A 72,089-nucleotide genomic window follows, 5' to 3' on the forward strand; every position below is an offset into this window, starting at 1 on the left:
ACCTCATTATCATTAATTATCTTGACTAGAGAGAATTTCTATCAATGGTAATTTCCATCAGTGAGCTCAGTACTGTCTTTAGCTGGTTGTTCTCCCTGTTCAGAGATACAGAATAAATCAATACACAGCCATCTCAGAGTGCCTCTTCTGCAAACGTTTCTACATGTTCTGATCCAGGGATGACTGCCCCACAGAAGCAGGAAAAAAACTCATGGTAGCCGCCACCCCAAAGGCTAAAAAGGACAGCTTGATGACCTTGTCAACTCAGTATTTTTAGTCTGATAAAATGGACATTTACAAGGAATTTGTTTATTAATGACTTTCAGACCATTATAAAGAAAATCAGATGTACTGACACACAAAATACATCATTCATAGGAACAGATTGTGTGTCGTTTTACCAGTGCAGAACATACAACAGAGATGTAGAGAATTCATACTTTGTCCTGGAGTATTGGTGACTTGTACTTTTTTTCTATGACTTTTTGCTGTTGCTCATCTGCCTTCATAGCTCCTGGTGCACATCACGTGGAAGTCTACAGAGACAAAAAAAAGAGAGTCAAATAATTTGTAGCACTGTTGCTGTTACTGCATTTAAATAATGTAAACTGGGACAGTAATTCAGGTTCTTCTGTGTCTGAGATCTGCAGTCCTCTTGCAGGGAACAACCCCTTCTGAAGGATGCATCAATAGGCCCAAACAATGTAAAAATCAGGGACAACTATCCCTCTCTGTAGCAATGAACTGACACAGAATGCCCAGAAGGCTGCGTGAGAGTTCACTCCAGCCTGGTACCTGTGGAAAGCAGATCAAGCAACATCTGTTAGATTCATGTGAGGAGCCGCTCGCAGGGCACACAGCAGCAGCGGCAGTGGTCAGCAAGCCAGGGGTCACAGTGCCTGTTGCTGCAGAATCTTTCTCTGGCAGCCTTAGCTTGCCCCTGACACTGGGGGAAAATCATCCTGGATTCTGAACTTGCTGGGGCAGCTTCTCAGGTTGGGCAATTTGCAGTATTTTTTCAGATGTCAGCTAGTGAGTGTTTACTCTCAGGACTTTCCCAAGGCTGGGTGTGGGGGAACACTCCCTTCTGGCACCTCATCTTTTTTACCCCAACAAAAAACAGAGTAAACAAATATATACACTGGCAGAAGAGAAAGACAAAAAGACAGACAGACATAAAGAAAAAGGGGGGAGGTGGAGAGGGATGGCAACTAAACTGTGATCTTACAGCTTTGGAGCTTCATCATTTCCAGCATGAGATCACGCAGCCTACCACTCTTTGGACTTTCCTACAGCAGACATGTGAAGGACTCACTAAACAGGCTTTATCTCCCACCCTCTTCCCACTGTCTAATCTTCTCTCTTCTGCTGGGCACACTGGAGAATGGGAAGAAGGATGAGAACAACTATTTGATGAATCTATTTTGTACCAGCAGAGGGTTTCCTGAGGAGGGAAAGCAATAGAAGGAAAACCAGCGTATTGTCTACTCTGAGATGTCAGGAGATATGTGACACCCTACGTCCATTCTGCCTAGGACATAAGCACAGCAGCTGGCAGATAAATAGATATCCCACACTCCTGTCTCACCATAGGCTGGAGCTCTGTCCCATCTTCGCCGTTCTGGAAAGGTCTCGTGCTTCTGTGTTTTTGCCCTTCTGTTAACTTGTTACTCTGACTCACAAAGGCCTACAAGCAAAAACCAGGGTGAGGTAATCTGGGAATGCAAACCATTGTGCAAATAAAAATATCTGGTAAAGGAAGATAATTAGCCTTGGGCTAAGAAACTGTAGCTTGTTCCCAGCTGGATGACACTCACTGAGTGATACTGGGAGGGACTCTGCAGATGCAGCAAGGGTGATGAATGCAATGGCTGAATAAGAATCTTTTACACCTCCTCCTCCTACAGGAATGAGGACTGTGGCTGCCTGTAAGGCCTCAGCCTACTCTCCACCCCCTGCTGCTTATTGTCCTGAGGGCCACAGAACTTCCCTCCCACCACCAGATGTTTGTAACCTGACTGTAACAGACATCCCAAGTCAAGCCCCTGGATGTGTTGGGAAATCCCAAGTTCTTGTCTACATAAACAAACTTATTCTTGATCATGCACTGAGAAGGAGTTTGGATGTGCTATCCCCAGTTCTTCCATACAGGGTTACACAGCCTGCCCTGCTTGGAAGACTCCTTACCCTTGTGGGAACTCTTCATCTGAGGCCCTAGGGCATGGCTAATTACATGGAATTACAACCAGAGTTAAAGAGAAACTGCCACAAAGTTTGGAAGTGGAGAAAGGAAAGCCTCTGTTTCATGAAGCAGAATTGTCTGAAGAAGTATTTTAGCATTTGTCAAAACAGAAGGAGAAGAACAGAGGTCAAGGGTTCAGAGTTTTCCATTCCATAACATATTCCTATTTGGAACACGTGCTTAAGTACTGTTCTGAATCAAAGCCAAAGAATATCTATCTGCTTTCTTCTGTACAAAGGGTTAAGCCTATCTTTAGGCTGCCTTTTTTGTTGTTTTTGATTTCACAAAAATTCTGTGAACAGTACTGGGAATCATAACAGCAGCATTAAAAACCCCAAACTGCTCATCCGACACCGTCCTGAAGAAATCCATCCACAGCATCGGTATCATATGAGCTCTTCTGGCTGCTGAGTTTGTTTTTCATGAATCACTAAGATTTTCTTTGTCACGTGGCTTATGAAGGAAAAGACAGAACTGGCAACATGAAAGGAAAAAAAACATCTGTATCTTCTGTTATTCTCTTAGTATGGGAGGGATGGCATTCAAGTGCTTCAGGCAGAGCTGTTAACTAAAACTCTCCATCACTACTAGCAACCTAATGCCTCTCCTTGGAAATGCCAGTAATATGATAGAATAATCATGAGGGTAAAGACGGAACAATCAGTCCAGAGGCAGAAGTATTTAATCAAGATACAGAAGACGATATTTTGGTGGAAGAATCTGTACAGGTATGAAGGACAGCAACTCGAGTTTGCATGAAGTTTGTTCAAAACTACAGCATCCATGGGCTGTGAATGGGTACCTGACCTGCTGCTGGCAACAAGAAGCTCATTGTTTACTGTGGCTCATTGCTGTACAGTAAGTCACAATAAATATAAACATCTAACCTTGAGGCACCTCACAGATCAGTCTCTGCAGCCAGCACATCTATTTGTTTACATTTTTAATTTACCAACAATAAATTGAACATGTATCAATTAAGGCCTAAAAAGCCAGCCATTATTTACAGGGTATGACCTAAAAGAAGGCAACAGATCATAGCTACCACACAGTCAGAGGGAATAATTCACATATGGTTTGTATCCCTGAGCCCATCCTGTTCTAAAGTATTGAAACCAGCATGGGATTGTCAGTTCAAATTGCTAGGTCTTGGGGAAAGGAAAAGTCCCCAAAAGCTTAGTCTGGCTCAGATAGCTTTGCTGTTATCTCCAGGGTTTACCAGCAGCTCCTGGTCCATGAAGTATGGCTTCTCTGTAGATCCATCATTTGTTTCCATGTCGATAGTAAAGCAAAGGAACATGGTATCTGCTGTCACTTCAAGCACAGACAGAAAATTGTGGGACATCATATAGGCAAAAAATCCAACCAGCAACAGAGGAACTACCCAAGCTTGCAATTCACGATGGTAGTTAAATGCCATCAATCCTCCGAAAACAGTAAAGCACACAACAAACACCTGTAAAGGGCAGTGAGAGGGAAATGCAGCCTCATCCATCATATAGAAAAGATTCTTAAAACACCCAAGCCCTCCAAACCCTAAGCAAATACAGTGCAGCCAACATTTTAACAGCACATCTCATCTAAGAGACAGCTATGCAGTTTCTGGCATCACAGTGTCACGCTGTGTGTTCAATCTAACATGTAAATCCTGTAGGGAAGAGGCAATCTTTTACTGTGTATTTACCAAAGACTCATTGCAATGGGAACCCTGAGTGGTGCCAAGAACACGATCCTAACACTAATACATAAAACTCTGTAAAGACTACAAAAAGGGTTAAATTCCTCAAACATATCTTCTCTCCCAAACTCACTGTACAGCACTAACGACCCTGAACTTAACAAAGATAAATCTCATTTACTTTAGATACAAGAAAAGAGAATCAAACCCTGATTTTTCCCTTAATTTTCACGGAACAGTACTTTTCTCACTCTTACCTTTCCTAGAAAGAGGACAAAATCCCCAAAACAGCTAATGGAAGCAAGTTTAGCAGAATCCTTTGCCAAAATAAAGGCAGCATCCTTTGCTGATGTACAAAAATCTGTCCCATTTATGGCTGTAGTTGTGTATGCATGCTGAAATGAGGGAAGATAATAACACAGTGAGAGAGGAAAGACTCTTATAACCTAGATTTTACTTTAGCAAAATGCAAACCCTTAACCTCTATATGGAAATACTGACTTTATTAATAGAAAGAGTTATTATGCACAAGATAGCAATTTTCTTTTAAGTGACTATAATAACTATGCTTCTGAATATTTTTTCTATGTAATTTCCACCATTAGCAAATGCTGGAATAGGGATCAAATCCATTTCTGGACCCAGCTTTACCCAATTTATTTTAAAACACCACAGTTCCCTACCCTAATTTTTGTTAACAAATAAGACACAGTTACCACAAAACATTTGCCTGGAGTCACACTATCTAAATTTACTTGGGTTTCTTTTTCTCCTTACAAATCTATCCCAAGGCCGCTGGCAAACGATGTAAGCAAAACAATCAAGTTATGTGGCTACCAGGTAATTTAAAAGTTGTTGATTAAAAAGCTTGCATACGTGGCCCTTTTGAACAATTTATATGCTACTGAAGTTCAAGCTTATTCTGTAACCATAACATATACCTTTTAATGAAAGATGAGACCAATTGTGAAATGACTGGAGAAGAACAGCTAGCTCCTGGACCAGACCAGCGAGTTACACACCTGCCCTCCCTGAATTTCAACAGGCAGTAGGGGCACTCACAGTGCTTTGATGGATTTAGAATTTTACATGATTTCTTTGTGGAAACTTGCTAAGACAGGTGAGGTGGACAGAATATGTATTTTCATGCACTGGATTATTTTAGCACTTGTTGTGCATAACTTGGCATATATGTCCCATTTATGGGATTCCTCAAGGTTCTGAAAATGTATCCAAAACATCAGCCAAGAAAAACAGCACTCAGGATACCTAAAAAGTATGCTGAACTTTACTAACAAGTCTTACGAGTAGCTTCCCTTTACTCCAAATATGAGAAGGTGGATTATGTCACAAAACATTAGTCACGTCTGGTATGGTCAGTAAGAACCACAGTACGCAGAGGATTACTGCTCTGAAGGAATTTATATGCCCCAACCTGTACTTGGTGCTTAGATTACTTTCTGCTTCACCTGGAAGTGAAAAAAAAAATCCCACAAGTAGTTTGCTGAGAGTGAACTACACTGGCTGACTGCAAAACACTCCTGTTGAAAAATCTGGGGTTTACTTACGAAGTATAAAATGGCTTTGGATATTTAAGGGCAGAGAAAATGTATTTCTGCTGAGTTCAGTTTTACCATGCAGCATTTTCTGTTACTGTAGTGTAGCAAAGCTACATTGATATTGTCTTACAGCTGGAAGGAAGGAAGGAAGGAAGGAAGGAAGGAAGGAGGGAGGGAAGGAAGGAGGGAGGGAGGGAAGGAGGGAAGGAGGGAAGGAAGGAAGGAAGATAAAGAAAGACACATTAAATGCAGTCAAATATCCTTTGTCTCTTTTTTGTGGATACTATTTATGCCAATTTTTATTCTCTCATAATAAGCAAAAAAGAAGTGGAAGTAAACAGTGACATCCTGTAAATATTGTACTTACATAGAAGCAAATACCTCCATAAATGGGAAAAGTATAAATAAAGACCATGGATTTATTGCCTACTGCAAGAAAAATCAAAGACTTCACTGAACTCTACACAAACACGTAGAGTATCTGCATAAACGTCTGTTTAAACAAATGAGTTCTCTTCATTCCTCACCAGGAAGAGACACTTGATGTGCTCACTGGAAGGATGGGTTGTGATCTTGGCCAGGCTGTGCTGCAGCACCTCTGACAGACCATCCCCATCCCACCAAACCCCGTGTCCCTGACCTGCTGCAGCCGTCCCAGCACAGGGACCCGCTAGCCCCATGCCAACCCCCACCAGCCCCACGGCCCCAGTGCTGGGGACATGGCAGCAGGAGAGCAGGCAGGTTGATAGGGCCAGGGCCAGTCTGACTGGGCTACTGTTGCCCCAGGACACAGGCAGAGGGTACATAGTCCCAAGGTGAGCTCTCTCTCTGTCTTCTATCTGTAGCTGTCACTGCACGTTTCAGAAATGGACAGAGTTATCTTTATAACATGCTGTCAGCTAAGTCTGTCTCATCATTCCCATTAATAGACAGCCAATTGCAATACAAAGGGGACGAGGGGTTTCCAAGTTTGTTTCTGTCCCTTAAGAACTAAATTCAGAACTAATTCTGGTGGGATCAGTAAATATTTTGCCAATAAATTAAACAGATTCTGTATTTGGTAAATATAGCAAAAAATGTCCTGTTTTAAGAAGTTAATGTTGAAAATGCATGTGCACTTGTACAAACACTGTTTCCAAACTTAAAATAAATAATAAGTTGTTTGCACTGTTGAATTAGCTGTTTTGGTATCCAAGGAATGTGCAACAAAAAGGATTTCTGATAGTTATTAATGAGAAGAGTTATCTTGGAAAGACTCAAAATAATGCCAGAGCCGGAACACTACCTGCACAGGGATTTGTCATGTTGCAAACCAGCTGATTAAAAAAATGGCATTTAAAACAATTACAACCTCAACAAAGCATGTAAGTATCAACTAGTCATAATATCCAAGCAAGAAAGGTAGCCAAGTAATAATTCAGCTATACAGAGGGAATAAGAGACAAGGCAATGACCGAACAGCTGAAGGCTACAAAACTAGTCATTGGCATAGGTGAAGCAAGAAGGCTACTAGCACTGCTAGTCTGTGCTTCTGTGACAAGCTGAAGGCTTAGCCAAGTGACCTCACCTTTCAGCAAAAAATACATTTCTGAGAAAAAGAATATATTTGGGGGGTTTCCTGTTCACCTTAGACTGGGGTTGCACATGCTTTCTTTCCATATAGACCCCATACCCCAGTCCCACAGAGCCACAGATAAACCTACATGCTCTCATTAACAAAACATGTCTAACATTTAAAAAATGTACATTTCCACGAAACTCAGAGTTGCACAGAAACTCTCATCCTTACCACCAAAGAGCATCTAACACGTGTAAGCTATTACCAATAGCTGCAAAACATTTCAGACTTTGGACTAAAAGCTTACATAACCCATTAATTTTCCAGTTGCAGGATATGTGCAATTACTCAATCCCTGTCAAAGCAAAGATAGTTGCAAAGGCTAAGGTGGCAGATCACTGTCAGTTAAGAACCTGCTATCATTTAGAAACATGTATTTTAGGCGTTTTCTTCTACAGAATGTATTCTATTCCCATGCATAAAAGCCTCAGTGGACTTGGAAATATTTGAGAGAAGGGCAGCAGGAATGATCCAAAAGGTATGGAATGTCTTCTGTCTGGAGAACAACTGAGTATACCAGGCCCTTGTCTGGAAAAGAGATGACGGAAGGAGGACGCGGTGAGAGGGCGATAAAACCATGAGAAATGTGGAGAGGGCAGGGAGGGTTAGATGGCTTGCTGCTGCTTCCAGAACAAAAACAGCGCATGGGGAGGACCATGAAGTAGTAGGAGCCAAATTTGAAAACAGATGGTATTTCTTCTCATTGTAAGCTTTGAACTGCTGGACAAAGGATGCTCTAATTGCTAAAAGTTTGCATGAGCTCAACAGAGACTCGGGAAGTCCAGGGGAAAGGAATCTACTGAGATCCACAGACAAAATATACTCGGCTCAGGAAGAGTCCAGACTGAAAAGAGATTCAGAAACAGCATGGGGACAGGGTAATATATACTCATTCTACTTTGCATTCACCCATAGCCACTTTAGGAGATGAGATACTGAGCTAGACAGGCTCAGTCTGGCCCAATATAGCAATTATGGTTTTTATCTTTGCTTAATAAATTGATGTTTGACAATGGCAGTTTCTGCTATGGAGACAAGCAAGTAATAATGGTATAGCATACAACTGATCAGAAAGCATGGTCAGGAACAGTACTGTATCACCACCTTTGTGAAGAACACAAGCCTCCTCTAGCTTGGAGCCTGGGAACTAGACACTAGTTTCTCAGTGTTGGGATAAATAAATAAGGAATGTGAATGTTTACATATTTCCAAATACCACAGTATGCAAAAAACCCATTTAAAGAATACATCCTCCTGTGCCTCATCACACAGAATGTCAAGGGTCTTGGAAAAATTGACCTGCCAGTTTCATGAGAAAGGCTCTGTGGCTCAGATCCAGGCCATAAGATTCCTAATTGTTGAGAATAATTGCTACTTTGTCTAACAGCTGAATTCAGTCCTCCATTCTAGGACTTGTTTTAATAAAATGATCTTGGGGAAGAGAAGATTGCCATAGCAACACAATCTCCTTTAAAAAGCAGTAGGAGACACGCTCCTCTCACATCCCACTTCAGCTCTTCCTGCTCTGCTGGTATTTCCAGCCTGATCCCTGCCACCTCTGGGGGGCTGCCCTGGTTTGCTACACCTAGTACAACACTGTGCAGCTCAGGTCGACTTCAAGTGCAACATGGGCCTGTGAGGCCCCAATGGAGAGATGAGGACTTTGAGACTGGACGGGATTTTCAGCCACTCTAGTCCCTGGTTATTTCAGATTAGCACTTCATACTATTTCTTCTACTAAATGGAAAACTCCCTCTTTAAACTACTTAGGGCTTTTCCCTCTCCCAGTCCTTACATTTGGAGCTATTCCAGACTGCTGTCCCTCTGGCCCTTACAAAGCGTCTTCCAACTTCCAGACAATGTTTAGTTATGAACAGTTTACATCTACTTGTTCTCCTGCTGATCTTGTCTTGGCTCTTGTCCCTCCCTGCTGTTTGTCGTCCTGATACACTCAGATGGCAAGCCTTGCCTGATCTTACCTTTCGTTTGTCAAGGCAGACACACCAAGATATTTCAGTCCTCTCTTGGGAGACAAGCCTGATCACCTAACTAGCAACTTCTACAGTAGTATTTATCTCCCTCTTTCTGATGTATTTAATCTCATATATTCCAGAACTGCAGCCTTGTTAATTAAAAGTTATTGACCTGTGGTTTACAAACACATGGAGAACATTCTCCTCCACAACTTCCAACCAATAAACAGAAACAATTGGTTTTGATTCTCTGGCTAATTACCATCTGTAAGAAACCCTTCAATAGCCTCTGAATTTTCCCAAGCAGACCAAGAAGCACAACTTTCCTTTATTTCCACTTCATCTTATATTTTCAGTCTGGACTTACTGGAGAAAATCTTGTCTCTCAGCTTCCCTTGCTTCCCACACTGTGTGTCTACTCTCTCCATGGCTGTCCTCTAGTGGGTAGGACCAACACAAATTCCTCCTGGGAGGGCTGTTGGGTATCCTTTCCAGCAGCACCTCACCGCTACACTTGGGCTCCATTTCAGCCACAGGGGTTGGACCACAAGGATCATGATTTCATTGTTACTGGACTTGCTTACAGTGGATTCTGCAGTTCAGACAATATTCTTACCTGGGATTTCTGAAATAAAACCAATCTGAATGTTTCCAGAGAGCTGTACACAAACTGCTCTGCTTAAAACCACTGAATTACTGGTCACTTTCTTCAGTGCCTTTTCTTTTTTCCTTTTTTTTCCATGGGATACATAAAAGAGAGGACAAAGATATCACACAAGAATTAGTCAGTCTTGTTCACCTCTATCCTCTACATGGCTCATCCTACAGAGCAAGTAAAGATCTAAGGAATTTTACTTCCTCTAGGTGCATACATAGAGCTTCTAAAGGGAAAACATATTTAAAACACAATTTCAGCCAAGATTAACGTTTTGGACAATTGTATTTTCATGATGACTGAAAATTTAGCCTGACATCAAGAAGCAATTTTGCCAGTAACATGAAAGTGCAGTATTGTTTTAGGGAGGGAAAAGAAGTACTTGATGGGGTGAGGCACGGTGTATGCAGCAGTGCAGAGGAGAACTGTGGTCTCATCAGCATGCATGAAGTTTGGTTTTATCTAGGTCACTTCACAAGGCACTAAACCGCAGCCTCCCGATAGGCTTCCATCCAAAGCTTAGACAACCAACTGCCATGGATAGGTGGCCACCAGACAAACCTGCTTCTGTTTTTCCACACTAGACAGTTGCTGGCTCTCAGCACCAGTGAAGGGTCTGAGACCCAGCACCTGCAGGCTGACACACTGCCGACCTCAGCGCTGGCTGCCCCAGCGCCAGGGAGGCTGCAGCACTGCACCACATCACACAGAGCAACCACAGACTGCTCAGCAGCTCCTTCAGAAAGCCACGTGCTGCGCTTTGGAGCAGTTGCTTGCCAGCTGGCTGCAGATGAACCTAAAGCAGAAAAGCAAAGCTATCCTGAAATAGATACATTGTCTTCTTTTAAAAAAAAAGGTCACTGCAAGAAGGCTGTAAAGGAAAAAAAAAGCAAGCACTGGGACGTATCCAAAGGGAAGACTGCCACTACAATTTAAGAAAGCAGGAGACAGACAGACCTTGTAGCTCCCAAACCACATTAAGAAAAACAGTATATTCTCTTTACAGAAGAGAAATTTCAGTCTCATAGATTTCACTTAAAACAATTGGATGTGTTTTTCTGGAACATATCAGAGCCTGAAGCCATCAGAGCCGTCAGATGAAAAATCTGTGGTAATTCTGACAAGTGTTGGCAAACAGAACTGTCAAGTAAGGATAATGACTTTATATTCACAAAGCACTTTTCATCCAGATACAACCCAGAGTGCTCTACAATTGTTACTAATGGATTATACACACACATGAATCACTTTGTCCATGACTGAAATGGAACAGCTTAAGGAGTGAACTGTTTAACAGCACATAGCAACACTACACCACAGTTTAGCACAGGATCCAGTTGCAAGTCTAAGAGAAATTTAGGAAGGCAGGATGTAATTACCCAAATTACAATCTGCACAGGCTGCTGGGTTTACATTACTCCTCCTCCAAAACCCATTACAGGACACATGCCAATGTGTCAGAGTCTCACACAGCACTCAGTCATGATGGGAAGATGACAAGGTACCTTTCTGGCTCTATTTCAGTTAAGTTCCAGAAGAGTTAAGCAAAACTTAGCCGAGCCTGCAGAGAATGGACACCTCAGGGACACAAGGAACCATCAAAGTCAGTGTTAAATCCCACATGAAAGATGGCACCTCAGCCCAAAAAGTACTGTTTGATAACGTAACAGTGCACTGGGTTGATACTGCTTGGGAGTAAAGCAGCTCATGCTCCATCACCAATGTTACTTCCTCCAGCACCTGGTTTTCATCTGCAAGTTTCCCAGAGAGAAAACAAGGGGCTCTGTTTAATCCTAATTAAACTTCTGAATGAAGAGGCAGAAAGAACTTAAATCATATAAGCACAGTAACAACAGGCTGAAGAAAATAGTGCAGAAGTGACAGGAAAGCTTTTTTACGTTTTAGAGTTTCAGGTAATTATATGCTTATTACTATAGTGAAAGTAACACTAGAATAAAAGGCAAAACTATAGTAAGCAATGTTAGTGCACACAATGAGCTTTGGAACAAGCTTTGTAACAGCTGTTTCCCATTTCTGTAATTTCAACTCACACAAGAAAAATTTGAACAAAAAAATAGTTTCAAAATGTTAGAAACATAGGCACAAGCATTTTTTTAACCCCTCTCAAGATCTCCTCTGAAGACCATACTCCATACCTATGTGATATTTCAAGGCTGTACCCAGCAGCTTTCAATGATCTCAGTAAGAGCTCTTAGGAGTTCCATACCGTTACCTGAGCCATATGTTAAGCTGCTTAAAGCTGCAGACCTGCCTTTCCCCCACACACCTTTTTTTTTTACATTTGGCCACAGATTTTACAAAATTGAAGGTGATGATTTTCAATCTTCATTATTACAAAATGAAGAATGGGCTGAAATGTATTATTTCAGAATTCTTTTTTTAAAGAAATACGGTTGAGTACACTCTTTATAGAAACAAAGAAAACAGATACACTAATTACTCTGTGAAAAGCAACAATCTGAGATCAATGCTAATCCTTCACACTGATACCATTGCTATTAAAAATCTCATGCTCTTGTTTTCCTTCTCCTCTAACCCTCATCCAAATTGCCCTGGATTTGGAGCTCGTGGAACATCATCATCTTTGCCAAAAATACATTCAAACAAGCCATGATCCAACAGCAAAAAGGTTAAAACCAGAAGTCATATGAAAACACATATTTGCCTACAATAGATTAGGAAACAGGAAATCTTTTAAGGGAACAGGAGCTACAATACAGTCTTCCGAAACAAAAAAAAGGACATTACAGCAATTCATTCTTCTTTTAAGAGACACCTAGCATATAACAGCTGGAGAACATAAACATTAGGATGCTGGGTATCTCTTTGAAAGGCAGGAAGCAAAAGGGAAAGGGCGACTACAAATGGAAAGCCTGGAGTCAAAATGAACTCTGAGATTCCTCACCAAGTCCGTGACCATAAGATCTACTTAAAAAATGTAAGTCTGGAAAACTTAATCATCTCGAATCGGCCATTTCACTGCAGAAGTATTTAATCTAGGCTGAATTAAGGGAAAAAAAATTCTCTTCATAGTTGTGCAAGATTAAGCCATATTTGTGCACCTACTTTAAAGGAGACACAAGATCCTTTATCAGAATTGTCTTGTTTACTTCACTACTTCTCTCAGCAATGAGAACAAAGAGCACAACAGTCAGAGAGTTAGAAATCAGCATGAACATCTGATTTCCTTTCACATTAGGAATACCAGAGATAACAAAAGGCAACTGACAAAGAGAAAAATGAACTACTTACAATGATGTGTATAGAGCTGGAAAATATTTGGAGAAAAAGATCAGGAAGGAAAAAGTAGCAGTGAAGCATCTGAAAAACTGCTGCATGTCAGAAATCGCCCATTTTCAGTAAAACTACTTTTGAAACAAATCTGCTAATAAAACAAAGATATCTTAAAAAAAAAAAAAAGAGGATATTCTATCATCTGTTTTTTTCATCATGGATCATACTCCCAAATACACTGATAATGGAAATCAGACAGGAGTTCTAATTTCTGTATTCAGGACTTTCAGGTGGAAAACTCTGTACCTAGTTTAAAGACACATCTCCAGGTGGGTTTCTTACTTCTTCATTGTGTCCTTCCACCTGGAGCCTCTGTATTTCAGCAGTCTATCTGGCTCAGCTCAACAAAATGTTGTCTTATTACCTGCAGAAATAGCAAATGGCCCTCTGAAAAGGCTCTCTCAAGCTGTATTGACAAGTTTTCTAAAATCTTGCACATTCTATGTTTGTCAATTCACTGTTTCTTTGTAATTCTTACAAAAACAAGTTCCACCTACACTTGAAAAACTTTTGTTTGTTTAAATTAAGTGGTCAGCAGGAAACTTTGGCTTGCATGCACTGGATGTTGCTTTGGTAGTGCTGAAGGGAGCTGGCATATGGCACACACACGGTTTCTCGACTAGATGTGCAGAGGGCGCAGTGACTGGCGACAGAGTGTACCTGGTTAAAGTATCTTAAGCAACTCTCCTGACACCAAAACCAGCAGAAATAGCACTTGGACGGGCACTTTGCACTCTCCTGCAATAAAATAAAATGTTTGGTTACTGGACACAGAATTAGGTTCAAACAAAACTGTCATTTTAGAAAAACTTGCTTTACAGGTGACTGACTCTTCTAACACAGCATTCATTTAGGCAGCAGATATTTCCTTTAGGATGATAGGAATTGTTTTTAATCCAGACCCTTCAGTACTTATGACCAATGAGCTGAGTGGTTTTTTTTTTCTTCCTGTGGATGGAAGATTCTGGGAAAAGAAAATAAGTGCTGCAAACAGCTTTGTGAGCTAACAGCTGCTTGGAGAACAAAACAGGCTGGCGAGTCAGTAACCCTTACAGTACACTTTGCAGTGACCAGGGAGTATACTGACAGATTCTTAACCTTCCTGTTTATCAAAAAACCTTCACAGTTCTGAAATGACTGGTACCCTACTGAACAAAGATAAAAGAACAGGCAGAAGGACTTGTATGCACATATGTGTGTATTGACTTAGACCATACACTCATTTTTCAGGAAAAGAGGGGAAAAGCCTGTATTATAGCAGACCATTCATAGACCATTGACCTCTATTAATTTCATACTAAAACCAGAGCAGGAAAGATCAGTGTTTGTTCCACCCTACCCACCTCCATCATACCACAAGCTCAGAACTGTTTATCATATAAAAACTTTACCAAGCAAGACAAGAAAAAGACATCTTGGTAGCCATGTCAGCCTTCTGAGTTTAAATGGCTGAGTTTTTTTTCTCAGCAAAATGAAATTCAATTCAGTGATACTTGAGCCTTTTTAACCTTCTTTTTCCAGAGGTCAGAATGTTATTGTTTTGTCTTGGAAAGCAGAGATTATAGTCACTATATGAAAATCTCAGGTCCCCCAACTACCACAGCTTGTACAGAAATTCCAAACCTCCCAACTGTTTTTCAAAGGAGTTCTTGAAAATGTTCCAGGAATAAGTCAATTAAAATGGCAACTGTACATGCAAACTCCTGACAGCAAAGAAATAGTTTAATCTTATTGTGTATGGCTGGGAGATGATTTTGCTAAAATTGCATTGATCTGGGTAAGAACAGTTTATTCAAGACCTAGAGCAAGAGACTTCAACTGCAATCTCTCTCCTGATTCTGCTTGAAGACTGCTGTGTAGAAAACATTTGTGAATTTACCTGTAGACAGCAGACTCCTGCCTTTTCCTTCTGTTCACAGAGAACAGCAGCATTTTTTGCAAGGGTGGCAAAGTCTGAGTGAGGTCTATAAGAATGGAGCATCACTTCTCCATCCTTCAGTACCATTACTTCATCCCTCTATGGAAAGAGCCTCAATAGAAAGGGGTCATAGCCTATCCTATCTCCGGTGGAGAGGAGCAAGGTTACTTTGTGTGGGGATCCTTCTGTGGACTAAGGACAAGAGCTAATCAAGTGCATTATAGCCTCTTTTGCAGCAGTTACAGCTGTGGGTCAAGTCATATCCTCAGCCAAATACTTGGCAACTGGACCAAAAGGAGTTTGTAGCACACTGCTATAGACACAAAGACTCCTTCTTTGCTATTTAAATCTTTTACGGCTATTCAGATTACAAACCCACACACTCACTTATTTTGCTTCCTCTAGAGGCAGAAAATACCCTTACCTTCCATCTAGCACAACTCATCTCACCTATCATCTTTAAAACAAGTCCTTGCTTGATCCAACTCACCAAGTTTTATAACCAAGACTTTCATATGAAAGTGACACAAACCCAGACACTGACATGTCTTTCACGTATCTCATTATTATCTACAAGCTATAACCTACATATGTGCCTCAAGTACCAGGCATAGCCAATGAAAACACCCTGTCACAACTATACATAACATGCTTCAAGGCCAAGCTAAACTCTAGAAGACCCACATTTAGAAACTTTGCCTAAATCTTCCTCTGAAATCAGAGTTGTGGAACATGACAGTCCTCTCTCCTTGCCAAAGTATCAGAACTAAGTGCAATGGCATGTTTTCAACAAAAGACAAGAGATGCAGAAAAGCATGAAAGAAATAATCAAATCAGTCCAGATGTATTTTTCATGTACCTTAAAAGACGCAGATAATCTCTGGAATAGCTCTTATTTCATACATTCTTTCTCTAATGTCATTGAAAGGCTGATGACACCTTTCCTATGAAGATATTTTATATGTAACAATAATGTTTTTTCCCATCTTTACTTTTATTAAATTTATGATGCATTTTAAATGGGGCATTTTGCTAATTTTCCCCTTGAACCTCATAAAAAGCTGTACACATAAAAAAATAATAAAAGTGTTTTTAAGGTTGCTGTTTTCTGTCTTTAAAAATATCTGAGTTGACAGGGAAAAAAAGGAAGTACTGATAACTGAAATAGAAGGAACAACCCCATGCACCAGGACAGGCTGGGCGTTGAACTGCTGAAGAGCAGCTCTGCAGAGAGAGACCTGGGAGTCCTGATTGATAATAAGCTAAATATGAGCCAGCAATGTGCCCTCGTGGCCAAGAAGGCCAATGGCATCCTGGGGTGCATCAAGAAGAGTGTGGGCAGCAGGTCAAGGGAGGTTCTTCTCCCCCTCTACTCTGCCCTGGTGAGGCCTCATCTGGAGTCCTGTGTCCAGTTCTGGGCTCCTCAGCTCAAGAGGGACAGGGAAGTGCTGGAGAGAGCCCAGTGCAGGGCCACCAAGATGATCAGGGGACTGGAGCATCTTTCATAGGAGGAAAGGCTGTGGGAACTGGGGCTGTTTAGGCTGGAGGAGACTGAGGGGAGATCTTATTAACATTGACAAATATCTAAAGGGTGGGTGTCAGGAGGTTGGGGCATCCCTTTTTTCTATAGTAGCCAGCAACAGGACAAGGGGTGATGGGATGAAGCTGGAACACAAAAAGTTCCACTTAAACATAAGACAAAACTCTTTCCCTGTTCAGGTGAGGGAGCCCTGGCACAGGCTGCCCAGAGGGGTTGTGGAGGCTCCTTCCTTGGAGGGCTTCAAGACCTGCCTGGACATGTTCCTGTGTGACCTGATCTAGGTGACCCTGCTTCTGCTGGGGAGTTGGACTAGATGATCTCTAAAGGTCCCTTCCAACCCCTACCATTCTATGATTCTATGACGCTGAAGCAAATGGAACACAATGTAAGAAATCCTCACCTTATTCCCTTTTAAGCAAGTACTATACTCTTCACTTTTTTTTTTAAATGAATCGTACTTTTTAACTGTGATTTTTTTTTTTGTGTTAGAGGAATATAAACCTACCTTTTGGTTCAGGATATTATAAAGGTACAAGAGAATAATCCTTGGTATTCTCAGTATTGTGATTAAAAATGAACCTTTTACAGCAGTTCCCAGATGATAGCAAAAAAGAACTGATATGGATGACAGGATTGGATGGGGTGGTGGGTTATTTTTGTTTCTAGAAAGAAAAACAAACAATTTAAGAATATTTTAGAAACTTCTTCAGGAAGAGAAATATTGTATCTTTTCAGTGGAAATTCAAAGAATAAAGCCAATATCTCCTTTCCAACTTGAAAAACTCCCATTTTTCCTACTGACTCCATCTGAATGTTTTACCTTTATCCAAAGCAAAGCTGCCAAGTTTATAACTTTTATTGGATTAGTTTAATTCTTAAGCAATGACTGTTTTGATGTATTCAGTAACGGAAAAATATCTAGAAAAAAACTACAATGGAGAATACCAGCAGTGAACAACATCTGAGAACACTTTCCTGAACACCTCTCTCCAGCTTCTGTCATTTCTCCTAAGTCTCTGCAATCTTTCCTTTGACTGTTGTTTTGCAAGGTTTTTGTCTGTAGGATGAATACATTATTTCTGCTTTAGTGGTAAAATTCAAACTATATAAAAAACATATCACAAGTTCTCACACATAAAATTAAGATCTACCATCTACTTTTTTTTGCAGTTTGGTCAAATTTTGTTTGGATAATTAATAATTAAGCAAAGATACAAAAATTGGTCTAACTAATAGTTCTATTTTCTTGGTTCCTTTACAAAGGTCAGTTAATGTCAATCATTTACAGGGAGTAGTATGACACAGCTCTCAAGAATTTATATAAAAATCAGGAAATGAAATTAAAGCCATGCCCCCACCTATCTTCAAATTCTTTTAAAAAAACCCCAAACTCTATCAGATTAACCCTATAAATACCTAAAATATTTAAGAGGACTAAATAGCCCTAAGTAGCCCTTTTATAAAGCTACTCTTAAGCCTAACCCTTAAAATTTTACTCAGGCAACAGAACCAGCAGCAGTTTGACTATGTACTTATGTAAAGATCAGGTATTATATCACAAATAAGGTAAGTCCTGTTTTCATAACTGACTCCTTCAAACCCCCTGTTATCTTGAAGAATTAATAGTTTGCACAAGAAACTGAAAAATAAAAAGGCAGTAGTAAGACAGTGACTGGTTGGGGCTAAAAAGGTCCACAAATGTACTTTCGTGAACCATTTAAATAATATAATCTTATATCAGGACAGGTATCACAGCTCCACAAGGATCCTCAGGGTATCACTGCAGTTCATTCAAAACACTGAGTACTTTGCAGCTGAGAAGTTGTATTTAAATATGTGACTATACCACAGTATTTTAAATAGGAAATTCCAGCAAAGCAGTGGCTGCAATTAGCATTTCTGGTCTTACAACCAGAGGAACAGCTTGGGGGATAGTGGAATTTTATACTGAATAAGGCAATTGAGGGGTTTTTACAGTCATCAGGTTTCTGTGTTAGAAACACACACGTCACAATATGGATGAGTTATTCTATCCATACAGTACCACTGTTTCCTTTTCCCTCTGCACTGCCTTATGCCCAACAGTCTCAGCCAGTTCTCAGAATACAAAAGATTAAGTTTCTGCAAGTTAAATGTTAACCAAGGTTAAGAAATACAGAAAGGATGAAGTTGACTCTTGTGTTAATAATTTACTTGCTACTGAAGAGGAAAATGAAGAAGGGTTTTTTGTATTTTTAATAGGACTGAATAATGAGCAGGAATGTAAAAATCTGAAGTTCAGATAAATTTCTCATTTGGATGCTTTTCCTCACCTTCTCTTCCTAGCAAAGGAATTCTCACAAGAACAGGGTTTGACAAGATTTCTTGATTTGGATCCAAACAGACCAGAAAAACAACAAAGTTATTCCTTGTAATTCTGGCTCAGGGTAGGAAACAGGAAAAGGGCTGCTGAACACAACAGGTGATACTTGTGACTCTAAACAAGCTCAAGATTGGCCCTACCATCCACCTCCCCAGTAACCCAGGGTGAAGTTTCAGCCAGCTTTGTACATTATATAGCTGTAATCTGAAATGACTTTATCACAAGTACATACACAGTCAGCCATATGCATACATGTTGTAAGCAGTTCACGTTGTGTGGTGAATTCTGTGCATGGAGACTCCACTGCATGCACACAGGGTGGCAGGGTAAAACAGGCATCTGCCTGACAGACCAAGCAGGGCCACAGCTTGCTTCTCCTCTTTGGTGTTGCTATTGGATGTTAACGTGGGACCGCTTGATTTACACAGAGAACTCCTGTTCCAAAATCCTGCAAACATGTACTCAGTACCACATCAGCTTTTGATATTTTTCTTGCCGTCCATTCTCTTTATTTTCTTGTGAGCTCTGTGATACTCAATATCTTAACACTGAGTTCCTTAAGTCAAATGACCACACATGCATCTCAGCCTTCATTTTAAAACATTTTTATGTGTGAAGAACAGATGTCATTTTGACCCATTCAAAAGACACAGACATCTGAAAGGGTGAAAAAAGTGCATTTCTTTAAAAGCCTGTCTTTTCAGATCTGTGCTTATAGTCTTCGTCAATCCTGCCTGATCCCTTTCAAATACTTCCTAAAAAGAGATTTGACATAAAATACTTTGGAAGTGTTTAGGAATGAACTGTATATGCCTCAGTAAATATGAATCTCAGTTTTTAAAGAAATGAAATAAAGTACAAGGTTTGTAATAAAAGAGACATTATCATCAGTCTAATAGAGAACACACAGACTGTACTTCCAACTGCCCTTTTACCTGCTCTCAAAGCCCCAAGGGACAGGTCTGACTACATACATGCTGATGACTCTTTCACATCAGTCAGCTGAAGGACATAAGTTGGGCAAAGGATGTTCATAAATATTGCAGCTGTATAGGAAAAAGGAAGAGGGATCCTTTACAAATTTCATTCTGGTTTGTTTCTCAGTGACTTTGGTGCAAATCCATAAACCTGGACTTCTGACTTACTGCAAAATGTGTGCATTTCACCTCTCACTGAATCTATCAGAAGTCATGGTGCTGAACACCTTAGAATCATATGGAAAACCCCAGTCCTCCAAATGCTTATACACTTCCTTAATTTCAGCCCTGTGCAGTGACATACACTCACTGGAGTTACTGAATAAGCTCAAACTTGGACAGGACAGTGATGCCTGTGACATGGGTCAAGTTATCATACCACCTTCCTTTAATCCCTCTTCTCATTGAAAAGGTACATATGAATACATGCATGAAAATAAACCCTCACGTAAAACAGCTATAGTAACAAAGAAGCTTTTTTTAAAAGACAGAACTCTATTCAGGAGTAATAAAAAATAATCTTTAAGAAAAAAATCCTATTTATGTGATAAAGTTAATAAGCCATATTTCATCTGAAATAAAAGAAGGCAAAATCCACTTTCAGTGCTGGTATTAGGGGTCAAACATATGTCACCTAACGTAAACCTAATATGTAAACCTAATTCAGTTAAAATGCCCCCCTGCCCTCCTCATGTGCAACTCCAGGGTGGCTGCTGGCTGTGCACCACAGTGCTGTGTGTACTGAGAAGCAAATTTCCGTAGGGAAAGGCCGTGCCATTTCCTCAGAGCACTTACAAGCAAAGCAGAAAGCCTCTCTGTGAGCTATCATAAACAAACTCCTGTGGCATGCCTTTATGATGCCGCCCCAGGGAATACATTAAAAACACAGAGCAGACAAGCTCAGAATTGCTGGAACGGCTTGAGATAACCCTTGCCCTTGATGATGCAACTGCTCTTGCAGCTAACCACTCCCTTCCCCATCCCAGCACTGCTCTGTCTCTGCAGGTCTGTGCTGACAGTGTAAAGGCCAGGAAGAGGGATCACCACCACAGAAAAATTGCATTTCCTCTTCCAAGCACAACTCTCTCAACACAGAACATGTCACCTGGCAAGCAAGAGGAGGGCTCAGCAGTAGATGTACAAAATGATCTCAATACAATTGGGTGCAGGAACCTTCTGTACTCTGTGTCCAGTTCCTGCAGCAGTAAAAAACAGCGGGAAAACGGAAGACCTTAACAGAGCAGTAAATGTCATCACAGCGTTCTACAGGTGCTTCCCTGCTCTGTGTGATGAAAATATGGACAGTGTCTTTGCCTTGGGGATTTAGATGGTGTATTGTACCAAAATGCACTGCAGTGCACAGCCCAGTAGATGAGCAAAATTGCTTTTCTTTCCTGTGCTTTCTCAAGCAAGCCAGTTTAAATGAACCCTTAATGCCTCAGCATGCAGCCACTAAGGATGAATCCATTACCAAAGCTTGAGGTACACAAATTTGAAGATGAGAGCAGCCCCATTACCCACAGAACCACAGTCACACTAGTTACTTGTGTTTGGAGCTTCAATAAGAAAAAAGGGAGAAGAAATGCAAGTTCTTCCCTTTTCAGTTCCTGTCATGGCATGCATGTAGTAGTGTGTATTACTCTAAAGATCTCAACCTTTTAAAAGCAGTATTTTAAGGTTTTTTCTGATCTTTTACTAGCATCAGCACTCAAGTGCTAATTTTCCAACAGAGGTTATCACCATATTCCCCTAGTACAAAATGAAGAAATACCTTAAAACGATGGAGTTTTTCACAGATCTGAAAATCTCATCACTAAGTGTAGAAGAAAAAAGCAATGAGGGTGAGTGAGCCCACAAGATACTTATAAGGGAAATGTTTTCAGAATGCTACTCTCTTCACTGTCAAAAAACTCAACAACGTTTCGTGAGATTAAAATCTCCCCCTACGCCGCTCCAGCACCTGTAAACAATTCAATTTCATTTTACAATATTGCAAGTCTAAAAACCAGTATAAGCCATGAAAAGTTGTCTTTTTCCCCCCCTCACTTCCTCTACATTTACATTTCAGGGCAGTATAAAATTCAAATAAGTTTGTTTACACGTCTCTCAATTCTTAAAGTGGTGTTAAAGCCTTTACAGTTAACTGAAAATATCTGTACAGAATGACAGATTAGGTGTTTATGCGGTAAGAACAAATGGAAACCCAGAGCAGGGATGAACACTTAGGAAGTGGTCAAACTGCCTATGAATACATGAAATTACTAAAGAGTTATATATTGCATCTCCATTTGGAGCTAATGCAGTCTTGTGAAGAGGGTCAAATTCAGTCTGTGCCTTCCTCATGGTAATTTCACTATAGTCAGTTGAGCTCTATTGGCTTGTACCAGGGCTCAATTTGGCCTAGTAACTCCAGCAGTAGAGGTGAGTCACATTAATATCATACACATTGTAAAATCTTACTCAAGATCTGGCAACAAGCAACATTATTTTATATTAAATTGGATTCCAAGATATTGACATCAATTGCAGTCTACGTGAGACTATTTTGCACAGAAAAACATCAAAAGTAAATGCTGGAAAATACCCAAAACTGTATGAGGGCAATTCTGCACTCACCTGTTGAAGTAACAAGTAACCACTGCCCCAGCAATTGTCATTTGCTGACAGGCAAGAATGAACTCACTAGTCCAGATAAGGCCAATGAAATGGTACCATGCCATGTAGCAAATTCCAGACAGAGCTCTGTATTCTACTTGCCCTCCTGAAGTAGTCTGTGCAGCACCTGGAGTTGGGATTACACCACTGTATTATTATAACACACCAGACAGAGAAAAATAAAGTACAGATAAGTGCTTCTGAGCCCTTTTTCTTATCTTTCCTTCAATAAAATCAGAAAATAATAAATTCAAGTGCTATTAAATTCTATCCGTTCTAACAAAGTCAGGGAGTCAAAATTTTGTAACTCAAATAGAACAGCTAAAAGTAGGAACAGTAAAGGTTTGTCTCCAGCAATACCACCAGGTTTAGACAAGCTTTATAGGTCTTCAGAATCAAAAGTCATTTGTCTGTAAATATATATCTACCATATAGTAACAATGCAAAATTACTTTAAAGTGCTCTGAAAGGATAAAAAAGTGCTACCTGGGTGCACAAACACAAACTGACACTCTAGATACTGTATTTTCTGAAAGAGTATCAATTTTAGATAAACAGACAAGCTCTTTGCAGTGCTGTACTGTTGGTACTCACAGAAATATTGTAGATTCCATTATGTTCAAATATATTTTAAGCCTGTGAAATGCAACATGGTGTGAAAAACCTACTGCTAAGATATATTCTCACAAACTCTCAGCCATATGAAAATAGATAATTCCATTTGGTAGCAGAATTAAGCTCATTTTGCACCATACAATTCACCTGAACACTTATTTTGCAAAGAAGGCATATGTCAGGCTTGGCTTCTGTAGTTTTGCGATGAAGACTGTGACAAGTGTTTGCATGGTAAACAATTTCTGTTTGTTTTTTACCAGCCTACTGAAATAACTACCTGTAGTACAACAGTAATGGCTTTGTCTTCCCTGGCCAGTCTTATACATGTGCATGTGCACAGCATTGTGCTCTGCTGCAGAGACACCAGGCACATCCACCTGTGAGCTCACCATCGATCACTCTGCTCTCTAGGTCCAGCAAACTGTTTTTGTTACTTCACTGAAATCTCTTTACCAATGTAAACATCTGTTTCTGAGAGATTCTCTGTCTTCTGGGCCTACTGTGCATGCATCACTTTGTCCACAGAAGTACATGCAATGCTATTTTTCCTATGTCAGTCTTAGTAGCACAGATAAACTTTAAAGCTATCCTAGAAAGACTGTTGAGAAAGGGATATGCCATTTTCCTCATCACTCCACTGGGATCTATCTGTTCACACAAGCTAAACTTTCTCAACAAAGCTTTGAAAATACCATTTAATTTGTCAACAGAATGTTTTTCTCCAGCTACATAATCTCGACTCTTTCTGATGTGCTACACACTCTCAGTGATAATGTCAACAAGTCAGTAAAGGATTGAAGCCTCTACAGCTGAATCGCCAAATCTGAAAACCTCTGACCAGTACAGATGTTGATCTGCTGCAAATGCTTCAAAATAAGTGTTGTTAACACTGCAAACAGGCACAAGTGCTTGCAGCAGAACTCAGGAGAGTTTATCCATTTGCCTGCAGCCTTGTGCTGTGCCATTAGCCAGGCAGCACCACACTGCACTGGTACAACGGTCAATGTGCACATGCAGTATCTTTAACTACATTTTGGTACTTCTGGACTTATGTCAGATGCTCTTACTTGGCAACTGCTTCTGCAAGGTTTTGCTGACGCCTGGAGCAGTAGGCTGTAAGGGATGAGAATCCCTGGGAAGTCTAGTCCAGCAGTTTCCTCATCAGAAACAAAGAACTACTGATCAGAAAATACTGACAGCCTGTTCACATGAAAATATGATGAGCCCTCCCCACTGTTAAATGAGGAAAGGTTCCGGCATCATGCACTGAACCTTTATTCTCCCTGCAACAGAATTCATTATGTTCTTTTATTTAGCTTTTTTCCATGTAATGGTATTAACAGTTAAGCTACCTGACTAAAACTGGAATGCCAAGGACCCTGCAGGAAATACATTTTATTGCTGGTTTTGCTACTGCACAGCTTTATGTGGCAGTTTTATTGCTCACTTGCATGTAGGATGCACTTTCATTACACAAAAGTCTCACATAGTAACCCACTCCACAATACATATAGAGTATTTATGTCATGTGGATTTCACAGCTGCTGCATGCTGAAAGGTTGAAAGACCTGCTTTGCTGTGCCACATGGCCACTTCAGTTCTGCTGTGAAATGCCACAGAAATTAGCAAACATTAAAGCTCAATAACCCTAAGACACACCAGCTTTTTCAAAGCACCACTGAACATGATTCCTGGCCAGATAGCGTTTCTAACTCTGGTTCTACTGTTTGTGCTGTCTCTAGTCTTGGCATTTCTCCTAGTTTTCTGGGACTTGAATTGACTCAGTCTCTGCCAGTCTTACCGATTCTCAATTAAAATGGTACTTAAGCAGGTGCCTACCTTAAAATGCATAAGTAGTCCCACCAATTTGAATTGGATTATCCATGATTTTCAAGTTAGTCATGCGCATAAGTACCTTTCCAAGTGCAGGTTATAGTTTTCTATAGCTCCCAAGAAGTTAGTCTTAGAGTAACAGTAACTTTTGGAGGGGATGTAAATGAGGTACCTGGGTGGTTGTATAACCATCAGCTGCACCATAGCTGAAGCAGGGATCAAGTGCTCTAGAGCTGTAAGATGCACAGATACCATAAGTATTATATAACTAGTGAAGACTCAAGGAAAGTGTTAAGAACAGGTGCAGCACAGCAGCAAGTCAATTCCATTTGCTCATCTCTGTGTATTAGACAAAAGATTACTGTCTTTGAAAACATTTTTTTTTTTTCAGCTTTCTTGGTATATGTGCATTTAAAATATAGTCTGCATAGCCCCAGAAAATGTATTTGTGAGAATAAGAAGTTAAATGTCAGAAATGAGAAAACCACCACTTGGATTTCACAAACTGAAGCCTGGACAGGCTAAATATTAGTCAACAGAGAAAACAAACTGCTCAAAGAGAGCATATATTGAGATATCGTCAGAGAAATACTCTCAGCTGTTACAAAAGGTCTCTAAAAGTAAAAATCAGAAGAGATGTATTCCATTTACAGAGCAATTGTAGAAAACTAGTAGAAAAGGCAAAGCTGTTCTGTTAATGCATGATTAACCACACAGTAGTACATGTACTTACTTTTACAGGATGAGTAAGTACTAGTCCTCCCAGAGCACCAAAATGGCCCCCACCAAGCCACCTTACTGTGAGCTGCTTTAACAGGCAGCATTTCAAAGGACTCATACTTGGTTTGAAAATTTGAAATACAATCTCAAAGAATATTCTCAATAACAAATCTAGTCCACTGCTCATTTGCTCAAGTTTTGAACTACAAACCAAATCTGAGGTAGAGTGGGACTGGAAATCCAAACAACTATCACAGTTCATCCTGACACCGACCTGTGTCTCCTCAACCTAAGAGCTGGATAAAACAATCCTTCACTACCTGCCCAGATCATTACAAGGCTACAATCGCCTTTATTACCTCTGAACTCCCCCCAGGAGGAGTTACTCTGTCATCAGAGCAGCTGCAACAACTGAGCAGCTGCAGAAGAACCATTCTCACGCTGCTTCATCGGCACCCAGCGGGCACTCGAGCTGCTGCGGGTCATTTACGTGGTGGTGGCAAACACTCCAGCCCTGGACTTTCCCAAGGACTCTGTTTACCCCCATTTGGGCAACAGCAGCCACCACTAAACACAGACAGCTTAACAAAAAGAATAATTGCAAATACACATGACAAAATTAATAGGATAAAATTTTAACCAGAAAAGTAATTGAATATGAGTGGCATTTTCCTACCCACATTCGTGCTTAGGCTGTAACTCAGAATTGGTTTGGATTATTTATCAACTGCACGTTTTCTTCTCAATATTAACATACCAACTGTTAAGAGTAAAATCGTGTGAGGACTGACATCTACACTAAAAATATCCTGGGAAAGATCTCAGTCAAAACACGTTTTGTTAGATTCCTTGTGAGAGCAACATATTGACAGTAACATGCCTGGAAATGACCTTCCCTTCTATGCTAAATCTGAAAACAGTCAATTCTTTCAAAACTGAGAGCATCCTTGAAACATCACTCTACTGTGCAACAAGATTATGCTGTTTCCTGTTTCCATCACTTGCTGAAAACACCAGCGTTCCCGCAATGCTAGGGAGAAGACAACTGATAAAATATCTTAGAGTCAGGAGATGTTTTGCCAAATGGGCTCAGCTACAGAAAGGTTGAAGGCTTTTCTGGCTTAGTGAGGATCCCGAAGCCTGTACAAGAGGAGTTACTGCAGTGACTGTCTCAAGGGCTGGAGGAAACACAAGCTCAAATGGTAACACATAAGCATTTGAAGAGTTTCAAAAAAGGGAAAATCCATAAATAAATACAGGAATGACAAACAACTGCCTCTGTCTGCATCAGTCATGCATCAGCTCAAACACAAAGGACAACAACTGAATCCTAGTAGTGGCCCTAGAAACTTAACAAGAAAAAAAACCCAACTCCCAAATCACAATGCTCCCTATGTACAAAGGCTGATTTCTGCATCAGGAGTTATCCCCAGAGCTACAGAGTTCAGCTTCCCTTATTAGGGCGAGTTGTGCAGAGGAACAATCTCCCCTTCTCTTTGATGGTGTGATGTTTGGCTAAGGGACAGCATTCTGCTTACCTCAGTTCAATCAGTGACAAATCTCATAGTGGTACAACCCTCAATAACACTACTTCCATATTCAAAATTTGTTTCTTGCAGATCTTTCATAGTGATAACTATTTCTACGGAGCACCTCCCCTACACCTGCAAGAACCTCTGGATTAATCCAAATTTTGTTGCACCAGTATAATCACTGATAACAGTTGTCACTGCTCAGAAACAACACTCCGCCTCCATGACAATGGCACACTGTTTATAGTCAGAGTCATTTTTGTTTCATATCAACTGTACTGAAAGCTGCCTCCTTCCTCCTGTCACTTGTCTTCATTTAAGTACGTCAAACATATGTAGTATCTACCACAACCTAATAGTAACTTAAATACCTGAGAAAGAACAAAACTCAAGTCCATATATGGGAGCAAAAATCACTCTTCTGTAGTGCTATGACTCACAGAACCATGGCAATATTGAAGATTCCAGCAAGAGGAGGAAAGAAGATGAACAAAAAAAGGAGAGTAATGCAGCTGTGTAACAATGCCAGTCGACATTTTGTACACTAACACCAGGAGGTCCCATACTTAAGAAGAGAACTTAGGAAACAGATAGCATTCACCTGGAAACACGGAAAGCAACATACTTACCTGCAGTTCCCAAGCTAAGTAGTACAGCAACCCAAAATACCCAGAACACAATCAGAATCAGGAAGGTCCAGAGTGGTTGGAACAGGAGGAAAGGAATCCTGTCAATGATTTTACCAACAACTTGAAAGAGATGTACAGTGAATCGAAACCTCTGTCTTTGTACAAGTGTAAGGCAAAGCAGAACAACCTGTTACAGGAAACGAAAAAACAAATTGTTGGGGTTTTCCCTTAACAAAAGTATCAAAGTTGTCAACCATGGGTACAGATCTCACAAAGACATGACAGCAAGGCATTTTACAAAAATCTTACTCCTCACGCTGACACTGAGCCTGTGGAATAAAATCTGTTTTTATGAAATCACTGCTACTGTTTTGTTTTTTTTAAACAAAACAGGATTTGTAAAACTGAAAGTTATCTAATGGAAACAGTGTGGTTTGCTTTACAGCAAACACAAAGGTACATTAGGTGTTATACATTGCTTTCATGTTTAGATGTCATGAACATCTAAACTTCCCTCCTACTCAGGTCATCTTGCCACTGTTCACAACAGTAGGAGAGACTAGACCTTTTCTGCAGAAAGGACAGTAGCACAATCAAACTAATTTGAGAGCTGTGTATGGAAGTGAAGCAGACATAAAATGAAACCTCATTAAAATAAATTATTTTTTTAACAAAGGAAAGAAACCCCACAAACCACCAATAACAAATCCCCCAATCAAAAACTCCACAATGTCCCCAGTTCTTTGTACATGAAAAGGAACTATGAACAGCAATGAAAAGAGAGGTTGAAATCTGTAAAATAATAAATGCAGCCAGTGGCAGCTGCTTCACTGGTTTTCTTGCCTACATCACCAGTGCTGACACAGATTTGAAGAGTAGTAGAGGCCCGTGCTGACAAAAAAAATCTCACAATGAAGATATAAGACTATCTAAATGAGTTTAAGCAAATCTTACAACTGATTCTCATTTTGACATTTGAACAGAATGAGGAATTATTTTTACTGCTTCAGAACCACTGTAGCTCAAGTTTTCAAGTTACAGCCTCTGCCATTGCTTAGGGTAAAACGCTACTTACGGTAAATACTGTGGAGAAGACAGCATATCCAAGCAGGAATTTTACGTTTTCCTTTTCTGTTTCCAGCTCAGTGCTGGGATCATTCCTGTAGTCATAGTAGAGCCACCAGAGAACACCTGAGACAACTGCGCAGACGAGAGCAGTGTGAGGGTGGGCAGCACAGCCGGGCTGCAGCACACTGCCGCTGGCAGCCCACTCCTGCCCTTCCTCCTCACTTGAGCTTGGCTCAGCAACACTGTGGCACAGCAGAACCATGGTTATCTGGCCACAGGGAAAACTCACATCATGGTCTGCTTGTCTGGAGTAAAACCACAGCAGAACATTTGGTTTTCTTGCAGTTATTCTAAAGTTTGGGCATGTAATTTCACTGAGGAGATACAAAGCTAAGCTGCATGGGATTACAAGCTTTAGCTGGACATATCCCTATCGTTCTCCCTTTCTAAAGCAGGCAATGTAAAACTTCCCTAAACTTTATTTGAAACAGCAGCGATTTCATAACTGTATTCTTCTGCCAAAAGAAATGTTGTTTCCAGGTATCTATTAAAAAATGGAAATCACCATCCCAATGCTCAACAGTTGGAACAGCACAGCCAGGCTGGCACCAACAGGCACACAGCGCCCAGCTTGCAAATGGCTATGGTCAGCTTAAGGTTACTGAGGATGGCCACGGAGAAGAACGCTAGCTGTTTGTTCAGCTGCCTCGCTTTCAGTTCAGGGAAATGATCCATTTCACTCAGCATATGCTAAAAGGTAAATATACTTACATAACAATCCGAATACAACCAGTGCAACCAAAGTATGGACCAGAAGTGTCCGAATGAATCTGAAGGATAAAACCAGGATAAGAGAGAAGGCTGAAAAATAGAAAAGTAAGTTTATTGTGAGTGTTACAACTTAACTCTTACTTACTTTAATACAGATTTAAGGTTCTTGCAGAATTTGGGCTTTTATTTTTAAACAGTTGTCTCAAAACAACAGCATTTCATAAAGCTTTTTAACATTTAAAGCACACAGTAACCTGTAACTTACTAATAATGAACTTATAACTGAAATGATTTCACCTTGGGAATTATTAGCTTTTCCATAATATTTTGTATAAGACTTAAGTTTAAATGTTCATGCTGATACTACTTTTTTTCCAGAAATTTCTTACAGTCCCTTGAAATGAGGTTTATGATCGTATCAAGGAACACAGAATCTGAACTTTCAGTCTATTAAACACCTCCTGATAAACATAATCACTCTTTCTTAAAAACAACTCTGCTCAGAAAATATTAGAAAGATCACTTTTAAATTAGAAACACAACATTAATAGAAACATTTTCAACCTCACTTTTTAATTGAACATCATTATTCGCATTTTATTTATAACCTTACCTAGTGCAAGGACAGCCAGTCCTATCATGGTATCTCTTCCTGCCAATATTCCACTCAGAATTCGGTGGAAAACATCCACTTCATTAACTGTACGTATTAAGACAGATGCATACTTGGAATAGCATTCGGGATTTTGTGGAACACATCGATTAAATAATGGAAAAGATTTACTGGAAGGTTAAAAACAAAGATGGTAAAAAATACGAATTACTGGACTGACAGTTTCAAATCCACAGAGATCCATTCCACCATTCTCTTTAAAGTCCTCTGCAGTGCCCTGTTGGCATCCTCAACACAGTTTTGGAGCTACAAGTGGCCAATCTGATCTGTAAGCTGGCAGGCATCCTCCCTGCCAAGGAGGAGACCTTCCACACAGAGTCTGAGGCAGCAGGGCACTGGGCATGGGAGCAGTCTGGTACAAATGGCAATTTTATCTTTCCATCTGTAAAATAGACTCCTAGCAACATCATGCCTGTATCACTGCAACAGAGCACACATTCAAGATCAACCTGGGGGAAAAAATGAGCTACTATCTCCATCACCATCAGCACGTAGCTCCTGTTCCAATTCTAGTCTGGCTTTGCTGGCTTTGCTCCCGTGTGTTTATATAAAACCTAAACTCATGCTGATATAGCTGGAAGCTATGTTGTTGTAGATAATTCTGGATCACAAAGACTTTGCATTGTTTTTATGATATTTAAGAATTCTAAAAGCCACATAAAAATGTTTGTAAGGTACAATTAACACCACCACATATTTACTTTTGAAACTGTGACTCCTAGCCAAGCCTCTTGAATACATTTATTGTACCATTTCAGCAACGCTGCACTACAACAGCCAAAGACATCTTCATATCTTAAGTTTGTGAACAGTTAAAAACTTCTCTGACTAGCTTTGCTTCTACTACAAAATATTACTGTGAAAGATGACTAACTTTGCTGAGTTTCTTGCCAAAAAAGCCTAAAAAGTCAATAGAATAAGTAAAGCATGCCATATTTCTTCATCAATTTACACGTCCTCCTTTGATCCACTGCAAGTAACGTTTTTATGTGTCTCCTGCTCTATTCTGTTTGCTTTTTTCCTCTATTTTCTCTTGTTCAGAGCAGATGACTTAGCTTTGAAAACATGGAGATTCCAATTCTTTGGTGTATTTTCATGACACAGTGGAATTTAAAATCACGGGTTTCAAGAGTTTGACTCACAAATCCCAAATGTTAAAGACAGGGCCATCCACAGACTTACCCTTCAAGCCAGCTGGCTATGAAATGTTTCCAATGAAAATTTTTGGGCTCAGGATAACAAGCAAGGCCCAAGACCACAGCTCCTCTTCCTTGGCATTGAAAGAGAGAGCAAAGAAGTCTATGCAGGAGAGAATTTGCTCCTTGTGCAGAGTGCTTTTTGCCTGATTTGGAGATGAAAAATCCTCAAGGGTAGAGGAATGGAAGGAATGCAGTCCTTGTTCATGCTGTGGGACAGGACACTGGTGTGTTCACAGGCACACATGAGAACTCATAAGGATTTATGTACAAAAAAAAAAAAACAAAGCAAAACCATTCTGACGATAAAGGACCAAGTCAGATACAAAATGTGATAAAGTAACAATCCTTAAAAAGCTACCTGGACTCCAGGCTGTTGTAAAGTAGCCGTTAATTCTTACCTTGGTGGAACTGGCAGTGTGGGACACAGCTCAGCTGCCTTTGGATTTAGTGTGTAGCTGGAAACATTCAAGTTGTAAACACAAAGGCAAGAACCTAAGAACAGAAAAAAAATAAAAGTAACTTAACATTAGTTGAAGTTTTAGAGAAAAACACATTATCTATTAAGATTTGTTTACACTTCTGCTTTGATGCCTTAGCAAGCCATATTCATCCCTGATATTCCAGGGGCAATGTAAAAAACTAGTTAATTGGGTAAACATAAAGCAACCTCTGTGGAATCTTTTGCCTTCCAGCCTTAACTATAACTGATGGTCCTGGAGGGCAGGCACACTACATGTTCCACAGGGTGATACTTCAGCTCTAGACTCCTACTTATTAGGATAACAGAAAAACTTTAAATGGCAAAGTACAACAGAACTAGGCCTCACAAGATTTAGGTCAGAATATATATCTACCCAGAAACCCAACATTTTCTGGGCCCTAAGTTAAATATTAGCAGGTACTCTGATTCATTATGTAATGGTTCTGGGAAAGACAGGCTGGACATGTTCAAGTCATTCAAAGCGCAATATTGCCCTCTCCTTGGAGATAAACGTGTGAGCAGTTCTAGCATGGAGAGGGAATTTCATGCGATTGTGTTCAGTTGCACTGAAAATATTTATATTATCACAGGTGTTTACAGCTTTCTCTACATAACAAAGGCAAACTGCCACAAAATGAAATGAAAACAAATGTCAATTTCAATAACATTGTTTGCCAAGCAAAACAACACAGCAAAATAAATGGAATTCTGACCTCCAATAAACACGCCCACTAATACTCATCTGACCTGCAGTTTATGCATATCCTATGGAATAAGGGTTTGGCTACAGGTTATTCTATTTATATGTTGGGCATGAATGAGCTAGAGCTGCCTCTTTTGTACAATAGCTATTTCTGACATCACATCCATCTTGAAAAGTAGAATAAAATTGTAAAAAATTCTAGGTGGAAGAGCAAACTTTAGAATGGTAGAATCTGATGTCTAAAGGGATAAAGTCACTTGCCTATCTCTGGAATTAAATATTCCATCATAGTCCCAATTAACATTTAAAAGAAACAAGTGGAAAAGTTCCTCAAATAACATAATGAGCTCTTCTCACCTACTGCCACCCCCGCCAAACTAAACTAGTTCATTCTCTGCACTGTTTTCTGCTGCATAATCTCAGCATTGTGCAGGAATAAATCAACAACTTTTGAATTTGCAGAAGAGAGCTGTAACATTTCTAGAAACTATGAAAGGAAGCAGAGACAAGACATTTTGTTTACTGTTGCCGTGGTCTGCTCAGGAAACTAATGTTAAGAAATTACTCCCCCGTGTGGCAAACATGAGAATTGCAAAGTGAAAGCTGCTCAACTCTTCTACAGACACACCAAGATCCTCAAGTTTCCCATTGCTCACCGTTATTCCTTGCAAAACTCTGGAGATCTTCCAAAGAGCTGAGTTGCTCTTGTGGACAACTAGACACACACAAGGAAAGTGAACTGAATTTGAGGCTTTGCATTTCCAAGCTGCATGAATTCATAAAGAACACATACCTAGAAAAAACAAAAAGATCCACTTTTCAAGAAACAAGCTTTCTGGGTTTTGTTGGTTTAAATTCTGAACCTTCTTTCTATCTTTTTTAAGTGCTACAAAGCAAATGAAACTCTTTTTTCCACATATAATGGAAAAAATGGAGTTTGAAGTCAGATGTTTGAAAGACACTGGAGAATATGCTAGATTTTTACATTTCATTTTATGTTAAATGGGATCAGAAGCTGTCAAGGTGAGTGCCATTCTATAAGGACTAGTTCATGGGAGCTGACAGAATGACTGGGAACTTCAATGTGCGACTACCTTAAGCATAAAAATTTGCCATATAGAATGTCTGCTGACTTGGGTGAAGTCCTGTTTAAGTCACTGTTCAAGAAGAAGCCAGCATAAATCATAAAAATGTAGCTTATTTTCAAATGCTACCTTAACTTTTCAGTTTCAGTTGCCTTTCAATATAAGCAGGTGCATATACATGCAAGTACACAATTGACAATTAGAAGATGCGTATCTTATTAAGTCCTCAAACACTTATTTCATTTATTTAGAGATTATCCGATGTACTTACTTTTTATTAGTCATGTCCTGTCCAGAAAGGGGTGCTCCTTTTACGGGAGTGTTCCTCTTACCGCATAAGTTCCCGAAGCTGTCATATCCAAGCACAAGTCTTTCTGCAGCACCAGCCATCACAGCATAGCCAGCTATAAACATCTGTTAAAGTATTTTTTTAATGTGAAATCATTCTGCAATAGATTTCCTTTCCTATTCAATAAATATTCTTTTTAACCCACACATTTTTATCTTGTGGATGCAAACAGTTAACTCTAAAACTCACCGCTCTGCACAAGGCTGGAGCAAGTCATCTGGACAAGTTTAGCCATATTGTCTCCTTACAGCTTTCCTTTGTCTATTGTTGACAGTATATAAATCAAGCAGAATATCACAGGAGAAGAAAGATAGGGGGTCCTGATTAAAATAATAGGAAAGTAGTAGTAAGGTGCTAAACACTGCTGTTCATGTGTGTCACTAGGCAAGGTCATCCAAATGGTAAGCCCCAGTAGGTCAACTACTAGAAACCCCAGGGGCAGCTAAGTAGCTTTGTCGTTCAAGTGGCATCAGACCTTAGTCAATATAAGACATCTTGCTTAGAGTGCAGCTTAAACCTTGCTCATGTACCCCATGGGGGAAAAAAAGCCCCCTGAAAAGAACCATTCCAAGTGCCAAAACCCAGTAATTCTTCTGGGAAGCTGGTGAAGTCCCGAGCACTACTTTACCCAAAAGCTTATCTTACAGCACTCCTGTCCCATGGGGTGTAAACTACATTTCACACACACCAGGGACAATACACTAAGCTCTATGGCTACATGCCAAGTGCTGTCAGCAGAAAGTCTTCTAACTTCACATTAACCACAGCTCTTTTGCGCAGATATTGTTGAATATCAGCTGTGCTGGAGACAGATTGCACATAGATCCAGCACAAGTGCTTTCCTAAGGTTTAGAGCCTTTAGTTGTTTTTCTACTTCTAATACTTGTGACTAAAGATGGGATTTGGGCAAAAATTGAATCTCCTACACAAACATGTAAGTACATGCTTCCCTTGTCCCCAGTGTAGTCTCATTTTTGCTTACATGGTAAATAATCATGACGACATATTAATGCTGCCTTTATACAGAGTTCTTTGTAGAGATCCCACAACTAAAGCTGACATACTACTTGTGAATGTGGTATTGCTACAATAACAAAGTATTTTCAGATCTGGTTTATTTACATACCAAATACGTGTTAATAATTAAATAGTTCTCAGAAGAAAAGGAGAAATGAGCTGGCATGGTAATTCAACCTGAAACACGCTTTCAGGAAGATTCTGGCATTTCTTTTAAAGATGGATGTTTCAGGTCCAATGCTATTAGTTGGGCAAATACTGTAGATCTGTGAATTTATTTTTAAGTGCAGAATGCTCCATACAAGCCACAAATACTAGGTAATAGATGACTGTATGACCTATGGGGGGGTGTCTACATGTATCAGTGATATGCATTTTCACAAAGTTATTAATGTGGTTCAGATTTTTTTCACTATGTGAACAAATAAGTGTCACAAAAAATTATCTTTTAAAAATATGATCAAACCAAAGAAAACAAAAACATGTATGCAATAGCCTATTTCACAGAAATGGAGCAATAAAAACAGTGAGAGAAGACAAACAAAAATCCTAAATCCTCACCATTTGACCAGTTTTATTTCTGGCATTCCCTCCACTGATGAAAGCACTAAGTGTAAGACAGCATGTAAAAACAACCCTCCTGTTCACAAAGTTCAGGTTCAGCTTATGCAGTATTCAAAATGTGCATGTATTCTTCTGCCTTAGCTTCCATTAAAAGAGTTACCAGGAAATAAATTGAAAACTGATTAATAGTGTATTCACGAGAATCTTGAGTAGTCTCAGACACATATATCATGAAACAAACATTCATACTTAAGAAAGACAAAGCCTGTTTCCAAAAGCTTCCATGCTTGATATAACAGCAGATAGATATGTTGCAAGATAATAAGACTACAATAAGTAGAAATAAGAGGTCAGTCAGTGCCTGGGCTAATTTACAAAAAAACAAATTCTAAATAACCCAGGCCTCTGTATACATAACATCCAAAGCATATGGGCCGAATTCTGGTTTGTGTAACACCATTGCACTGCCACAAAGGGCAGTTCTGACCCAGTGCAACCCTGGGACACCTGTGTCCATGATAATTTCAGTTGAGATTTAACATGCCACTGTGCACAACCCCTTTAACTTTGGATCTGATTTTTCTTCCAGAAAAAAAAAAGCATGCTTACCAAGCCAGCCCAGAAGAGAAAGAAGAGGAGCAACCAAAGACTGTCTGTGCACTTTCTGTAAACGACTGGTCTCCATTCCCTTAGCCCAGAAAGACTACTTCCAGAATCCTAAAATTAAACAAAGAAAGAAAAGGCAAACTTCCTGTGACATTAAAATCGAGTTTCATCGGCTGCGATTTCTGAAAGAGCATAACCTCGCACTTGAAACGCCCAGCACCCGCAGCTCCCTGCCCGGAGAGCTCCAGCTGCGCCTCCCTGCCGCCGGGGCAGGCCCGTGCTCGCCGCGGGACAGACCTTTCCCCCCGCCGCTGCCCCGCCGCTCACCTGCCGCCAGCCCCCGCGCCGCTCCATCCCGGGAGCCCGCCGGGCCGGGCCGGGCCGCGGGGCTGCGCGGGGGCGGCAGGCGGGCCCGGGGCGCTGGCGCTGGCTGGGGCACGGCTCGGCTCGGCACGGCACCCCCGCCCGCCTTGCGGCTCCTCCCGCCGCTCCTCCCGCCCCTCGCGGCGCGGTCCCGCCAGGCAGCCGCCTCCCGCGGGAGGAAGCGGCGTTGCTCTGTCCGAGCTGCGGCGCTCCGCGGGGCAGAGGACAGCGCCTGCAGAGGGGCATGGGGCAAGCCTGACCCCGTTCACAGCACGCCTTTACCGGCGGGCACTGGCTGCGGTGGGACACTCACTTTTTCACCGCTAATTAATTTATGGAAATAACTTATAGCCAATGCGAAATGTGGGCTGTATGATCGTGTTAAGCCAAATGATACTGGCACCTGTTTGGCTATTCTGGCTGCATTAACAGTATTCAGTTAGTCATAGATGTCTTTAATCTTTTTTTTTTCCGTTTAGTTTGTTTGGTTGGTGGTTGTTTGTAGGGTTACGTTACACTGATACGTTATGTTAGACCATAATTACCTCTCATTGATGTCCTTATGAATTTTGTACGTGCAGGAGTGACCATGCTGAATTAGATCAGTGCTTCTAACCGGAACCAATGAATGCAAAAATTACAGACCACTTCTAATACCCCGTTTTCCCAGTGCTGACACTGATGTATTTTTATTTGTATGATTACTAAGTTCAGCTCAATAATCTAGAGAAAATTAATATTACAAATTTAAAGGATAGGAAAAGTACATTTTTGTTCCCTTCCTGATAGTCAATGGAAAAAATCCCTCCTCTTTAAGAATTAACACATCAGCAACTGCAGTAAGACTGATTTCAATTGAAGCTCTTTTGGAAAGCTATTTAAGAGTTGGTCCATCTTGTACAGGAGACGGGGCATTAGGCTGGTTTTGCTTAGAAAAAATAACTTATTCCAGTTCTCAAGTGAAAATACAGAATGAAACTTTGGTGACACACTAGAATAGATGGAAGTAAATTGGTAATATTGGAACTTGGGATTTAAAAAGAGTTAATATCTTCCCTAGATCATTTGAGAGCCCATGGAAGCTAACAGGAAAGACATACATTTGTCCAAAAAAGTTGACCAGAGCAATGTTTCTGAAATTAACTTTTTAACTGATTTAACAGAGCTAGGTACCATTTCTGATGTAAATTTACCACCTCCACCCTGCCCCCAAAGTGGTTCTGAGAAAACATGACAGGAAAGATTTGTAAAAACTGTCTTACAAAGGATTTGTTAAACCATTCAGTTTCAATGTTCATTTCTTGTCTTCATCAACATGGTATTTTTTAATGCTCACTATTCGTCAATTTCTAGTGAGTTTTCATACTTTATGTGAAAATTAGATTAAAATTCTAAAATATAATATGTGTTGCAGAAGTAATTTTGTGTCTATAGAACCTAAACAAAGAAAATAGCTTTAATTTGTGCTATTACACATTAAAAATACATGGAAAAAATAGTATTTTGAGTACATGAAGACAAGTAACCAAAACTATTAATAACTTTTAACCTAGACACAAAGAGTGATCTTATTATCTAATGAAGAAAGATAATTATAAAAGAACAATGCTGCTGATGAAGGCTGATACTTAGAAACTGATGGCTTGCTGTCATCACATGCTAATACTGGCTTTCATTGCTGATCTGTCCCCTTTCGTATGAATCTTCTTAAGCCTTGTGTTACATTCTCATTGTGAATAAAGGAAAACAGCAAGTGGAACAAATATTTTAAATAAAATCCAGATTCCTAGCAGCTGAAGTTCACGGACAAACACTGCAATCAGCAGTAGGCCTGCTTTCACTGAGGTCACTAGCAATGCTCGTGTTCGTTCCGTTAGCCTGGTAAAAGTTGCCTTGTGCTTGACAGCAAATAACTCTCAGAGTTAGAATAGGGTCACTTTTAAAAATTGCAAATTACTTTTTAAAGTTGTTGTAGGGTTTTTTTTTCCTAAATTCCAAACACGGTCAAATGAAACATTAACTCAGTTTGGTGACAGCTGAGCGATGTCGGGGGCCGTCAGCAGATGGTGCCCTGCTCCCGCTCTGCGGTGCCGGCGGAGCGGGGCAGCGGCTCACGCCGCGGGACAGCGGCTCCGAGGGAACAGCTCCGTCGGAGAGAATGCCAGGGAACAAGCCTCAGGTCGGATAAAAGGTTTGAACATCTAAAATGTAATACCGAAAACTCTTATTTGTTATTTGTCCAGCCCTGCAAGTGCCCAAATTGCCAAGGTGAACGTCAAACCTTCTGAGTTACCTCATCCAGTGGAAGGGGCCCGATTCTGCAGCTGTTCAAGCGCTCAGGAGGCCAGAGGGAGTTTTAGAACTGACGTTTAGCAGGATTGATCCAATTTAACCTGAAATAGAAATAAGACAAAAGGGAGTTCTGGAAAAAGACATGGGATTACAGAACTGTTCCTTTTGTGGGAGCACTAATGACTTGGCCAGAGAGGTGCAGGCTGCCTTGTGCTTGCGCTCCCTGGTGAGAAGCCCCGGGTTGGAGCCTTTGCTCTCAATTTCCTGGTCTACATGCCCAAGACACTGACTTTGTAATGTGCTCCATCTGTCTTGTGTCCAACTACAGCGGCTTCCCTGGGAGATTAGTTTGATGAGGATGCACATTCACTTGAGAGTTTCCCCTGCTCTCTGGAGTCTGAAATGTGTTTTGTAAAGGAAAAAATAAAAAGAAAAATTTAAACCCAGGAGTACTCCAGAGCACACAGGGATTTAATTGTGAATTAAGACAATAACCATTCAACCTGCTTGGTGTGTTCTGGTGGGGCAACCACAAGCAGAGATTAATGTTTACATTTTCAAGACTACTTATAGTTTTCATGAGCTGTTTTTATACATTACTCATCTTCAGACATGTTTATCAGCATCAGCAACATAAATACTGTAGCAGTGAAAGCTTATGGGCATTTTTCTCTCGTTTTTAATCTTTGTTTTTCACGAAGTTTCCCAGAATATATAGAAGAAAAGTAGATATAAGCTCAAGCTTCCTGACTCCAAGCATCTGCTTTAACCACAAGGTTCTTATTATTTATTTATTCACAGAGAGTAAATCCTGGTGCTGCCTGCACTTAAGGCTTGACTTTCTTACCGAGAAACTTACCTGGTTAAAACTGGGGTAGGAATGTGAGTTGGGAGAGAAAGATCTTGAATGAAAGCATGGCAGTTCCTTGCTAGACTGGTTAAGTGAGATGACTGTCCCTATCTGTAGCCCCTTCTAGGTCATACAAGGAACAATTACAAGAGGGCAATTACTTTAATAGCAGGACACAGCAACTGAAAAAGTCAACTTAAAAGCAAATATTTTCTGCCTAATTAGAGAAAGGTGCAGCTGAGCATGATTTCTATCACTCTCAAATGATATTTCTTACGTGCAGTGTCTTAGCAAGTAGTTACTGTTCACCAGATGTAGCTGTGTTGCTTGGAATATCCTGAACTGAAACAGCCAGAGACTGAACAAAATGCCACCTGTTATATTCAAGCTGCTAGTTAGGTTTTCTGACAATTTCCACCCTAAGACCTGGTGTTTACGTCTTTGCCTCACTTGAATGATTCAGTCTGAAATTCTTGTGACAGATGCTAAAGATTTTTGGGCAACTTCAACACAAATTACTCATTAATTTCTAATAATTAAATTAGAGAAGCAAGTATTACAGAAACCTCTTTTTTTGGTAGCATTAAATAAATTCTTACACGGTATTTGGATCAGAAATTTTTAATGGAGAAGGAGAAATAAGTGCTTTCTGCTTTTTCTCTTGTCTGAGAAAATTCATTCACATTTGACAAATCTGTTTGATAAACACAGTCTTCAGTCAGCTTGCTGAGCTTCACAGCTAATGAATCCGAGGGCTGTGTCTGCATGGTGTACTTCTGAGCCTGCCAGAGACCATTTGGACTACCCTGAAATGTGCTTCTGATCTTCCACACACTTCCACTATTTTGTCTATGCCTCAGTGATTGTCCTGGTGGTAACCAAGCACAATGGAGCTCTCTGAGAATGTTTAGGGGATTGATAAAGGTCAGTATCAGGAAGGATCGTTAAAGCATTTAACTTTATGCTGTACACAGTAGGCCATTATACTCCTGTTGAGTTGCAGTAATTGTGACCAATCAAAGGCCTGGGCTGGCTCAGCAAAGACACTAGAAACAGAAGTCTTAAAGGAAAGTGGAAGACTATGACAGTGGGAGAATGGCAGCCAGAAAGAGGAGGGGGACAGAGGGCTGGCTGGTGAGGGACAGCATGCAGGACTGAAGGGAAGGGTAGGACTGGATGTGAATGAGGCTGAGGCAGGAGGAGGTATCTGGAAAAGGGAGGTGAAGACTGAACAAAGAAGGAACCTGAGAGCTAAGGGAGGTTTGGATTGGTGTTGGGGTGTAGGGAAACATACAGCAATGATAGCTATGTGGGATTAAACAGATAGTGAAAATCCTGAAGGTACATAAAACATTAAGAGTATGGGGAATGAGCAAAGGAATCCAGGTCTGCCACCACTCCCTTTCTCAGCCAGAGTATTACCTTTCCTCTGCTGTCAGCAAACATCCACTGTGCTGACCTGAAAGTGCCCTGTCACACTGCAGCCTGACTAACAACTCAAATCACCCTGCCAGGTTTCTGATTAACCTGCTAGAACTGTCAGTTACACCATTGGCTCAGCTGGCAGAGGTCTGTCCTATGCATCTAGGGAATCCAATTATTTTGATTTATTGAGTTAGTGTCTTTATAATGCTCCATGTTGTCTTTTCTGTTTGGCTGTCTAGAAAATCCCACCTGATAATACTTTCACATCTGGTAAGTTATCTCCTCTGTTATCCATATAAACATGAAAATGCACAAAAGATAACAGTATTTTTTTCATAGTAATCTGATGATTTTTGAGATGTTCCACTTCTCACCTTTAAAAGTCACTTGAATTTAGCAAGTTAATAACCAATTAATAAGCCACTTATTTCCAGCTTCCAATGAACATCAATCCCACCTTCTTCTGGGTATCTTCAATGCACTTAGGAGCTCTATTTTAATTTCAGAATATTGGTTATTGAGTAAATTATACAGGGATCTAGAACTGAGTGTGGACAACTTATAGTCCAGATGCTATATTACTACTGCTGTGCTACTACTGCTAACCACCACCCCTGCTGTGAGTTACCAAACATATGAATCATTCAAGGAAGGAGCATAATGCCGCAAATTTAATTTGTTCCGCTTCCACATGCAGAGATCTGCACAAAGAGCCCTTTCATCCCTGTCAGTACTCAAGCTAGAGTTCAAGCCGACCCTAGGAAAATGTTTTGAGCATGTTTGCTGAACTGACTCTGATAATAAAACTCATTTCAAAGTTTTAGAACAGAGGAAGATGATCAGTGTTTCAGGATTACAAGGTACTTTATATACCAACCTAGACAAGAAACAGCACTAGAGCTGTGGCTTTATGGGATGTCAGAATTACAGTGTGCACACTCAGTCTTCAGGCTGGAAAATGGCATGGGTAGCATACGGTGAAAGAGCTTGAATGGAACTACTTTTGGTTTTCAGAACTGTTTATGTCCCTCTCCAGTCCAAAGAGCAGACATGCCAGTATATCTGAGTGCATCAGTAGAGACAAGCAATTTTATTGCTCTTCACAATGCCTCAGAAAAGCTAGGGAAGGGAATTGCTTGACTTTCAGAGAAATTGAAAAGTGAAAGATCTATAAGGTTGGAGAAAGGTGGCTTGTTCTGTAAATTATGTAGATGGAAGGAAAGATGGAACACATTCGTGAGAACAGCAAATAAAATGGAATAATCTAGGACATACTCAAATCAAACAGGCAACTAGCAAAAGGAATCAAGCCGAACCACATGGAATCTGTAAAAATATCTGTTATCTACACAGTCAGGTCCTAGTTCTGAATTAAAAGGATGAGTGGAGACCAGGGCAGTGTGGATTTTATCCACACAGATAAGCAACAGATTCATTACATGGACTAAAGGGAAGATTTTTGTGCCAGCACAAGGTCCTTCACTGATAGTTTAGTTCTTGTAAGAACAATTTATATTAATGGATTCAGCTGCTGAATGTTTGCCAACAGAAAATGATCATGTCGAGTGCAGACAGGCAGCTTGGGCTGCAGGCTTTACGTTAGGCCCTCTTGGAAGAGGTGCATCTGAACAAGTCACTGCAGCTGCCAATTCCCCGTGTGATGTCACTCACGGATTGCTCTGTCAGCCCCGAACTCTGCCTACAGCAGATGGGCTACTGACTCCTGATGGTAAGCCAGAGATACAGCATCACTTTGTTTACAGTATCTGTGAAGTGGCTTAAGTGGAATTTTGTTGTTGCTTTTGGTTTTGGACTTTCTGGACACAGCTTTTCACTGGTTCTTCCAGTGGTTACTTAAGACTAATGTAATGGGTTTATGCTGTCCAGATGATTATTATTCAGAGATTTAAAAGCATGTACAATTCTATCTGTATTTTGGAGCTATCTTAAAATCTGTTACTGTATAGTGAGACTTAGACAGCAGCACATTTTTTCTTGTTTTTCTTCTTACATGTAACCCAGTTCTTACAGAGAGAAGGTATTACTAGTCTATTCAAACCTAACACTCCCAAGCACACCACAGGCAGCCAACAGAGAATCCCAGTTATTAGGCTATTTGTAGGCTCTATTGTATTCACTGACCTGTTACTGCAATTGCTATATGTAAGAATAATAATAACTTTAGTCAGGAGTTCCAGGATAAGGCTCTTCATCTCTGATCTTAGAGTCATAGACTGGGAGAGGTTGGAAGGGACTTCTAGAGATCATGCAGTACAATTTCCCTGCAAAAGCAGATCCACGTAGATCAGGTCTGCATAATTTTCTAAAATTGGACAAAATCCAGAGTTACACCACAATGCACATTAAAAAGACTCATGGGCATGGCATCTTGATTGCTTGAAAAGAGAACACTGAATATCCTGCTTTGCTTAGCCTGTTAACAGGGGGAGGAGAGGTGATTGTCTATTTGTTTGGTGGCCATAGGCTCCCCTGCCAAAGAATGACAATCTGCTCTATAAACACTGATGTGTATGGGGCTTAACACATTGAGTCACATAAATAATGGATGGCCTATGGGCTGTTACCTGACCTATTCTTTATACTTTGGTTTACCATCATGTTTTTACAGAGACTTGTCATAAATTACCTGCTCAATTAAAGTTTCACCTTCATTACTCATGACAAGAGAATCAACAGTGAGTGGACTGCAGCCCTGAAACCAACAGTCAGTGGCAGCATTACAGAATATGCAAAGGCATGAGTTACAGTTTATTAATCATTAAAGCACCAGGGCCACATGTGACAACCTCTCTCAGATGAGTAGCTCTAACTCATCAGACTTCTGTAGTCATCCTTATAGGCACAGCTATTTACAAGATAGAAGCCAAACAGATGAAATATTTGCTAAGAACAATGATCCAGTTCTGAAAACCCTAATTAAATGTTGAATAGCTAGAGAAATAATTCCAACACTATTAATTCCTGGGATCCAACATTTTATATATGTTATGCTACCGTTTCATAGTGAGGAATACTGAAATCTAAAGTCTTTCCCATGACATTTTAATATTCCTAGTTATCAAAAAAGTCATAGATGTTGTTTCATGTTACGTATTAGACTCTTTTGTAAGGTTTTATCCTGCACATCTGCAGCTGGTTACAGCAGCTGGATTCTAAAACCAGAAACCTCACAGCTCCACGTCATTGGCCAGCCCTACACTGTTTCAGAGCTCCACCTTTTCCTCTTGAACTTCAGGTATCAATACATAGTTTTATACAATTTTTAATCATTTTGCATCAATGTTTCCATTGATCATTTAAAGTGAAAGAAGCAGTTTTCCTGTAATAGCAGTAAGTTCAATATTCGGTAATTTTTTTAGTATTGTCACTAAAGTTAATTTTGTTCCATTTCTCAGATGAGATTTAAGAATTGCACTCTTCTGAGACTTCTTTACAAGTAACACCACTGCTTCTGTTACAATAACTCTGTTACAATTACTCTGTTCGTAATGCTTATTACAGAATCCTAATGCAGCTTTATAAGCTATCTTATTTGGTAAAGTGTTTTTGTGGCATTATGCAAAACGAGATACAGTATTACTTTTGAAGTAGACATTGAGACCGGTGTAAAGAAAAGTGTGCAGAAGTGTCCAGATATTGTTGCAGTATTGATTTATTTCATATTTGCACACAAACAAAGGTGTTACTCATCTGTTGCGATTAAAAAACAGAGCAGTGGTATTCCTAGTCTATCATGTTATAGATAAAGTTATGGGATAGTTACTGTACTTTGATAACATTCACTCAATGAAAAAGAATTATTGTACTATCTGTTCCTGTAAGAGCTACGTTTTTTCTACTAACTGTGAATCATTACAGTGGAGTAAGCTATTAGGTAATGTATGATACAAAAACACTTGATGGAAGGTAAAAATATCTTCTTTGAGCAGCTATTTGAGGGAACAACATCTTGCAGCAACCACTGCATGTTTAAGAATGGAAAGATATTTTGGAAAAAGGATGTTGACCCTCTTTCTAGTGACTAAAATTTGAAGCAGTCTGAGCAATGGCAGTATAATAATTTCCTGTTCACGCAACGTTTGCACAACATAATGTTACTGATAACACTGGTAAAGTGTACAAAACTCAAAGGATATGCATGTGTCTGGGAATTCCCATGGTCCTTCCTGTCTACCAGTAAAGGGTGTTTGTATGAAGAAGACAAAACTAACATTTATGGGCTAATTGTGCAAAGTTTTACTCACAGTGTTTACCACTCTTCACCCTGATGACCTCTAAACTTTATGCATCGAATTTCTGTGTTTAAATAGTCAATTGTGTAGCTAGTAGTAATCCAGATTTCTGTCAGTACTTGTCTCAGGAAATAAATTACATGTCATAACAAAACACTTTTCAGTTTCATTCTGTTTTGTGTATGTGACTGTTCTAGGAGGGTTAGAGGCAAAAGGGTGATTATGTTTCCTTGAATCCATAGAAGAAACCTGTAGGTCAGGTAGTGGTCTAGCTGCTATTGGTGAACATGGACTATTTTGAATCACACCAGGACATATGAGCAACTTGCACTCACAGTGTCTCCCACAGGATTATTTTTTTGGTAGTAATTTGCTTGCCCATTCTTACAAGAAACGTTTGCACATGATTGGACTTATACCTAGAAGTCTCTCCTTTAGACCATTTCTCCCTTCTTCTGTGCCTTGCTCATTGCTGTCAAGCAAGTATCTTCACCTATCCACTTCTCAGAGCCCTGCCTCATGCCTGGTGCACCAGGAGCAGCTGTATTCACCTACTTGCATAAAGCTCTCTCAGATCTATGCAGAAAAAGCAAGCTGTCTGTGCAACAAATGGCTTTGCTCATTATATTAATCTGATTATGATCTACTATGGACCATACTCTGTGTACGGAAAAAAATATATATTTGGCATCTAAGTTACAACTTTTATACTACTCATGTTACAAGATTTTTTAAGTTCTAAAAAAAGTGGCCAGTGTATATCAGTTTTCAGCTATTTATTAAAAAAAATTAAATATTCAGTTTCAAACTAGGAAAATAGTAATGAAAACCAGATATATTTATTTTAGATAATGTAATCTGAATAAAAACATTCAACTGTGATATGTTTCCTTTGGGAATCAGCTATCTGCAGAGAAACTTCAACATCCACATTACTGGGAGTCACAGCTGGTACCACGTTTCCTTGGATGTTTTTATAAATCATTAATAAAGCTAATAGTTTTATATACCATCTCTCCACAGAACAATGCTGTTTTCACTCTCATTAAGACACAGTCTCAGAGAAGTATATGTTGTTATGTGTATCTGATGCTTTAACCCAAGGAATAGGTATAACCCAGTGAATTTCAGCATGTGTGATCTGCATCACTGTTCTAAGTGGGCCATGAAACAAAACCTGGGGTCCAAAATAAATACTATTTCAGCTGTTGTTTAACAATGTGTATCATGGATGTAGCCTGTTAAATGGGATCTGATCAGACCTGTAGGAAGTAGCTGTGAGTTTTTTCATGTACATTAACAAACAGTACTGTGTGTTCCAGTTCTTGTTACTTTGGAATACTCTAAACCCTTTGTTCAAAATTAAAAGCATGAAGACTTTTTTTTTCCTGAATGTGATAAGCTGCCAATGTGGACAAGGCAGTGTGGTTTTACCTTATTTTTAAAGCTCTTTGGTTAATATGCTTGTCAATCAAGTCACGGGTCATGTTGTTCATGCTGCAGCTTGCTTTTCAGACTTTTCCGTGAGAACAAAATGCTGGTATTTTAATGTTCTGGAACACTTCAGATTCCTAAAGTATCTGTAGTTTTGATAACTGGAAGGAAGTTCCGTAGTGCTCCTACTCATGTTTGTTGCAAATTTTTATAATTTGAAAGTCCTCACGTGCAAATCTCACTTCCTTACCTCTTGTGACCAGTGAAGAAGATTTTTAATATCAGCTGGAGAGTTTTATTTTTCATGCAGTTGTTCATTCTTCTTTAGATTCAGTTAATATATGTCATGTGGCAAACAGTGCTAGGTGTAATACAGAAAATTTGGTGTGCTATAGTAAATGAAATAACAGATGTTTCAAAAGCTCCAAGGTCAAAAGCAAAACCTTCTGCAACTATGGAAAGGGAGAGAGAGAGAGGAAGGATGAGCCTTAGTGCAATGATATTCAGAGCTTGAGGCATCAGGGAGGAAACAGGAAGTCTGACTGTAAACAGCAAACTTTCTCAAACAATCTCTTGCCATTTTTTCTTTGATCGTACTTATAATACAGACTGAATGAATTCAGCAATCTAATGAATCTCACTTCTAGTCATTATTTCTGTGGCAAAATATAGGAACAGACCAAATCCCGTCTTTCTACATGCAGAAAGATTGTAAAATATTAAACAAAAGAACAGTAGTGTTTGGGGACAAAACCAAAAGCTAGCACTCAATATGATTCTTCTCTGTGATTGCTCATTGTGCTGAGGGGGAAAGTAAGATGTGGAAGGTGATATAGTAATTGCTATTATTTGCTGTCCTTGATATCTCAACAAATTAAATTCTGTTGCTGTCACTTCTCAGCCTGAACCTGTCCAGGGATGGAAACACCTTTGCTATACTGTCCAGGTTTTCTGGGGTTTGTGTATTCCGATTCAGTGACTTAAATTTAGGCATAATGTTATTTACGAATGCCATCCTGTCTTTGATGGTAACAGCTACACCCCATCTGTAATAGCAGCTACTGTGTACACATTTTCCTCCTAAAATGAAGTTGATTAAATAATAATTTCTTTGATGTATTCAGCCTTTTCTTCTGTTTATGGAATGCCACGGACATTTAAAAAAATTTTGACTTATTCAACCCAATTTTTTTTTCTTTTTTCACTTTCTTGGTGACCAGCTTTAAACTCAAGTTGCCAGTTCAACTGTGACTGGCTGAACAAAGGTGTCTGTCACTCTTCATTTCTGATTACAAGAATCTGAAAACATTTATGGAACAAATACTGAACAGATAGTTTCATAATAGACATTCTACACTGGTGAACTGGAATGCCCACGTATTCTTGTGCGTAAAATGGATGTAAACATAAACAATGTAAATAGATTAATTTATTTACTCGACTTGCTGATAACAACACACATATGCATTAATTGTCCTGTGCTTTTGAAATCTGATTGGTATATGGGTAGCACACAAATTGATACACAATTGTCAATATAATGCATATAGTTCATAACACTGTGAAGATAATTGCCTGAATTGTCTGTTCAAACAATGATGACTAAATACATGTGATGAGGATACAGGTGGTCAGATACTTATAGTTTCAGGGCATTCCGGAAACCTAACATTGCAAACCAGTTCGTAACCACAAGTACACACTACATGGCCATGTTCATCTTGCATTACTTTCAAAAGTAAATTGGTAGGTAACAGCACTGTGAACATTGAGTGTGAGTATGAACAGCTGAAACAGCAGTAACCAGGGGTCGGTATATGAGTAGACAATGGACAGGCAAGCACACAATGCAAAACTGTCACTCTGTGCTTTGATTCATACAAATGAGTGTGCTAGGCACAATGAGAGATGAGTAGAATAATTCTTTGTTTCATTCTTCTGAAAGGAAGCAATACAAGGAGGATGGAAAATAGAATATGCTACATTTTGTTGTTGCTGTTTTTTCTAATATACTCTTCTTGTGTCATCTTTTTCAGTCTGTTACACCAAACTTGGGAAAGACAAATCAAACGAAAAGTGGATAAAAGACAAATGGGTGACAGAGACTGACTCATCCGTTTCCACAGTCCTATCAGATGGGGCTTGCACAATCCAGGTGGTCAAAATTGGGGTAGCCTGTTGTTAGAGTCAGTTGGACAGATAGAAAATGATAGAAAGTGTACCAATATACTCTGTGAAGCCTAATAAAAACAAACCTTGTATATATGCCTACACTTCTGGTTGAACTCTAGGCTGGGAGTAATTACCCTTTTACTCAAGGATGCTGCACGTCAGCAAGACATCAGAAGGCAATATGCAAAATGACTGCAAAAAGATTATTCCTCTGTCCAGCTCACATATGCACAGCAATGCACACTGTTGGCAGAGTTGTGTCTAGGAAACGACTGTCCACAGCTCCCATAGCCCCAAAAATCACATTAGGCCTATATCTTCTGTATTTTTCATTAATATATGTAGAACAACTAAGGTGCAATACTGTAAAGCAGAAACGTGGCACTTACGCAAACTGTAAGTACTTATTTCCCTTGAAATAACAAGTAACAGTGGGTTATGTAACCATAATCCTTCCTCAAAAGGCTACAAACATCAATCTAGACTAAACTGTATGCTCACCCATGCAATGATGGGGCACTACAATGATGATTGATCTCCCTCCTGTAAGTGTCCTTCAGAGACAGAGAAGGGACCTCAGAATATATTTTTCTAGGGCTTGACTTTGCCTGTCTGGAAAGCAACAAGTAACTGTTCCTCATGCTCCATCAACCCTAGCCATACTGTTTTGAAAATGCAGGGTCTGGTCTACAATCTGGTAACCTTGGATACTCTACCTGAACCTACATAAAGCAAATTTGCCATGTTATTTGTTCTTCTCTAAGGCTTTAAGAGGGTGCCAAAATGAAGAGGTGGGAGCAAATCCTGTATCTTGCAGACAGGCATATGTCTGGTATCAATGAAGTTGCAGAAATCATAGAAACAAAAAAATTAATTGGTGAAATGGTCCCTTCCTTCTTCTCCAGAAAGCCAGAACTTTCTCTGAAGTTGAGCCTGGGCCAGTTTTGACTGAGGTGATCTGATCAGATTTTCATCACTTTCCCAATATGTCCGTTTGAACAAAATATTGTTCTGTCACTATCCTGCAGATTATTCCTAGTCTCTAGAATTACCTCAGTATTTTTTTTTCTTTCCCATTCTACTATTTACTGTTATCACGCTATTCCATTCCCAGAATTGTCAGTAATCATCTTACTCTGTCAGTTAGTTCTTGCCTGATTTAGGAGATAGTGTAAAAGTGCCTAAAATGAATTGGGCTGAAAGATTATAAACAATGCAGTAGATTATAAACAAGGAGCTATGCAGTAACTTCAAGGCTTTTAAGCACAACAAAAATATTTACTTAACAGTCATCCCTAAAATATATTCTTTAGGAAACAGCTGCTCCAAATAGTCTTCTTGGCTTAAAATTAGAGCAAAACACAGTAAGACCATAAAACTGGAAAGAAGAGAGGCCGTTAACTCTCCTTCATTTATACCATACAGAGTCCAGCCTTCTTCAGTTTAATGCAAATGTTCATTCCTCTGGAAAAATCAGGACTGCCAAAAATAACTTGAGGAATGAAGATTAGCTGTAAATACAAAATGTTTATATTATGTTATGTATATAGCCCTTAAAAAGTCATAACAAAATTGAGTCATTGCCTTGAGTAACTTATTCAGACACAGCAGATATCTTACATAAAGAAGGTGCTGCAGTGGAAAAGATGGAATGCAAACATAAGATGCAGTCTCTTTTCAGACTTACACTAAGGATAATCACAATTGTTATCTGCTGTGCCATTAGCAGGATATTGTCACTCAGACACGTTATGAGAATTGAGGCTTGAGGAACCATATGTAAGTAGTGCTGGCTTCTGAAAACTTGTATTTCTACAACAAGGACAAAAACATGTTTCCAAACTGACAAGACATTTTTATGTCAGTTCTGATGGTGCTTGGTTCACTGCAGATGCTGTAAGAGATGCCATGCCAAATTCATCCCTGGCATCAGAGCTGGTGCTATTATCTGCAGGCCGCAACTGATGAAACTTGCAAAGAATGATCCCCCTAATAACAGATTTCACAATCTTCAATAATGATTTAAAGCAAATACAGGAATATGTCACAAGATGAGAAGACAGTGTTTATTTTTCTAGTATATGTCAAGGTCAGGGACCTTACTGACAGAAATAAAGATGTTTATGTTTTCTTCTGGTGATCCAAAATGTATGTGCTTAGATGTCTCTTGGTTAGGGCAAATATGAAACTAGAAACTACTACACACTTTCATTTACTTAAGCAGACAGGAAAAAAAAAAGAAAATAAGTTAGAAAAATGTAAAATTCACTTAATGCCATAATGACAAGAAGAAATTCTTATAGAGTGCTTGTAGTTTAGGAATAATGATAACCACAGTTATCAGTAGACTCAGTTTAAAGCTAAGAAGGTTAGACCATAAAGAGTACAATATAGAAAATAATCATGTGAAGTCAGCTACAGAAGGTAAAGAGTGAGCTAACAAGTCAGTGCACAGACCTGCCATGCTGGGAACCATCTGAGAGTTGTAATACTTGAAATCTTATGGTTTATTTTACACCTATCTTGTCACAACAACTTTTAGATTACTTCATCTAGTAAAGCATAAGCCCAATGTTCATATGAAGAAAATATACCACAAATTAATGAGATGAGGACAGTGTCTGTGTTCAGTTTTATGCCACCAAGGAGTCATGACATAGGACAGTGTGACTGAGCTCAAAGTTTGTGGAGAGGAAGAAGACAGGAGACATAGAGTCTGGAGTATGGGGATGAGGTGTGATGCCAGTAAAGGTGCAGCACAGAGTATCAGGGCCCTGGGCTAAGAGAGGTGGTAGGACAAGCAGGACAACACTGAGAGGCTGTGGCCCCAGCAATGTTTTGGAAGCAGAGTACACATGGTAGAGTAAAGCTTAGGGGCTGGGAAGATGATGGGAACAAGGTGTGGGCAGGGCAGGGTTCCAGGAGCCACGCAGGCATGAAGGAGAGAGACCTGGGGCAAGGGAGGACCATGAGAATGAAACTTGAGCATAATGAGGAGGTGCAGCTCATGGTACTACTTCAGATGTGGAACAGGCATGGAGGCGTGGGGCTTGGGGCTGAGGAGGGTCACCAGGATGTGCCAGAAATATAGTGAGTCCCTGGCATGGCTACACAGAGAACACAGTTCCAAGCAGTGCTTCTGACGCACGGGCACAGGGTCTTGAGAGAGGGCTGCCAAGGACTAGGATGTGGTGAGAATAAGGAGCAGCACAGCTGAGGGGCTTATGGAATGTCAAAATGCCTGGACCTTAGCTCTGAGCCCAGACAATAATAAAGATGAAGGAGAAAGAAATCACATAGAGTATGCAGCAACATGCTCTGTCCCATGATCCTCCCTGGAAACACCTGGTAAAAAATAGGTTGCTGCTTCAAGTGATTTGTGGCAAATGGCAGCAGCGTTTCTGAGTCGATAAAACCTGTCTTGAGTGTGCCACTGTACAAGGCAAGAGACTGTAGCCTTATCTTTTTCTTTCAGTCAATTGAAGAGTTTCCCTTTCTCTCCCTTTTCCTCTTCTTCAGCTACTTAGTAGAAGGGGTACCTTTAATATCTGCTCTGCCATGGGACAAATCACATTTCTAAATTTCTTTAAACTTTGTAAGTAAAATAGTTCATGATGTCAGTTTTTTGGTTTTTTTTTTCTCTAAAATATGTCCTTTCTTCAATTTAAAAGGGAAAAATGAATGCTATAGTCTCTGTAGCCAGCTAAAACTGAGCATCTGAAATCCCCAAAGAAATGGAGAAGAGTTAACTCCTATGTATGAAATTTGCTGAGTAATGCTGCCCCTTAAAAAAAAAATCAGCACTAACTCTTGCTGTTCTTTCAGACCACATCCTCTAGAAACAGAAGATCTTACTACTCCATGTTGCATAATGTCTGTGGCAGTCGTGCTTTTAATCAGCTTTAGTGGAACTTAATAAGTATACACATACTTTCCAGTTCCTTTGCTTGTTATGTCTCTGTATGTTTATACTAAATGCTGTGTCAGAAATTGCTATGAATAGGACACTGTAACATTCCTTAGCAGTGAGCAGTACTCTTTTTTTAGAAAGAGAGGGTAAATTTACAATTGAGCCTTTTCCCTGTATAGTGCTAACTGTGCATGTACATATACATTTACACATACATATATGTATGCGACATGCATATGTGTATATACATATATAGCAATACATACACATACTGCTATATAGATGGCAAAAATACTGCATTTCTAAGTTATTGTTCATATGTCCTAAAATTTAAATATAGTGTCTTAATTGTAAAGGATGGTGCAATACAGACACATTTTAGACTTTAACACCTACTGGTAACCAGATAGAAATAAATACCAAAATATTTAATTTTGTGTCATAGAAAAGAAAACCCAATACAGTGAAACTAAATGGAAGGAGCTGTTTTCTACCTGCCTTAACAAAATCTTACCATGTCTTCTTAATTCTGCATTCCTTAAGAAGCCTAACTTCCCATCAAGGTTGAGAAAATACAGTAAACTGAAAGCTGGGAGTTTAAAAATCTTTTCACACAGGGTTGTTAATGAATATTAACATGACTACAATAGTTATCTTTGGGATACCAGAATGGAGAGATGAAAGTTTGTTTATCTCAGAAATAGATCTTAGTGTAACAATAAGAAACTGTACACCCAGACAATGTTCTAGGTCTTATTTCTTTTTCTAGTTAATAATTTCCATCATTAAAGGTACCCAGAAACACAGGGAGAGAAACGCAGAGGAAGCTATGATGATGTGCTATTGAGTACATGACCTTCAAACACGCTGGAGATGACCATATAAAAATATGAAACTCATTTTCTAATATTTATCAGAAACTGCAGTGAAATCTACACTACTAAAATGTTAAAAAGCAGCTAAAGCTAGGATATGTTCAGCTATGACAATAAAAGAATAGACTTTCCTATTGTAAGAGAGTACCTTTTGAAATCATGTAACCTTTAGCCACTGTCTCTTACACAGATTAATATATTTGAGATAAACTTTGTCTAGTCTTTACATCAATCTATATTCGTTGATTTCAATCCATTGCCAAGACCTTCTTCACTGACCCAGAAGTTTTGCTTATTATGCACATGATTCAACTTCCTTTGATATGTTGCTACATTCAATCAAATACTATTATTATTTCATGAGACACTGATTTTACAAGACTGTGAGAAAGATCATGGCTCTCAACTACATTTGGGCAGCGGAAAGATTGGAAAGATATGCTCTATCCATACAACAAATACAAAGATATTTATGTTTATAAACAAATTCATCAAAGTTATCAGCAGAACTGACAGATAAAGTTTGCAGGTGGCTTTGGCCAAGGGAACTTGATTAAAATTTGTCTCTGATCACACACACAAGCATTTTAAGTTTAATACAGGAGGAGTATATGTGATTAACAATTAATTCAATGCATAACTATTCAGTGCCTAGAGTATGAAAGAATAAGATACAGAATACTAAATGAGAGAGGAACTCCCATGCACTCGGTTCGGCCAGCACTACAAATACAGACAGACATTTTGTACAGTCATGACATCTTAATATTGAGATTTTAATTGTTTATGTACTCTTCTAAGCTACTAAATATTTTTTAAGCTATGTGGTTTAGTAATGATAGCATAAGATGTGTAACTGTTGGCCTGATTATGCAAACTATAAAGAATGCTAGGCATTTATTCTTTTTGTTCACTTCTGAACATTACTTCAGGTAGTGGTTGAGGCTATCTACATTCTAGACATTCTGGAGCCTGACTGCTTTTAGGATGTCTGTTTTTACGCAGGATTGTGACATTCAGAATCATCTATCACATTTTTCCTAGTGCAAATGTTAGAGAACTCTCAAATCAGATTTGTTCTGAGAAAGCTAAGTCTTGTTGACGTTGAGGGCGTGAATCTGTTTTCATGCACTTTTTCATAGGGTCCGTTGGTGGGAATGATATATATTCACTTCTCTTGAAGTGGCGTCTATCAAGTATATTTATCCACATGTTCAGCCTACACTTTGGTAGCTCAGTTAATGTAGTATTTTAAACGTAAGTGTGTGTTTATAAACCATGTATCCAGGCTCTGTGAACATGAGTCTGCGCTCCCATGCGGGCTCTGGGTGATTTTGCTAGCATTGGGAAGAGACCACGTGATTGCCCTCTACCCTTTCACACAGGCCTTAGTACTGTGGGTAAGCTAAACAGGGACATAGCTATGCGTGCTCAGCCTAAGTCTAGCACTGTACACCCCATAATACTTTGCAGCAATAGCAGATGACAGCCAGGTTGCTATACTGTGCAATGACTTAATGTTTCTCTTAGAAGTGCCTTATCAGAAATACAGGTTAGCAAGTCTATTTTAAGCAATGCAGATATCTAGAACACATCAAGCCCTTAGCTTGCTTAGTCTTGTGATTTATATTTCATTTAGCAACATGAAGGCTGACTACGTATGAAAAGAATGTCAGAGTTGATTCATATGTATTTCCAAATACATAAATGGAAAGAAGAGATCTTTCTGTATAAAACCTTTGCAACATTTTCAATAGATTTTGTTTCCAAATTCATTATTTCTAAATACTTTGGAGGAATCAGAAGTTCAGTATTTAATATCTTCTTGTAGGGTCTTGGAACAGACTGGTGGAGTGGGAGGCCTCTGGCAGACTTCTGGATACATGGGAATCAGACATTAAGAGCAAAGTTCCTTTGAGTTTGGAAAGATTTCAACCATACATTTGACTTTTAAAAAACCCATCTGTCTTGCTAAAGTTTCATCATATTTGTTTATTTTGAGACAGAGGATTGTCATTAGGTTGCTGGTGGGGCTTGGCTTCCTGAGCAGTGTTCTGCTCTTTGTTGCTAGCTGTTGCCTTTTCAATTACTGAATAAAGAGTTTTAGGAGTTCCTCCACTACTATACAAATACTGTTTCTTACTTTACTTCTGGATATATGAACATATGACCCCACTACTCTGCAGCTATGAAATTGTGGTCTTAATTTTCATTCATTTAATGTGTAAATACTTGGATATTTTTCAAAAAGTGGGGATATTTTTTTAAAGAAACAAATCAAGTAACAAAAACCAAGAAATATCAAGACTCAGTAGCCTATGAAGACAGCAGAAGCTGTGCAGATTTCATCCACCATAGAAGACTGCTTGCCTTCCTATATTCTTATTACAGTATGGTATTTTCAACAAACTCCAAGAAAACAACTTTTGGTTGTTTTTTTCTCAGCAATAACCAGTATGGTAGGTCAGAAGTAGATAGGAGAAGAGAAATAAAGAAATTCTGCTGATGCAACACTCAGATGCTCAGAAAATTGATAGACTACATTGATTAAAAAATGTTGGTAAAAGTCAATGAAGGCTCATCAGAACAGACATAAGCATAACAGGTCAGAAGACAGACCATCTTTCTTGCAGTAGGATTTGTCAGTCCACCTACCTATTTTCAAGTCTGTATTTGATGGTATATTTTAAGAAGTTTTAAAAAAATATCACTGGATACCAAACCTCTCATTTTTCAAAACAGTTTCTCCTTGTTATTTAACTGGCTTCTGTTTGCAAAGAAGATGCAATAAATTGGCACTTTCCTGGGTCTACTATTGCATCTACCTACTCACAAATATGGTTGATTTAACAGTGGTTAAGACAACTCAGTGAAGCTGGGTTTTTAAGGAAATAAGAACATGAAGTGCTGGATCTCTATTAGAAAAAGGGATCAAATTGCTCTCTTCATCTTCCTTTTAACCAGACACTTACTGCACATATTATTGGAACACATTTTACCATAGTAATTTGCCTGTCATTAAGTTTTTCCTCTCACTAGTGTGGGAAAAGAAACATATTCATCTGGCTTCGCTGCTGGCCTCTCAAATCTGTCTATTTGAGTCAAGGGAGTCTGTAGAGTTACTTAATTTAAATTTTTTTTTAGACTGGAATTTTGTGTGCTAGGGAAGAGAAAAAAATAATTAAATGTCTCATCTGTGGCTTAAAATCTATGCCAAGAAGATGACTTGAAACTTTCTTAAGTGAAAAATAATATTCTACAGAAAGAAAATCCCTTGATAAAAAGATCTTCTGTTTGCTTTACAGTAGTTGCATGCTTTTAATTTTCTGAGATTAAAATATTATTAGCCTTTAAATTTAGTATAATTCATTAGATTGCTCAGTTCTCATGTGCTTTAGATTTCTCTGCTCCATGAATCTGGAAAAGATTTATATAAAGTGGGAGGCAGTGGAAAAGGAAGAAATCTGACTCATGCAATTAGCAATTGTGTCCAAACCACTCTACAGGGAGGTAGAATGTCCTGGGAAAACTGAAAACTAGCTCTTTGAAATCAAGAAATGCTAACTGTGTTCAATAGGTCTATGTGAATCTGTGTATTTGGTGTATTGCTCTAAACATGTACTTAGCTAAAAACATTTAAAATTAACATGGCATATTGACACAAGTAACAACTGAATTAATGAAAACATAATCAAAATACTGACAAATTTAGTAGGCCTTTGTGTTTGAAAGAATAGTTTGGATTCTTTCAAAACAAAATTATATTGACATCTGTAAATATTAATAAGACTGGTCATTATGTAAGTAAATCAGAAGTTCTGTGCTCAAAAGTTATGCTATCTGCTGTTAAATTGAAAGTTTGTGCACAAAGACAACTCTATTTTGGAAAAGAAGAAAACCCTTTTTTGAGTTGTGGAACTTACAGTATGCTGCTGTTATTCATGTGACTCGAATCAGCTATCATTTTCTTGTTACTAGATATCTGGGTTTTATTGCTTATTTGCCTTTACTGTATATATGGGAGCTCTGTTTTTAATGAGCAGAAGTTTATGCAATGATGTCCTCTATTAAATATATCAACAACTGAGATTTCAAAATCCTTCCTTTGCACATGAAAAATTAAGTATTTGCGGCACTGCAACTGTGAGGATTGCAGCAGGGCATACGGGACCTTTCCAAATGCAGTAAATGGGACATGTGCAGGACACAGACACTGCCAAGCACTGGCTAGGGTCCCAGCTCTTGGGGATGACCACCTTCACCTATAGTAGGAGCAGTGCAAGGATATAGGGGCAGGCTCTGAGACTTCTTCCCTCCTCCTTAGACCACAGACTGGCTAAAGGGCATAGAGCTTGAAAAGATTTTTTTTTCCATGCAATGGGCTGAATCTTTATGATTTGATCAGCAATTAAGACTGAAAGATTTTATATTGGAGCCATGGCAAACATTGCTTGGACTAGGGACAGCTGTATGAAAAGAGAACAATACAGCCATGGGAAAATGCATATCCAGAAGATGCAGTTGAGGGGAGTGAGAAGGAAACCCAACTCTATAGCAGATTCTGAAGAAGCAACAACTGCAACCACTAGTAACAAAACTTACGAATAATTATTAAAACTCAATAACTAGCATCAAATCCAACAGAAATTACAGGAAAACTAGTTCTGTTAGCAATTATAGCAATGTTTTGCATAACACTACAGTTATAACAGCAGCAATTATAGGGAGAGAACTAAAACTCTCTGTGAACTTGTCTGTGAACCCACGAAAGCCAAAGCCCTACTGTGGCACTGGGAGATGCTACAGGAAACATTAAGTCCTCTTGAAAATTAACTCAGAAGCCACTGCAAAATCCTTTGAGATTAATAACTTACAAAGGGATGAAAAAACCACACAGGTAGGTTACTGTCTTGCTGGGAAATTACTGTGAATATGAGGTGCAGGACAGTGAAGCCCTATGGAAGCAATTGTGGTACCTAGTGATACAGGCCTAAGACTGGGATGCATGAGCCTGGCTCCTTAAAACAATTTTGGAACACTTAAATGGAAAAATATTTTCCTTCTTCTAACACTCATTTGTTGACTGTTAGCCAGTATCCTGCTGAAAACAGTGCTGAGACAGCAGGGAGATGTCTGTAGCACAAAGGAACTTGAGGGAAAAAAAATGGCCTGGAGTGCAGTGTAGTACAGAAGCTCTGGGGAATGTGGTAGTTAGAGCCTGGGAAGTAGACTGCTCCCACAAACCCTCTGCAACTGGCTGACATTCTCTGGTATCAAAACAAATGCTGTCTAAGGTCAGAGAACCTTGTGTTTTGTACATGCTGTTCAACAGATGGTTGATCTTCCTTTATTCTGAGGTTTCCTGGGGATGACAGTCCCCACCACAGTGGTAGGACAGGGGATTGAAAGAACTTGAAAAAAGACAATGTTCTTTAGGCTCTTTACCATTTGAATGACTATATTGAAGGCAGCCTGCCAAAATACCTCAGTTCTTCTGGTAATATGATCAGACGGTCTATTTGTTCTTTTGTCTTTGGTAGTAAATGCAGCATCCAAGTCTAATGTTTATTCGAATCTTGGAATAATGAAACATTAGAAGGCTCCAGGAAGCCATGATATTATATAACCACACCTGACATGACAGTGGCAAACAGTATGTGTCCCAGAATTCAGAGCACCTTGCTTGGTGTCCTGGACCCTGACGGTTTCGGAGTCTCCTGTTTAAACTACACAGAGTCCCAACAATATTTTAGAAAGTGCTCTGATTTCCAGACAGGTAATACACCTTGGTGACCACTGGCAAACACTTCATGATCAGAGCTTTTGCAGGATATACAAACTGCCCAGGAGTCTACACATCAACTTGGCTAAATGTCAAACCAGATGTGAATAGATGGAACATATGAGGTAAAGCCCAAAGATTTAAACCGCCTTTCATCAAGAATTAAGTTAAGCCCTCTTCAGGTAAGGTATGATTTTCACTGGAATCTCCTGTTCTACTGAGCAACAGAGGCGATTTTTGGGCTGGTTTTAATGATCACAAAACCATTAGCTTATTGCTAAGAGCCGGAAAGTGGAGAGTGTGCTAGAGTGCAGAAAAGACCTGTATAGAAGCACTTGGCAAGACATAAAGTCAAATACATCACATTCTAGATTTCACTCTGCATGGGTGAAATGGGTGAGAGATGGGTGCTTCTGAATGGTGTTATTATTCCTATGGGATTTTGTTTGCTAGTCAGTGGCTGATATCAATAACTACTACTTAACTATGTGTAATGCAGTCAGTATAAATTCACTAATAAAAAACTTCTACATAGTTCTTTCAAGAGGAGCACGACATTTCTTTGCTATAGGTAACTGTTACTTAATTTCTTGTGGGTTTTTTTTTCAGCATTCTACTGCTTTTCAATTTATTAGTTACTGTTGCTGAATAGGCTGTGAAATTCAGTGCTACTTTGTGAGTGTATTCCTTATCTGAATGAATACATAATAGTATTGGGTTCTCTGTGTTTTGCTTGGAATAGTGCTCACAGGCCAGAAACAGCATCAGTATGAAACCCCTGCATACTTTTGTAAAGGGTTATGCACTTTTGTTCAGTATATTGCTTGCAGACTGCTCGATGATGATGATTGAAGTCTTAAAAACTTCTCCACTATTTCATATGATAAGAAGGAAAGAAATATAGGTTTGTATAAAATATCTGTGTTATAGAATCCACATACAGGTGATTTTTAATTTCATTTAGATTATATCTATCTAAAGTAATTATTTAAAGATTCCAGAAGGCTTAAGGCAAAAGATTGTGGTTTTTCCTTTTCAAAATGGATTACATGAAGGTTCTTTTCAGCCCTCCAAAGGAATAAACAGAAAGTAAACTTTCTCATTTTTGCCTTTTACTGCCTCCCACACAGAATTATGTGCTAAACCCATGCTAAAATACAAACTCCTTCCTGCTGTTCTGATCTGTTCCACTACTCAAAAATACAGGAATTTTACTGTAATACCTGCCTATATCTCACTATAACGTCTGACCAGTGGTTCTTTTAGTAAGATATCATGTAACTGAACTTCAGTTATTAATACAGACAGCTGCAGAAACATCACTAAAAGAGGAGGAAGATGTTGAGCTTTCTTTGAAGTCTTTGCCTAGCAGCATGGCTAGTCTTAAACAATGTTTCAGCCGTGAACTTACTTTTGAAGATAATAAATTGAACATGTTAATACATTAATAGTTATATGTTTGTAGTCTGTAGATAACTCCAGACTGCTCAACTATTTCCCAAGCAACTGAAGCTATTCTGCATCTTTTGCTTCTTTCCTGTAGCTGCACAAGGAATTTTGCAGATGCTCTGAGTGTGACTCCTCTGCTTGATGTGTGACAATTTCTGATATTTCTGATATTTCCATATGTGCTCAGAGCCAAGCATCATGCCATGTGTGATGGTACGGGAAAAAAGCAGACCTTGGAAAAAGGTATTTTGAAATCAAGTATAGTCATCATGTCCGTGGCTATGGATTCAAAACAGAAACACACTACTGACTCTCTTAAGTTCACCAGTCTATAGTCTAACAGCTATTTCGCTACAGAAGAGGGATATCCCAAATATGTGTTAAAAAGCACTACTAGCACAACTTCATATCAAGTTCAACCACTCTTATAAGTTTTTCCTGAAATAGGCTGAATTTGCATAAGAAAGAAATTTTCTAGGAGACAATCATCATTTGTCCATTTCTTACACCTGTTTTTGATAATCTAATCTTTCTCTATTACAGTAGTTCTGCTAAATCCTCTCCATGTTCTATTCAATCCTTCTCTATTTATGTTTTACTAATTTTTAATAGCCTTGCATAAACACAAGGAAAAGAATCATACAGACGGAACCAAGAGAGGCAAAAAAACCCCCAAACAAAACCAAACAAGTAAAGACTTCTATATTTGGATTGATATAAATTGCTGAATTAACATGTATTGTATAGTTATATAGTACAAGATTTTGCAAGCAATCAGCTTGCAACTTCAAATGGAGATGCTATCATTTTGGCAGTTTAAGTGTATAAATACTTATGAACATAAATCCAGTGACATGAATCTTGGAATAAATGAAATAAACATTGAGATTTTAGTGAACATAGGATTCTAATAGCTCTAGAATACCAGAAGTTACAGTGTCCCAGCTGACACTAGATCTCTGGGTATTGCTATAGAACTGATTTTCAAAACTATTCAAAATCCCCATCACTGCTCACTGAAGGTGAGTAAAATTGACAGCTGAAGGAACTGCTTTGTTTTGCCAGTTTTAAGCAAAAATTTAGTAGCATCTCAAAATAAAGAAAATAAATTAAACATTAAATAATACAAGAATAAGATAGTGGTCAAAAGATTGGAAGTCTGTTACTTGTAACTCAGCGTTGTTAATGCAATAATCATCCTGCTGTTGGGATCTAACATCTAGACTATATCTAGTATTGGCTGAGATGTGTATTTGGAGGAAACACAGCTTTTATTTTTTATAATAGATCTTTTTTTTTTTTTTTTAAATAATAAGACTGGAGCTTTAGTATAACAATGAGAAATCTGTGAATTTCTCTGACCTGAACACAGAAGGCACAGTCCAGATTAATTTGTAGCTGCTTTGAAAAGCATAGTCATGCCTGGCATGACATGTTAACCAGAGTAAATAAAGAAAAGCTTTAAAAAAGAGGGAAACACAGACGTAATAGAAATAAACCAGATTTCAAGTTACTAAGACAACTGGTGGAAAAAACTCTCTATTAAAAACTAAGAAAACATAAAGAAAGCTATACTACAAGAAATTGTTTATTAAAACTAGAAAAATGTAATTTCTGCTCAGACTATGATCCATTTTGAGCTACCACATATAACCCTGAGTAATTCAATTTGATTATTTAATCTAATAAAAACAGAGAGCTTCACTTAACAGCGAATTTTCACTTAATAGTGACGTTTTGATTACTGATAATGATTTCTGTGCATGTGTACGTTTCTCATACCAAAAGCAAAGACTAAAAATGGAATATTATATCTTTATGAAGCAATTTTTATGTTTTGCCTTCTTTAAAGTTCTTAGTCCTTCAGACTAACAGAATTTTCATCTCCAAGTATTTTAGAGTCAAGACACAGGAAAACTGCTTGGATAGGATAACATATGATATATAGAATCATAGAATCATAGAATGGTAGGGGTTGGAAGGGACCTTTAGAGATCATCTAGCCCAACCCCCCTGCAGAAGCAGGGTCACCTAGACCAGGCTGCATGGGAACATGTCCAGGTGGTCTTGAAGCCCTCCAAGGAAGGAGCCTCCACAACCCCTCTGGGCAGCCTGTGCCAGGGCTCCCTCACCTGAACAGGGAAAGAGCTTTTTCTTATATTTAAGTGGAACTTTTTGTGTTCCAGCTTCATCCCATTACCCCTTGTCCTGTTGCTGGCTACTATAGAAAAGAGGGATGTCCCAACCTCCTGACACCCACCCTTTAGATATTTATAAATGTTAATAAGATCTCCTCTCAGTCTCCTCTTCTCCAGACTAAACAGCCCCAGTTCCCACAGCCTTTCCTCATATGAAAGATGTTCCAATCCCCTGATCATCTTGGTGGTCCCGTGCTGGACTCTCTCCAGCACTTCCCTGTCCCTCTTGAGCTGAGGAGCCCAGAACTGGACACAGGACTCCAGATGAGGCCTCACCAGGGCAGAGTAGAGGGAGAGAAGAACCTCCCTTGACCTGCTGCCCACACTCTTCCTGATGCATCCCAGGCTGCCATTGGCTTTCTTGGCCACGAGGGCACAGTGCTGGCTTATATTTAGCTTATTATCAATCAGGACTCCCAGATCTCTTTCTGCAGTGCTCTGTTTTAAGAACATATATGAATTTTCTCAGTTCTAAGTCTTTTTTCAAAGTACAAAGTCTCATCTTCAAACTGTGCTGCTGGATAAACAGAATGGATAGATAAAAAATCCTATGTGGATTATATTCTAATAATATAATGTTCTTTTCTGAAAAGAAACAGCATGTGATTATTGTAAATGCTCTTTTTTTCTGGAAAGGATATGCATGATCTTATTGCCTGCAGATGTGCACTGAAAAATGCCTTTGGTCTCCTTCCTAGAATACCAGATGGTTTCACATCATGAGGTTTCTCTCATGTCTGAGTACTGCAGTCTATATGCTTAGTCACTACAGCTATAAATAGTCTAATTCCTACTTGTTTTGTTGTTTTCTAACCAAAAAATTTCATGATCTCAGGAAAATCTCTCAAGAGAACAGCAACAGCTTGAACATATGGATCGCTGAAATAGTATTTGATCTTTATAGGTCCCTTCCAGCCCCTACTGTTCTAAGATTCTATGATTCTATTTGCTACAATTTACAAAAATGTAAATATATAAGGTAGTTTCTGAAATAAATAAAATAAAATAAGCTTGGAATTTCTCCCCTGAGCTCCCACAAAAAGTTAAACTTTTAGTGTTTGGTGTGGGAGGAGATGGTAGGAACAAGTTGGTAACAACTACTGTTCAAAGTTTCACCCCTTTGTGTAGTCTTTCTTCTTCTGTGACTTGCCACATGTATTCTTTATTGCAAAAATCTGTTACCAATGACTACTCAACACTTCAGAGAGCACCCTGGTAGTGATGTCAGCTTCCCAAGGTTTCTGCTGGGAATAGTTCTTAAAAGAGACGAAAGGAGCTTGTTTTAACCCTGTGCTTACTTATTCTCAGCCTGTCATGTTTGTGTTATGTTGTGCTTTTACTAGAAAGCCATAAAGAAACTCAAAACACCATGAACTGGGCTGGTCTAAAACTCATTGACAAAATAATTGGAAAAAAGACTAGTGTTAACTTCAGAGGATTTCAGTTCCAAAAGGTTCTTTTCATTCTGATGTAGATGACTCCTTGGTGTCTTGTCTGAAGAATAGGGAATTTGAAACGGTCTCAAACCTAAATTCCTGTCTCAAATTCTCTACATATTTTGAGGATGCACTCATTGAGGTCTGAATTGTGTACCTGAATCAAGCTCTCAGTTAGAAGCACCATAAGGCTATTTGCTGCCCACATATATAATTGTCTTCCCTTCTCCACAAGCACCATGGAGGGGAGACATTTACCTGTAAATTATAAAGTTTAGCAAATGGTTTGCCTGCAATTAAAAGCAGAAAATCTAAGTCAGTCATGTTGCAGTTGTCGTTGCCTAAACCAAAAGTTTTCCTTGTAGGACTAAATGTTATTTGGCTTCAAATTAAATTAAATACCCAGTTTTGGGCAAATTCAGACATCTCTGCTTTCCTCCTTTTAAATAAGAAAAAATATTTCTTAACCAGGGAGGATAACAGTATATCTGAATACAATTTGCTAATGTTTAAACATTAGCTTGATTTTATAATATTTTTTTGCTACAAATGACATAATATAAAAGATATCAGTTAAATATCTTCACAGTAGTTGAGAAATAATTCCATTTTTAGAAGATAGTTTCTCTGAAATCCATTTTAGCTTAATATGCCATTCAAGAAGTAGCTCCTCTCCCTAGGCATTGCAAACTTGACTCACATACTATGATGATCAGGGGAAAGCACTCTGAGTACTCACAGATGTTTTCTGTGACATGGCAGAACTAGTATGAAGTGCCTTATAAGGTATTGCTCTACTTTAGCTTTCAGCACATTATTCTAAGATTTTTTTGGCATGATTTGTATGAAGTAAAAAGTTATGTAATCCAAAGCCTGCAGATGTACATGAGGAAAGTCTTGAAGAGATTAAGTGATGTGCGATTTTAAATAGATATATTACACAATAATAATAATAGCTAGCAGTAGTCCATAGTGACATGCCTTAGCCTGCCTCATTATGAGAGATACTTGAGTCTTTATCTTTTCAATTAATTAAAATAATAAAGATTTTAGAGAATAAACAGAGTGACAACTCAGTCAGAGGTTCCTTACGAGGATAAAACATAATTCCACTTCCTGCTTCATATTCTAGCCAAGGAATAAAACTGCATGATGTGAGTAAAACTGGCCTTCGAACTGAGTGAACAACTCCTAGTCAAAGAAGCACAGATATTATAAAGCTTACAGATGTTATCTATATGTATTAGTAACTACAGATACAATACAAAAAGCAAAATAACTACTTGCACAGAACCTGTACCTACTAATGTATTCTATACCAATCATGTTGCTCTAGGATACTTTCATTATACTCCTACAGGAGTGTATTTTTCAGATCTTCTGAAGTGCTGCTTCATTTAGGTCTAAGGTGTGAAATATATTGAAAGATCATGGTTACAGTTATTTGGAAATATCCAGTGGATAGCTAAAAATGTTGTTATCTATACTATCTACATACATAGGTTCATCTGTTTCTACACTCTCCTTCTAGATATAATTTCTACATTCTTATTTTCTTTACCATAATTCTTAGGTATCCCAGTGAACACTAAGACCTCAGCATGGTGCCTTCATACTAGTAGTAAGAAGATGCCTCGGTTATAAAGAGCTAAATAGATGAGACAGCACGGAGAAAGGAGATTCTATTCCCACAGTAATACATCGGTAAATGAGATGTGAGAAGATGATGGTCTTGGTTTTTGGAGTTGGGTATAGCTTGCATGAAGCACAGAAACATGCCAGAGTCCACAAATCCCCTTCAAGGCTTAATCACTTTTAGCAGTTTATACTGAATACTCTTGCTCTTTTTCTGGTTGGGGCTGATCAGCTGAATTGGCTAGTCTTCTCCCCTCTAGTCTTTGCTCTTGGATCATTTCCTCTGTAGTTTCCTGGGTCATCCTTCCTGCCCTTTTTGAAGACTGGCGTGACATTGGCCTTTCTCCAGTCCTCAGGCACCTCACCTGTCCTCCATGATTGTTCAAAAATGGTGGAGAGAGGCTTAGCAATCACATCAGCCAGCTCTCTCAGCACTCTGGGATGCATCCCATCAGGACCCATTGACTTATGAGCCTTAAGCTTGGTCAACAAGTCTTTAACCTCTTCCTCTTCCACCCAGGGCAAGTCCTCTGCTGCCCTGGCCATCCTGTTATCCTTGCCGGACTGGGCTTCCCGAGGGTCAGCCTTGGCTGTAAAGACTGAAGCAAAGAAGGCATTCAGTACTTCGGCCTTCTCTGCATCCTCAGACACCAGGGCACCCCTCGGCATTTAGCAGCGGGCCCACATTCCCCCTCACCATCCTTCTGCTGCTGATGTACTTGAAAAATGCCTTATTGCTGTCCTTAGCATCTCTGGCTAAATTTAATTCCAGAAGGCTCTAGCCCTCCCAGTTGCACCCCTGCATGCCCTGGCAATGTTCCTATACTCTTCCCAAGAAGCCTGTCCCTGTTTCCACCTCTCATAGGTGGCTGCTTTCTGCCTGAGTTGTCCCAGCAGATCCTTGCTTATCCCTGGAGGCCTCCTACCTCCTTTTCCTCCTTTCTTGCGCATTGGGACACACTGATCCTGGGTTTGGAGGAAGTGGTGCTTGAAGATTGACCAGTTCTCATTGGCACTTCTACCATCTAGAATCATATCCCATGAGATCCGTCCAAGTAGATCTTTGAAGAGGCCAAAGTCGGCTCGCCTGAAATCCATGGTCACGGTCCTGCTTTGTGTGCTGCCCCTTCCACACAGGACCTTGAATTCTACCGTCTCATGGTCACTGCAGCTGAGGCTGCCCCCAGCCTTCACATCCCCAGCCAGGCCCTCTCTATTCGTCAGTACCAGGTCCAGCAGCACACCCCTCCTTGTTGGTTCCTCGATCACCTGCAACAGGAAGTTGTCATCAGCAATCAGCAACCTCCTGGACTGCGTGTGCTTGGCTGTGTGGTGTTCCCAGCAAATATCAGGGTGGTTGAAGTCCCCCATGAGGACCAGGGACTGTGATTGTGAGGCAGCTCTCAGCTGTTCATAGAAGGCCTCATCCACATCCTCCTCCTGATCAGGTGGAGTGTAGCGGACTACTACAACAATATCACCTGCCTTGCCCTGGTCATTAATTTTTACCCATAAGCACTTTACTCTCTCCTCATCCCCACCCAGGCACAGTTCAGTGCACATTAATTGCTCTCTCACATAGAGAACAACTCCACCTCCACGCCTTGTCAGTCTGTCTTTCCTGAACAATACATAACCCTCCATGGCTGTGCTCCAGTCATGGCAGCTGTCCCACCACGTCTCTGTGACCGCAATGAGGTCGTAGCCCCGCATCCGCACCCACATCTCCAGTTCCTCCTGCTTATTCCCCAGGCTGCTGCATTGGTGTAGAGGCAGCGCAGGGGATTACTCAAACACATATATTTAAAAGAAACCTCAATAATTTTTTCTACCCTTGTTCTGTGGTCAGCAGAACTTGCTACAGCTCCTGTGACGTTCACTGATGTTCTTCAGGTATATTGGCAGTCAGACAACGGGAAAAACGAAATGTCTGTGTACTATGTGCTTTTCAGGATCAGTTTTGAATGTAGTTGCACATGGCTAACATTTACTGAGAAAAAGTTGTTACATCTCTACATGCTACTAGACACACCCTCTAGTAAATGAGACATCCCTGACTGAGAATTCGAAAAACACAAAATCGTGTGACAGCACTTTGATGTGGAAAAAAAATCATATCCCATTTTTAACAGTGCAGCACTTTGCCATTGTCAGCATGGTTTTTATAGTGCTGGGCCACTTCCTGTCCTCTACTCTTGGCTTTAAAGCTTTTTAATCCTAGCATTTGAAACACTAAAATAGAAATTAATACTGTTTCTTTATCAGTGATTCCATTTATTTGCGAAAACAAGATAATGTGATTGTTATTACAGCATCTGCGACTGAAAGTCAAGAATGGAAGTGAGCCCAGAGAAATAATTGGGGTCAGTCTTAACACTTCTTGACTTAATCTATTTCTTTGCTAATGATCCAGACAAACTAAAAGCCCCTATACTGGTTCCACTTTTGATGAGTGACTTCACACCAGCATCAGAGCTGAACTTTCCAGAACAGGCATGTAACCTAAGAGCAACAGTTTGATTCCTTGTGTTTGAGGATCCAACTGTGCATTCCCCTGTTGTTTCAAATGTGTTTTTCTTCTCAGCTGCTCACTCATTTCCTCAGATGCAGTGAAATTCTTAGGTTGCCCAACAGGTTCCCTCTCATATAATGTTATTTTATGGAAGTTTGTATGAGAAAAGACAGTGGTTTCTAACCTTTCAAGCCAACTAATTTCCAGTCCTTTTCTTCACAGGCAGAGGTGTTAGTCATTGTGTCCCACTGTTCTGCTCAGGGGTGTTGTCTAGCTAGTTTATAGCAATGCTAAAGTTTGGAAGATCACTGTGCAGGCCCCAAAACTGTCTCCATCCCATGATGTTACCACAAAGAAAGCTGCATTATTCCCACTCCAGTAACGCCTGGAACAGGTACATGGAAAATCAATTTCTGTCCCCAATGTAGGGACATCTACTGACCACGCTCATGAACTGAGCTGCTGCATATATAACTACATTCAAGATCTGTTCCACTGCATTACTAAACTCACAAATAGGAAGAAAATAGTTTCAGTAGAATTAGAAGTTCCTGACCTTTTTTTGTGCAGTTAGCCTCTCACCATTCATTCTGTGACATGATGACACAAGGAGGAAGTGAGAAATGGAAATTCTGGCACTGAAAGGAAGGCTTAGCACAGAATGAGAGAGAAGTATCATTACTTCCTGATCATTGAAGAAGTGTATTACAGGAAAACAGTGTCAAAAATCTTTGTGGATTCATATCTGAGGATAACAGAGGTTTTGGTTTGTTCTTTTTAATAGTACAAGAGATTAACTACTTTGTTTGATTAGAAGAATGCAACTGCATTTGATAAAAATTTTGAAATAAGTATGTGTTATCTGATTCCCTTCTTACAGTGAAGCAACTCTGGCTTCTTTACTGTCACTTTCTTTTACATCTTAATCACTTTGAAGAAAAGAGAAGCAAACTGTATAGTAGTTTAAAAGTTTTTCTCACAAGTAATACATACACCTAGAAACCTGTGTGTAAACACCATACATGTTATTAATTTTGGTTGTGACCTGAGAGGTGCTGAAGTGTTTCGGGTCTCCATGCCCAGGCTTGTCTATGACTACAGACAGATTAGTTTACTCTCTACTTCTAAAACAAATTGTAATACCCTCTATATCCCCATGTAAAAATAAAAACTAGTTTGCTTATAACTGGAGTGCTAACACCCAAATTTAGTCTTCTGCTCACACTCTGCCAGCATTTGAGACTTGTTGCCCCTGCACAGCCAATTTGGTCACAGGAGTACAAAAGGAGGGTTCTGAGATGAGGTTCCTAACCACCTTGTATTTGCATAAACCAGTTATCACATTTAGGTAACATCTCCTTCCTCCTGCTCTGCCAGATTTTATGAATGACCCAAACTCCTAAGTCTACAGTTTTCCCAAGCAATGCTGCATTTCACTCATATATTTCTAGATATACAATCATGACAAGTTATACTGCCACAGATGTAGGGAACTGGAATTTCTAAAACATGTTTCTGGTAAAGCACAAGACAGTAGTATCTGTATATAATTGTATAATTCTTAGTTATACAAAGAATTAATTTGATCAAGGTTAAGAAACTTGACCATGTCAAGAAGAATGGCATTTACTATGTCAATATATACATCAGTCATCAGTGTAGGAACCTGATACAGCAAACAACTTCAAATGCAACTGGACTGTACAATCCCTTGACAAATAACTGGTATGAGCTTATCTGTATGGGTAAATTAAACTCATTGGACATCAAAGAGTATTCAACAGAAGCAGTCATGGAGAAGGAACAAACTGCACCCACCTTTAAGTAGGCAGAGAAGCACAAACTGTCTGGGACATTTCCAGAGTGCAGTGGAAAAGTGAGCAGAGAGAAGGTCTTATCTCCCATTGGGTTGGGGGACAGAAAAGATTCCAAATAACTTGTCCTTCCTCTTTGGTTGGTGGCATGTAGGCTGCCCAGGACTGAAGAAATTATTGCCATTTACAGATGAGTGACAGTAAACTATGAGGAAAAAAAGGCATTAATAAAGCCTAGACTAACATGTTTTCTACAGTAGACAGCTGGGATGCCATAGGACATTGCAACACTAATTTACGAATGTGTTGAGCCTTATTAGCTCAGCACTAAGATTTTCATTCTTAATCTTGCTGAGGAAGAAATAACTACTAAATTGCATTTCCAGGCTTTCAGTATTTATGGTGAAACTTCCAAGAGCACAAGTTGTTTTTACAATGATAACATTTTGACTGCTTTGTCCTTAAGTTGTGAAGCGTTGTTATATATATATAGCACCTTTTCCCAAATGACACAGGTTTCATTAGATGCATGGATGGGATACAAAGATGCATGGCCAGAATTTTTTTTTTGTCATCTAACAATAACTTTGGAAACATCACTGAAGCAGGGATAAAGAATAGGGCAGAATTCCATCCTCTATACTCATTCTTGCTCTGCAGAGGAAGCAGTGCAGACCAGTCCTAGAGGTTTTAAGCTTGAAGCTTAAATCAAGCAATAGCCTCATAGAGACATTTTGTCTTTGTGAATAATATCAAGTGTTATAAAACCTAACATAATATTTACATTCAATGTTCTGCTTTGTGGTGACTGTTGAAAATGTGCACCTTATTACTGATCTTAAGGTTGTCTAGCTTCAATTTCCAAGCACTAGCTGGCATTTAATGCCTCTGTAGACTAAAGAGAACCGCCTCTTCTGCTGGCAGTTTCTTCTAGGCTAGAAGAAGTTATTTCTTGATCTTCATATGAAGAAGTAAACAAATTGAATTAATTTATTATTGGACTAAGGAAGGCATGTTTTTCTATTCTAAAATGATTTCAATATTACACTAATTATTTCTGTTATTATACAAAAAAAAGAAACAGTTAAAGTTTCTATGGCTTATTGTTTCTAAAAATGACACTGGATAATGACTGAAAACAAATGGGATAGTTGAGTAATTAGGGAAAGTGAAACAATTGGAAAAGATAATAATTTTTCTGATTCTATGAGTCAAATCAGGTAACAAGTCTAGCCAGGAAAGAGACAGAAGATATTACAAAATATACTGTTTTGTTCTTTTTCCTTTTGCCCTTCAGCTGGAAGGAAGGTCTAAAATTATTTCTCTTGTAACTACTAGCATTAATTGTGCCT

At 39.4% G+C, this 72,089-nt stretch overlaps 1 protein-coding gene across 5 annotated transcripts; it reads right to left on the minus strand.

The window, feature by feature from the left end:
* Positions 1-289: 289 nt before the first annotated feature.
* On the minus strand, positions 290-36,785 carry SLC44A3 (solute carrier family 44 member 3). Of its 5 annotated transcripts, none has more exons than XM_062004248.1 (16): positions 36,665-36,781; positions 36,341-36,448; positions 34,073-34,215; positions 33,373-33,509; positions 31,931-32,024; positions 30,274-30,443; positions 29,661-29,750; positions 28,897-29,021; positions 27,822-28,008; positions 22,454-22,619; positions 17,004-17,160; positions 13,701-13,778; positions 4,178-4,315; positions 3,462-3,698; positions 1,589-1,687; positions 290-536 (listed from the first exon to the last, which is right to left on the minus strand). In XM_062004248.1, the coding sequence occupies exons 1-16, from the start codon at positions 36,689-36,691 to the stop codon at positions 525-527; spliced, it is 1,968 nt and encodes a 655-aa protein (XP_061860232.1). In that variant the 5' UTR covers positions 36,692-36,781; the 3' UTR covers positions 290-524. The 5 variants fall into 5 exon arrangements, with proteins under 5 accessions (XP_061860232.1, XP_061860236.1, XP_061860237.1 ...); XM_062004252.1 differs by lacking the exon at positions 36,665-36,781 and adding an exon at positions 36,535-36,611; XM_062004253.1 differs by lacking the exon at positions 36,665-36,781 and adding an exon at positions 36,542-36,560.
* Positions 36,786-72,089: the final 35,304 nt, after the last annotated feature.

The sequence above is a fragment of the Colius striatus genome, chromosome 10 (assembly GCF_028858725.1).
Source record: "Colius striatus isolate bColStr4 chromosome 10, bColStr4.1.hap1, whole genome shotgun sequence".
NCBI lineage: Eukaryota > Metazoa > Chordata > Aves > Coliiformes > Coliidae > Colius > Colius striatus.

Bases quoted from the DNA above. Each gene is read 5' to 3' on its own strand.
- SLC44A3 (XM_062004248.1), bottom strand. From the start codon at position 36,691: ATGGAGCGGCGCGGGGGCTGGCGGCAG. The intron at 33,510-34,072 runs GTAAGTACATCG...TGTTTTTTCTAG, and splicing joins CAGGACATGACTAATAAAAA to GTATGTGTTCTTTATGAATT. The intron at 1,688-3,461 runs GTAAACCCTGGA...TTTTGCTTGTAG, and splicing joins TCATGGACCAGGAGCTGCTG to GCCTTTGTGAGTCAGAGTAA.